This window comes from Elephas maximus, chromosome 10 (genome assembly GCF_024166365.1).
Source record: "Elephas maximus indicus isolate mEleMax1 chromosome 10, mEleMax1 primary haplotype, whole genome shotgun sequence".
Taxonomy (NCBI): domain Eukaryota; kingdom Metazoa; phylum Chordata; class Mammalia; order Proboscidea; family Elephantidae; genus Elephas; species Elephas maximus.
In genome coordinates this window covers 31,954,413-32,026,501 of record NC_064828.1, presented here as the reverse complement: position 1 = coordinate 32,026,501, position 72,089 = coordinate 31,954,413, and the positions used below count along the sequence as shown (strand labels likewise).

Sequence of the window (72,089 nt, the reverse complement as noted above, 5' to 3'; positions counted from 1 at the left end):
AAATCAATCACTCTGAAATTATATATCCAATCACCTTCTCAACTATTTTCACCTGTTTGTTTTCTTAATAAATTTTAGAATATTATTGGAAAATTTACAAAAAATACGGTGGGGTTTTTAATAAGTATATGGAATTTCCACCAAGCATCTGTCAGTTTGTCTTACTGTGGCTGGCTTGGGTATTGCTGTGATGCTGGAAGCTATGCCACCAGTATTTCATATATCAGCAAGTTCACTCATGGTGAACAGGTTTCAGCAGAGCTTCCAGACTAAGACAGACTAGGAAGAAAGACCTAGGCACCTACTTCTAAAAAAACTGGCCAGTGAAAACCTTATGAATAGCAGTGGAACATTGCCTGATACAGTGCCAGAAGATGAGTCCCGCAGGTTGGAAGGCACTCAAAATACGACTAGGGAGGTTCTGCTTCCTCAAAGTAGAGTTAACCTTAATGACATAGATGAAGTTAAGCTTTCAGGACCTGCATTTGCTAATATGGCATGACTCAAACAAGAATTAACAGCTGCAAACATCCATGAATAATCAGAACATGGAATGTATAAAGTATGAATCTAGGAAAATTGGAAGTCATCAAAAATGAAATGGGACATACAAAGATCGATATCCTAGGCATTAGTGAGCTGAAATGGACTGGTGTTGGCCATTTTGAATCAGCCAGTCATATGGTTTTCTAATAGGAATGGTGTCGCATTCATCATCAAAAAGAACATTTCGATATCTATCCTGAAGTACAACGCTGTCAATGACAGTACTATCCATATGCCTACAAGAAAGACCAGTTGATGCAACTATTAGTCTATTTACATACCAACCACTAATGCCAAAGATGAAGAAATTGAAGATTTTTACAACTTTCACAATCTGAAATTCATCAAATATACAATCAAGATGCATTTATAATTACTGGTTATTGGAATGGAAAAGGTGGAAACAAAGAAGAAAGGTCAGTAGTTGGCAAATATGGCCTTGGTGATAGAAACGATGCTGGAGATTGCACAGTAGAATTGTGCAAGACCAATGAGTTACTCACTGGAAATATCTTTTCTCAACAACATAAATGGCAACCATACATGTGAACCTCACCAGGTGGAATACATTGGAATCTAATTCACTACTTCTGTGTAGAGAGACGATGGAGAAACTCAATATCATCAATCAAAACAAGGCCAGGGGCCAACTGTGGAACAGACTGCATCAATTACTCATATGCAAGTTCAAGATGAAGCTGAATAAAATTAAAAGAAGTCCACAAAAGCCAAAGTACGACTTGAGTATATTCCAGTTGCATTTAGAGACCATCTATTCTCAAGAATGGATTCAATGCATTGAACACTAATGACTGAAGACCAGACAAGTTGTGAGGTGATGTCAAGGACATCATATATAAAGAAAGCAAAAGGTCATTAAAAAGACAGAAAAGAAAGAAAAGACCAAAATAGATGTGAGAAGAGACTCTGAAGCTCACTCTTGAACATAGAGTAGCTAAAGCAAAAAGAAGAAATTATGAAGTAAAAGAGCTAAACAGGAGATTTCAAAGGGCAGCTCAAGAAGACAAAGTATTATAATGAAATGTGCAAAGACCTGGAGTTAGAAAACCAAAAGCAAAGAACATGTTTGGCATTTTTTAAGCTGACAGAACTGAAAAAAAAATTCAAGCCTCAAGTTGCAATATTGAAGGATTCTGTGGGCAAAAAATTGAATGACACCTGGAAGCATCAAAAGAAGATGGAAGGAATACACAGAGTCACTGTACCTAAAAGAATTAGTTGACATCCAACCATTTCAGGAGGTAGCATATGATCAAGAGCTGATGGTACAGAAGGAAAAAGTCTGAGCTGTACTGAAGACATTGTTTAAAAACAAGACTCCAGGAACTGATGGACAACCAATTGAGATGTGTCAACAAATGGAGGCAATGATGGAAGCTCTCACTCGTCTTTGCCAAGAAATTTGGAAGACAGATACCAGGCCTCCGGACTGGAAGAGATCTATATTTGAGCTCATTACAAAGAAGAGTGATCCACCAGAATGCAGAAATCATCAAACAATATCATTAATATCACACAAGGTAAAATTATACTGAAGATAATTCAAAAACTGTTGCAGTGTTTCACATGCATACGAGGTGCTTGAAAATCCCTTGGCTTGGATCAGGCACACCTTAGTCCTCAAAGTGACATCTTTGCTTTTTAACACTTTAAAGAGGTCTTTTGCAGCGGATTTGCCCAGTGTGATACATCATTTGTTTTCTTGACTGCTGCTTCCATGGGCATTGATTGTGAATCCAAGTAAAATGAAATCCTTGACAACTTCAATCTTTTCTCCATTTATCATGATGTTGCTTATTCATCCAGTTGTGAGGATTTTTTTTTCTTTATACTGTGGTGTAACCCATACTGAAGGCTGTAGTCTTTGATCTTCATCAGTAAGTGCTTCAAGTCCTCTTCACTTTCAGCAAGCAAGGTTGTGTCATTTGCATATCATATTGCAGGTTGTTAAGGAGTCTTCCTCCAATCCTGATGCCACATTCTTCTTCATATAGTCCAGTTTCTCGGATTACTCTTTCAGCGTGTAGATTGATAAGTATGGTGAAAGGATACAACTCACACCATTCCTGACTTTAAACCACACAGTATTCTCTTGTTTTATTTGAACTACTACCTCTTGATCTATGTATAAGTTCAACCTGAGCAATTCAGTGTTCTAGAATTCCCCTTCTTTGAAGTGTTATCCATAATTTGTTACGATTTACACAATAGAATGCCTTTGCATAATCAATAAAACTCAGGTAAACCTCTTTCTGGTAGTTTCTGCTTTCAGCCAAGATCCATCTGACATCAGCAATAATATCGCTTGTTCCACAACCTAGCTTGAATTTCTGGCAGTTCCCTGTCAATTTTGGCAGTGTTTAGTTCTGCTGTACATAGGGTCACTGTGAAACAGAACCATCTCAACAGGCACCCAACAACAACGACGTATTAAATAAATTATAAATCAATTTGGTTAGACCAATCACATTAATCATGTTTTTTTATTTACGTGTGGGAATATGTTTACTTCCCCATCTCTTCAAGTTTTCTCACCAGAACTTTATAGTTTTTTCATAGAGGCACACATGATTTCTTTACTGGACAAAAAAAAAAAAAAAAAAAAAAATTCCATATAAATAAGTCTGTATTAATTTTACATTGCTACAAATTACCATAAATTCAGCACTTGAAACAATGCAAATTTCTTATCTTACAATTCTGTAGGTTAGAAGCCCAACACCATTTTCATTGGGCTAAATTCAAAGTATCAGCAAGGTTGCATTCTTTTCTGTAGGCTTTAGGGGAGAATTTCCTTGTCTTTTCCAGTTGCTAGGGGCTTCTCACATCCCTTGATTACTGGCCCTCTTCCTCCAACTTCAAAATCAGCAATGTTGAATCTCTCTGTTGGTCAAAAAGCATGGTCAAATTTCTTAATATGTTATTACATTTGAGCTCTCCTTTCATATTTAATTTATGATATAATGATACCTTACAATCAATAAATAGGTTTAGTGAATAGGTTCATTCAACATGCCTTTTCAAGCAAAAAATCTTCACTTTTTATAAGTTATCTCAAGGAAAGATAGGCAAAAAAAAAAAAAAAAAACTAAACAATTGTATTCCAGACTAGCTGTAGCTATTCAAACAGCATCAGTAATATTCAGTAAATGTAGGAAGGCTACATTTATTTTATGTGACTTCACAAAATTAAATAATCACATGGAAATAAATGTTACAGTAAAAAAAAAAGTGGTGTACTTTAGAAGGGTAAATTTTATGGCATATGAATTATATTTCAATTTTTTTTTTAACAGTGAAATCACAAAAAAAAAATGAGAGGGAAAAAATTTTTTTTTTTTTGTTAAGCAGGCACCACTCCCTTTGTATCCACATACGCAGCTCTATTTTTCTTGGACATTCATTATTCCTGGTGAAAACTGGGTCAGGTGAGTTTTGTAAAGTCAAGAAAAAACAGAACAACTGTACATATTCAGCATGCATGAAGAGAAAGACTGTGTGAGTTTCCAGGACACCAGCATTCACAAAATCCAACTTGAATGATTCACTGTCAGACAGCAACTAAGGGACTCTGAGCTACACTCTTGCACTTTCAGGCCATTTGAGTTTTCAGAATTCCATAAAAGTGGAGGTTACAGTTTTCGCATGATTTGAAAAGCTTAAACCAAACTAGGCAAGATTCCATGATGCCAAATCATATATTTTCACGTGGCCAAAAAAAAACCTTCTATCCACACATGACACACATATATACATATTCGATCCTCTGCTTTGTCTGCATTCCCCCACCCCAAATCCCACCAAACACCCACCACCAGGCCATACTGTGTAAACACCTGCCTGTCCTATAGAAAGTTGACTGTAACTTTAACCCTTTACCTGTAAGCTTGGATTCTATTTCCAATCGTACCTTATTGTTTTGTTTTGTTTTTATTTACTCTCCAATTAAAAATTCTAATAAGAAATGCAAGTAATGCAACTTTCACAAAGTTCTGACTAAGAATTATCTGAGCTTCTAGACCTAAGGGTTTCCAGTGACAGAATCTCTAAACAGTACTTCCTTCTGTCAATGTGGCCTAAACTAAAAATGATAGTAGATGACTGGGTGTTGATATTCCCACCCTGAGGAAGTAAAACCTAAAGTTTAGTTATGTATTCACTGAATACTCTGTGTGTACAAAAACAGAATCTGGGGAGTTACAAAAGAATAAGAGATGCCAATATCATCCCCCCAAAAATGATTATTTGACTATAATTGGAATAATTGGATCAATATGGGCAGCCAAAATAATATAATATATATTATCCACTGCTTCATAACAAATTACCACAAACTTAGCAACTTGAAGCATTTATTTATTATCTCACAGGTTTTTGAGTAGCAATCCAAGCACAGCTTACCTGGATCTAAGATCTCTCATAGGCTGCAATCAAGGCATTGGCGAGACCTACGATTTCATTGAAGGCTCAACTAGGGAAGCATCTACTTTCAAGCTCAAGTGGTTGTTGGCAAAATTACAGTTTCTCAGGGGCTTCTGGACTAAGCATCCCAGTTCTTAGCTAGCTATTGAGCTGAGGCTTCCCTTGGTTCTTTGACAAATGGGCCTTCCCAAATTAGTAGCTTACTTCATCAAAGTCAGCAAAAGAGAGTGTCAGCTAGCAAGACAGAAGTCACCATGCTGCCTAACCTAATCGCAGAAGTGACATTCCATCATCACCTTTGCCATATTCTTGTTCAAAGTAACAGGTCCCACTCAAACTCAACGGAAGAGGATTATGCAATGGCATGAACTCCAGGAGGTGGAGATCACTGGGGGTACATCTTAGAAGCTGACTGCCACGTACATTATCCCAAATTTACTTAAGTTATTTCACCCTTAGACTGTTCTTAAAGATTTAATTATTTAACTCAAAAAAAAAAAAAAAAAGACTTAGGAACAAACTTAATGACATACATGTGATGACAAATGAAAATGATGAATATTGCTGAGAAAATTTAATGAGAGATATGTTCATGAATTGGGAGACTGAACATTGTTAAGATGTCACTCCTCCCCCAAAGTGATCTATAGATTCAATGCAATCCTAATTAATGTTCCAAGAGATCTCCTTATAAAAATAGATGAGCCATTTCTCAAATTTATATTGATATGCAAAGGACCTGAAATAGCAAAATCAATTTTGAGAAAGAACAAATTTAGAGGTTTCACACTATCTGATTTCAAGCTAAAATAACCAATACAATGGGCTATTGGTGTAAAGATAGACATATAGGTCAACAGAACAGAATAAAGAATCTAAAAGTAAACTCACAAGTAAAGATTGAATTGATTTTCAACAAAGGTGCCAAGGTAATTCAATACGAAAAAAATAGTCTGTTCATATGATGCTGGATCAACTTGATATAAGAAAAAAAATACATCTCCACCCTTATCTCATGCCATATATAAAAAAATATGCTCAAAATGGATCACAGCCCTAAAATTAAAGGTAAAACTATAAAATTTCTAGAAAAAAAAAGAAAATCTTTGAGTCTTTTGGGTAGTGAAGGATTTTTAGATAAAACACAAAATGCATGAACTATAAAAATACAAAATTAATAAATTGGACTTTATCAAAATTTAGAACTTCTGCTCTTCAAAATACTCTACTAAGAAAATGAAATTGCAAGCCACAGAGTGAGAAAAAATATTGGCAAGATATATATACAAACTAAGGACTTGCATCTAGAATATACAAAGAACTCTTAAAATTCAGTAATAGGAAGACAAAAAATAATAGATGAACAAGCAAAAGATTTGAATGGACACATCACAAAAGAAGATGTACAAAGGTCTAATAAGCAAAGCAACATCAACATCATGATGATCAACATTATCAATCATTGTTGTTGTTGTTAGGTGCCATTGAGTCAATTCCTATTCATAGCCACCCTAAGTACAACAAAACAAAACACTGCCTGGTTCTGTGCCATCCTCAGAATCATTGTTATGTTTGAGCCCATTGTTGCAGCCACTGTGTCGATCCATCTCTTTGAGGGTCTTCCTCCTTTTTGTTGACCCTTTACTAAGCATGATGTCCTTCTCCAGGGATTGGTCCCTTCTGATAACATGTCCAAAATACATGAGATGAAGTCTCGCCATCCTCACTTCCAAGGAGCACTCTGGCTGTATTTCTTCCATGACAGACTTGTCTGTTCTTCTGGAAGTCCATGGTATTAACTTGAGCTGTAAACTTTCACCTAAGCACAATAAAAAAAAAATTTTTTTAAAGACTAACAATATAAAGGTAACCCTGGTGGCATAGTGGTTAAGAGCTACAGATGCTAACCAAAAGGTTGGCAGTACAAATCCATCAGGTGCTCCTTGGAAACCCTATGGGGCAGTTCTACTCTGTTCCATAGGGTCGCTATGAGTCCGAATCAACTTGACAGCAATAGGTTTTTTAATAATATCAAATGTTGAATGTGGAAGTCTCATACTTCTCTGATCAGGTGTAAAATGGCACAACCACTATGAAAAACAGTTTTGTCATTTCTTACAATGTTAAACATACATTTACCATGTCATCCAAAACTCTACTCCTAGGTATTCATGCATGAGAAATGAAAATATGTGTCCACACAAAAACCTGAACATAAATGTTTATAGCTACTTTATTCATAATTGTCAAAAACTGAAAAAACTCAAATGTCTATCAATACATGAATAAAGAAACATATTGTGGTATACACATATAATGAAATATTACTCAGCAATAAAAAGGAACAAACTACTGATACCCACAGCATGGACTGATCTCAGAAACTGTATGCAGAGGTAAAAGATGCCAAGCACAAAGCAGTACATACGGCATGATTCCATTTATGTGAAACTTGAGGAAAGACAAATCTAATCTATAGTGACAGAAATCAGATCCTTAGATACTTGGGAAAGGTAGAGGGATTGGCTGGGAAAGGACTATAAACACTTTTTTGGGTGATGGATAGTCTGCATCTTGATGGTGTAGGTGATTACATGGATTTATATCTGTGTCAAAACTCATCAAGCCATACAATTAAAATAGGTGAATTTTATTACATGCAGATTTTGCCTCAATATAGTTGATTTTTAAAATGAGTTCTTTATACATTTACATTTCGATTTCTTTAAAACAAAAGTCCTACCAAAAGTCCAAAATAGACCCAGAAGTAGTGAGAATCACTTTCAAAAGTAACAAAGTGTAATTCAATGTAGATAAGTAAAGGCTTAAATAAACACCTTGAAGATATATTTGGAAGCAGGAATGAAACCGCTATAATGCATGAAACACAGTGATGTATAGCTTCCTGGTGGCAATAACCCACAGAACACTATAAATCAAGAGAATAGATTCTCACAGCTGTTCCTGATCCTGAGTCTGTCCCCAATTGTATTCTTGTGCTGATGCAACAGGAAACCATCTTTAAACTTTCCAGGCCTTTTTTTTCTATACATGTTCCATCATGACCTTTCCCGTTAACAATATAGTTAATAAGCCCCTCTCTTTAATGCAGAAGTCTGCTATTCTCCATGCCATTTCACCTAATGATTTTGATCCTTCACTTGTGCTCTTTCATTAAAGAAATGGCCATATCAATAATCCCAGTGTTCATCATGTGTAAGATTTCATGAAAACAACTTGTCTCTGTCTGAGCTGCTTCATGGCACTTTTTACCTCCTCATTCCTCAAGGTGTAAATGAGGGGATTCAGCAAAGGTGTAACCACTGTGTAGAAAACAGACACCACCTTGTCAATGGAGTAGCTGGTACCTGGTCGCGTGTAGATGAAGATACATGGCCCAAAAAAGAGGGCAACCACCATGAAGTGGGCTGAGCAGGTGGACAGGGCCTTCCAGCGCCCTTCAGCTGACTGTTTTTGAAGGGAAATCAGGATGACTGTGTAGGAGGTGACCAAGGCCAGGAAACAGGTTAGGGAGATGGTTCCACTGTTGGACACAATTAGCATTCCTGTGAGGTATGTGTCTGTGCAGGCCAGTTTGATGACAGGAGGCACATCACAGAAGTAGCTATCAATAATGTTGGGGCCACAGTAAGGTAGATGAATGGTCAAGAAGGCCTGCACCAGGGAATGAATAGTACCCCCCAACCAGAGAGCAAAAACAAGCTGTACACAGACCCTCATGTTCATCACATTGGGGTAGTGTAATGGACTGCAGATGGCTACATAACGATCATAGGCCATAATGGTCAGCAGAAAGATCTCAGCACAGGCAAAAAGATGTAGGAAGAAGAGTTGTGCAATGCAGTTGTCAAAGGAAATGGTCTTTCTCTCTAAAAGAAAGCCCTCCAGCATCTTGGGCACAGTGACAGATGAGTGGCAGATATCAATAAAGGAGAGATTGCTCAGGAAGAAATACATGGGGGTTTGAAGATATGAAGTAAAAATTATTGTAAGGATGATGAGAATGTTCCCCAAAAGAGTTAGCACATAAGTGACTGAGAATGCCATGAAAAATATTATCTCCAGCACCCAGTTATCAGTAAGACCCCAGAAGACAAATTCAGCCACTCTTGTTTGATTTAGTGAGTCCATCCAATGAGCTTTCCAAAAGACCTTGGGGGAAAAAATGAAAGTTAATTTAGCTTTAATAGTACAGGTATCCCCTTCTTTTCGAAAGTTCATTTTAGTCCCCTTCACTTTTACGAAAGGCCTATATTAGTACCTGTTTTCACTAAGCAAAAGAAATCCGAAGAAGATTCTCACTTTTGTGAAAAAAAGGTGAAATGCAGAGATAACGTTCAGCGTTTGTTTTGCAGGGAGCCGTTAAAGAAGCAGCGCACACTCCCCGAACAGCGAGAGTGGTGTCGCCAAGCTCCTTTCCCCGGACCTACACTCACCATCAAGCGGCCATAGCTTTGAACTGCGTCTGTGAGCATCTGCCCTTTCTCACGATTTATTTTGTGCATGCGTTAGCAAGATGTGTCCTAAGGTATCAGAAAAGCCTACGAAAGCTTTGTATGGGTTTTTTGGGTTATTTGGTATGATTTGGTAGGTTATGTTTTGGGCCTGGGAATGCTCAAAGTTTTTTCCCATATAAACTAATGGTAATTGTTTCTTCACTTTATGCCGTTTCGGCTTACAAAAGTCTTCATAGGAACGCTCTGCTTTCGGATACCAGGGGAAGCCTGTAAAGGAATGTAGCTAATTGAAGTGATTCTGCATTCCTATATGAATTGCTTATTTATTATCAGGGGATAGAAAATAAAAGACCAATTAGATAATAATTACTAGAACATACCCATTACATATTAGGAGCTATGCCAAGCATTTTGTGTACACCGTTCTGTTTAATCACAGCACCACGGGATAAGCATTATTGTTCCTTGTCTTGCAGATGAAATAAGTGAGCCTTCACAAGAATAAAAAAGTTGCCAAAATCCTTTAGCCATTAGTTAGCTGACTCTTTCCACCTCAATCCAGTCCACTCATAGCATCAAATTAATAGTCTAAAACATAATAACCAGTTAAAATCATTCAGAATTTTACTCTTCCAATCAAATTAAATGTACGTTCAAAGCCTTCAAAATTCTACTGCACACTGGTTTTTTTTCGGTATGGTGTCCCTTTATTTTCCTTATGCATTCTTCTCTCCAGGTAAGCAAGCCCCTATGCTCCAGGCACGCTAGCCCTAGCTACCTACTTAAAACATCGCTGCCTTTATTTATTCTGTTCTCTCTCCTCAGAAAACATGCCCTCAAATCAATTGTATTTGCTGATTATTAAAATACTCTTTGTCCTTCAAGACAATCTCAAAGACTGCTACATTTAAGAAAACCTTCCTGACACAAGCAATCAAATCTTCTTTCCTCACTTTTATACTTCTTTATGGCACTTAACTAATAGAAAGTAAAATGTGATATTTACTTTAGCTTCCCATTAAACTGGGATTTTCTTAAAATCAAAAACCACGCATGACTTATCCCTTGCAGCACTTGGCATTGGGTCTTGCACACAGGGGGTATGCAAAAAAAAATTTTTTGTTTGGGCTGAACCTAATTTCTTTGGTAACCTGAAAAAGAATCCAACCCTTCCCTCACAATGGAGCTAATAAGATCCTTCAGAAACTTATTTTTTTTTTTAATCCTGTAATATGATTTGTTCCCTAGGAGATATGAGTGTATAAACACAAAAATTTTATGCTGTTAATATACACATACTTATACATACATACTTGATCCCAGTTCTCCTGCCGCTAGGTCTTTCCACTACTCAGCAGTTGCCTCCAGAGAGTTACGCTAGATTAACTCCCAGATCTCTTTTAGTATATTATATTCAGTTTCTTTTTTTAATATTTTTATTCTTCACAGAATATAAGGAAATGATCTACCCAGTTACTAACCAAAATAAGGAAAGAGAGCTCTGAGAACAAAAGTTGCTGAGGTTTTAGAGGTTTCATTGATTGAATTATGTCCCCCCAAAAATCTGTGTATCAACTTGGTTCTGCCATGTGTGGTTATCCTCCATTTTGTGATTGTAATTTTGTGTTAAGAGGATTAGGGTGGGATTGTAACACTACCCTTACTCAGGTCACCTCCCTGATCCAAGGTAGAGAGAGTTTCCCTAGGGTGTGGCCTGCATCACCTTTTATCCCTCAAGAGATAAAAGGAAAGGGAAGCAAGCAGAGAGTTGGGTACCTCATACCACCAAGAAAGCAGCACCAGGAACAGACCACATCCTTTGGAAACAGGGTCCCTGTGCCTCAGAAGCTCCTCGACTAGGGGAAGATTGAGGACAAGGACCTCCCTCCAGAGCTGACAGAGAAAGAAAGCCTTCCCCTGGAGCTGACGCCCTGAATTTGGACTTGTAACCTACCAGACTGTGAAAAAATAAATTTCTCTTTGTTAAAACCATCCATTTGTGGTATTTCTGCTACGGCAGCACTAGATGACTAAAACAAGAGGTAAGAGCTATTTAGGATCATAACCAAGTGGTGTTCTCATCTCTGCATACAGAGACAGCATTCAACAGCACTTCTTATATTACAGCGATGTGTGTCATGGTGAGTTATGTCCCAGAGAGTGACCCTGAGTAGGGAAAGCCCAGGAGAGCAGAGCTACCATGCCTCAGCTGCAGTCCTCCATATCTTCTCCAGAACAACCTAAGTCTATATGCTGAGCACAGCAAGAATAGGCTTTCTTTAGTGGTATTAAGAACACCCTTGCTTAGACTAAGAGGCAAACAAACAAAGACTGGATGCTCATCTGCCAGTAGAAGAGATTTATTTTTACTTTGGAAGGTTGGATCATATTCAACATTCATTCTATAAACATTTGCAAGTGCCTAATACATTCCCTGCACTGTGCTAAGGATGCAAACACAAAGGAGCACAGAGAAGTAATGGTCTTGATCACTTCTATCCTCAACACTCTACAATCCTATGGCTTTTTTGGATACCTAGGAAAAAGGGACAAAAGCTGTGGCAAAACCTAGAAGGCTTCAAGTCATAATCCCAGGCATCTTGAAGAATCCTGGAGAGTGTGTATATTTGCATGTGGATGCATGTGCGTGTGCATGTGTGTGTGTGTGCGTGTGTGTGTGTGACTGCGTGTAGATGCTTTCAGAAAAAGCAACACATTGAAAAGGTATGCTGAGTCTTCAGCCAAAGAGAAGTTAAAATGATTCTCCTAAGTTAAAAGGGCCCTCTAGTAAACCACTAAACACAGACTTAGGTGATATAATCAAACAAGTGGTTGAAATAGGGTCTTGCTTAGTACCACGCACATACGTGTACATATGTGTATTCCCTAAAAAGCATGACAAGCACATAGGCGGAAGAAGTAGTAAAACTCACCAATTTTCTCCAATTTTATAGGGGAAATTAGCTAATTGTTGCAATGTTCTTTCATTCACTTTTTTCACAATTCTTTCTAGAAATGAAACAGAAAAGAAAAAGGCAAAGTTAAAACAAAAAACTCTGATTTGGATATTAGTAACTGATTTTCTGCTTCAATTCAACCTTTCTAATACTGGTCCCTGAATTTTAGAATCCTTTTTCTTCTCTTTTTCATTTGTTCTTTTCAATATTCTTGCCTTCTTTCTGGCCAAATAAGGTAGAACTAAGCCTATTTGTCATTTCCATTTCAATCTATGGACACTATTATAATTGCATTTTATCAAGTCCCAGAACCTGGTACTCAATGACCATTAATTTAATATTAGAGAAGGAAACAATTACTGGTGAAAGAAGGTAATTATTTCTAGTTAATATAAATAAACAGTACAGTTTGGGAGCTATAACCTGATGCTGACTTTAAGCTTAAAATTTTGTAGTAAGAAAATATAAACATTTTTAAGGAGCCATCGTCAAGTCAATGCAATTAGTCTTAAGTTCTATTGCTGTCCAGCTGAGCTAATAAACATTGCTGAGTTAATTATTAAGATCTAAAAATTTAGATTCTGCTTCTTTTCACTTCTTTTACCAAATCATATATCACACCTCTGGGTACACTTATGCAAGACATTAAGCTTTATTTTTATTATCTGGCAACAAGTCATAATTCTCTCTTTTTAATTACCTTCTTTGTAATGGCCTTAAAGGTGGGAATGTGGTGAAGTCTGGGTGTGTTAGAAGACCAGTGTTCATTCATCACTAGCAGGAGATAAATTTCCTTTGAAGACCCAATTATCTTCTCTGTCCTCAACATCAACCTTAAATAAGTAACAATAATCATTATCATCTTATAAAGGGGAGGCAGAAAAAGGATAGAAAAGTTCAGTGTCATCAAATCAAGTCAGTCAAACCAGAAGTTCTATTAAACTCTGGCTCTCCTTCAAAGGCCAAAGCAATATTCTTCAATTTAGGATCAGTAGCACTTGTTAATAGGACAAAAGTAATTTATCTTGTTGGTTTAGAATAAATTTCCTAATTGATATCAGACACTTACCACCTGCTCCTGTACCTCCTCTAGTGATTCAATTCTCCTTTTATACTCTGTTACAGAAGCTTAGGGTGTAAAATCATGAAGCACTAATATCTGCACAGGGTGAATTTCAGGCTCGAAAGCTTTGGAATTTTTATCTGACATAGATGTTGAAGTGATCATTACAGGACTATAATTGAACTTGCTGTCAATGAATACTCGGGGGTAGGTATTATTAAAAATTTTCCATTTCAAAAGCATTTCCTGTTATTAGGCTCACTTATTTAGCCGTTTAACAAGTGGACAATAAAACCAGCAGCTTCCAAATATGGAAGAGATTCAAACCTTTGCAATTAGCATGGTATGAGTTGTGTAGCACTGTACTAATCACTGCAGTACACACCAGGGATTCAAAGTTCATTAACAAATGAAACCTGGCCTGTGAATACTAAGTAGATTGGTACTAATGCACTACAAGTGCCCAATGCATCCTGGAACTGACTTAGTTTCCAGAAATATCTGACTTAACTTGTCTGCATTTGTCTCTTCTGCTTGAGCAAGAGTTCAAAGCAAAAAATATTCTCCACACCTTACAGATTGTTTAGGTGAAGTTGCCTCTATAAATAAGAAAAAAAATCAAGACGGTTTATAACCAGACAATTTTTTCAAAGGCAGGTCCTTGCTGCTTCCCAAGTCTTCTCCACAACATCCTAAAATTAACAAGTACAGACTGTCCCCATATTCCCCTCTGAGATGAACAGACCCAATGTGTAGTGACAAGAATTAAATTATTAAAGAATTCACCATGTATCTCAGGCTTAAACTTGTTTATTATAGACCCATTTGCAGAGACTACAAGCACTTACAGAAATAAAATCCCCAAATCTCCCAGCTCTTTGAACAACATTGGGCCCACATTCTGCCCCACTCATCCCAATCTCCTCATAAAAAGGTCATAATGGGCACCAGAACACACAGTGGAGGAAGCAATAAGAAGAAGAGTCACTAGAGAAATTCCATGCATGCTCTGTAATGATGAAAGACACAAACTTGTTAGAAACAAGAAAACGTTAGAAAGAGATGAATAGATATGGAGCAAAGAAAAATGACAAGCAACTCTTGCTCATTTCTCCCATTGCCTTTACATGTGTGGACTTGGAAAAAATTGGGGAGGGAGATGAGGATCTTGAGTTGATAGAGTGAAGTTATCATAAAATAGAGGAATTGAAGGGGCCCAGACTGTTTTCATTGAAGTCAGTTTATAGAAGCCGTACTGCATTTTGTTTTGGGGGCCTGTCATGGATTGAATTGTGTCCCCCAAAAATATGTGTCAGCTTGGTTAGGCCATGATTTCCAGTATTGGTGGTTGTCCTCCAGTTTGTGATTGATATAAATTTCCTATCAGTTGTAAATCCTAATCTCTGCCTGTGGTTAATGAGGCAAGATTAACCCAACCAAGACAAGATTATGTTAAAGATGATTAGGGTGGAATGTAACACCCTTACTCAGGTCAAATCCCTGATCCAATGTAAAGGGAGTTTCCCTGGGGTGTGGCCTGTATCACTTTTTATCCTTCAAGAGACAAAAGGAAAGGAAAACAAGCAGAGAGTAGGGGACCTCATACCACCAAGAAAACAGCACCAGAAGCAGAGTGCATCCTTTGGACCCGGGGTTCCTGCATGGAGAAACTCCTAGACCAAGGGAAGATTGATGACAAGGACTTTCCTCCAGAGCCAACAGCAAAACAAAGCCTTTGCCTAGAGCTGGAACCCTAAATTTGGACTTCTAGCCTACTAGACTTTGAGAGGATAAACTTCTGTTTGTTAAAGCCATCTACTTGTGGTATTTCTGTTGTAGCAGCACCTGATAACTAAGACAGGGCCTCTGGGTTTTTTCATTTATTCATTGAACTACATTTATTGGCACTTTCTTTTTTGCCAGGCAATATGCTGAACACTGAATGTCCCTTAATTAGTGTTGTTTGAAGAAGATGAATATACTGTGGACTGCCAGAAGATAAGAATTGAGCTAAAGAATGAAAAAAAAAAAATACATAAACAAGAGGGAGAGGAGAGACAAGAGGCCTCCAGAAAGCCAGAGAAATGGAAATGAACATAATGCATGCAGTAAAAAATACCAGGCCACCCTAACATGAAGTGAGGACATTTTGTTTTGTAATGGAAAAAAAATCCAAACAGATACAGAAGACTTTGAAAGCCAATCAGATATTGTTGTTATTGATGTTAGGTACTTTTGAGTTGATTCTGACTCATAGTGACCTTATGTACAACAGAACGAAACACTGTCCTGTCCTGCGCCATCCTCACAACCATTGTTATGCTTGAGCCTATTGTTGCAGCCACTGTGTCAATCTATCTTGAGGGTCTTCCTCTTTTTCACTGACCTCCTGCTATACCAAGCATGATGTCCTTCTCTAGGGATTGGTCCCTCCTGATAAAATGTCCAAAGTGTATTAGATGAAGTCTCACCATACTTGCTTCTGAAACACATTCTGGCTGTACTTCTTCCAAAACAGACTTGGTCATTCTTCTGGCAGTCCACGGTATATTCAAAATTCTTCACCGACACCATAATTCAAAAGCATCAATTCTTCCTTGGTCTTCCTTATTCATTGTCCAGTTTTCACATGCATATGAGGCAACTGAAAACACCATGGCTTGGGTCAGGCGCACCTAAGTCCTCAAAGTGATATCTTTGCTTTTTAAAGCTTTAAAGAGGGCTTTTGCATCAGATTTGCCCAATAAAATGCGTCATTTGATTTCTTGACTGCTGCTTCCTTGGGCATTGATTGTGGATCCGAGTAAAATGAAATCCTTGACAACTTCAATCTTCCTTTGTTTATCATGATGTTGCTTATTGTTCCAGTTCTGAGGGATTTTATTTTCTTTATGTTGAGGTGTAATCTATACCGAAAGCTGTGGTCTTTGATCTTCACCAGTAAGTTCTTTAAGTCCTCTTCACTTTCAGCAAGCAAGGTTGTGTCATCTGCATATCGTATTGCAGGTTGTTAATGAGTCTTCCTCCAATCCTGATGCCACATTCTTCTTCATATAGTCTAGCTTCTTGGATTATTTGTTTAACATACAGATTGAATAATTATGGTAAAAGAATATAACCCTGATGCACACCTTTCCTAATTTTAAACCACGCAGTATTCTCTTGTTCTGTTGGATCAACGGCCTCAGTCTATGTACAGGTTCTTCATGAGCACAGTTAAGTGTTCCGGAATTCCCATTCTTTGCAATGTTATCCATAATTTGTTATGATCCACACAGTCAAATGTCTTTGCAGAGTCAATAAAACACAGTAAACACCTTTCTGGTATTCTCTGCTTTCAGCCATGATCCATCTGACATCAGCAATAAAATCCCTGGTTCCATGTCCTCTTATGAATCCAGCTTGAATTTCTGGCAGTTCCCTGTCGATGTACTGCTGTAACAGCTTTCAAATGATCTTCAGCAAAATTTTACAGTCAGATACAGAGGGATTTAAATTGATGGTAAACAGTTGGCACTCAAAGTATGTTTTAGAGCAGAAGAGTGGTATGATAAAAGTGAGGTTTTGGATAATTTTTATAACATCATAATGGAAGACTTTCAGGCAGAAAGAGCCTGAAAATAGATTGGGAACAGTAATATTGGTTTGGTTTTCAAAAAAAGTAATGTAAAACAAGGTATAATTATTTGAAAAAAAGTCTTTGACAGCTTTTTTTTTTCAGAGATCTACATATACACTCTTAAAATTCAAATTATTTTATAAGGTAAATTATGAAAAAATACAGCCTCCCCAGTCTTTCATATTTTTCCCCAGAGGAAAACATTTCAACTCTTCTAGGTTTCTTCATTCACCTTCAAATTTCTAAATAAAATTATACTGTTTTTTCTTTTACATTTATTCTCTTAAGCCTTTCCATCACCACCCACACACACACTTTTCCTCACCTATCTTCTCACTATGGATATACAACTACAAATCTGTTTTATATTTATGTTATTATGACTTATAATGTTCAGAGCTGAGCTATAAGATATATTGCAATTACATTTCCTTTCTAATGTAACATTTTATTTTCCTCGTGGGTTTTTTTTAGTGGGTAGGTGTTAATAATTCTCTCATTTTATATTTTGCCTGGTTTTCTATGCACCTATTATAAACCTAGCCATCTGCTTCCAAAAAGTCAGCCATAGAAAACCCTATGAATATCACTATTGGTCTCTACTAGTCTGGAACAAAAGAGAAAGAAGGAAATCAAAGACTCAAAGAAGAAACTAGTCTACAAGACTAATTGCCTACACAAATCATGGCCTCATCTATCCTGAGACCAGAAAAATTAGATGGTGCCCGGCTACCACTACAAACTGTTCTGACTAGGTACATAATAGATGGTCCCAGATAAAATGGGAGAAGAATGTAGAACAAAACTCAAATTCTTAAAAAAAAAGGCCAGACTTACTGGGCTGGTAGTAACTAAAGGAACCACCAAGACTATTGCCCTGAGATACCCTTTAAACTTTGAACTGAAACCATTCCTAGAGGTCACCTTTTAGCTCATAAAATAAACAGTTATCACCCATGAGTACTGTGCTCCTTTAATTAAAAAAAAAAAAATCATTTATACGAGACCAATCAAGATCTACCTTGAAGCAAAGATGCGGGGGGAAGAAAAGAAGCTAGATTAATGGAAATGGAACAACCAGAATAGAAATAATGAGAATGTTGACGAACTGTGGAAAATGTAACCCATGACACTCAACAATATGTACAGAAATTGTTAAATAGAAACCTAATTTGCTGTGTAAACTTTCAGCAAAAATGCAATAAAAATTTTTTTTTAAAAAAAAGAAAACCCTATGAAGCACAGTTTTAACTCTTAACACACATGGGCTCATCATCAACTCAACAGCAACCGAGTGGTTTGTTTGGTTTGGGTTTTTTTTTTTTTTTTTCAGTTAGTAACACCCTCAGACTCCAGAAATTTTAATCTTTTCTTTCACAAATACTCTACAATAATTTTTATCTGTTTTTTAGAGACAGTGCCCCTGAAGCTCTCTGTCCTCTGTCTCTAATCCAGACTGTGTACTCTGTAAGCCTTTCTCACATCTCTCTTGTCCTAAGATCTCCTGACATCATCGTTCTGGGAACTCTCTTCACCTCTCTTTTGTGTGGGTTATGCCCGTTCCTGGATTCCATGTGTTTCACTTTCTTGGTTTACAAATTCCTTTTGGTAGAGCACATCTTCCAATATCTTCCTGGGAAAAGAAGAAAATCTTAAAAATTTTCCTATGTGAAAATATCTTTTTTTTTTTTTTTTTCTACCCATATCCTTGACTGATGGCTGGCTGGATATAGAATCCTAGGCTGACAATCATTTTCCTTCAGAATTTTGAAGGCATTGATCCTTTGTCTTCTGATTACCAGTACTGATGTTAAGTACCCCAGTGGCATTCCAATTTCCAATCCTTTATACCTGAGTAGATTTTTCATTCTGGAAGCTTGTTCCCAACGTTTTGGAGTTTCACAGTGATGTGCCCTGATGTACCTCTTCTTTAATGCATTGTGCCAGGTACTCAGTGGGCCATTTCAACCTGGAAACTTATCTCCTTCAATTCTAGGAAATGTTTCTGACTTTTTTTTTTTATAATTTCCTTCCTTCTGTTTCCTGTGACCTCTCTCTTTGAAATGCCTTATATTAAGATGTAGGACTTCCTAGGCTAATATTCTAAATTCTCTCATCTCTTATTTCCTGCCTCTTTATCTTTTTTTTTTCTTTCCACATAAGAGTTCCTTAACTTCATCCTCCAAAATGCTTGCTGATTTTTTTTATTTCTGCTATCATGCCTTTAATATCGAAGAGTTTTTTTGGCCTCTAAATGTTCATTTTAAGAACTTTCTTATCAAACTATTCCCCGATGTCACCTTTTAGGAAAATAACAGATTGGCAGACAAAATAAAGGATATTACCCCTTAGTACAGCACTCCAGTAAAAAAACATCTATATGAGACCAAAATGTCAACAATCAGTCTAACGCAAACATGAAAACATAAGGGAGCAGGAAAATGAGAATACTGGAAATGGAGCAACCAGGACACAATTAAAGAGAATGTTGACACACTATGAAAAATGTGACTAATGTCACTGAACAATTTGTGTAGAAATTGTCAAATGGAAACCTAACTGTGTAAACTTTCACTGAAAACTCATATTATTTTTAAAAAAATAAGAACTTCCTAAAAGCTTCCTTTACAAACTCTCAACCAATTATTCTATTTCAATACCTCCTGCACCTTCACTTTTATATGTTTGAACTCATAAGATACCTTTCTCACTTCACTTCAATACTTCTGCACAGCTCTTAAACTCACCAGGGTCTTATGTAGTTCTATTATTTGTTGTGGTTTGCCCCATCTACTTGTATTCTGTTACACATGAGGATTCTTTGGCCCCAGCTTTATTGTATATATCATTTATGAGTATTTTTGTTCTATTATCTTAGTTGCTCTGTTTTTATCAGAGAATTTGGGTAGAACCAAAAATGATATCTTGATCAGAGTCTTTTCTGTAATAGACATTGTCTGTGTCCCACTCATATCCTCTTGTCATTTACCATTTCTGTGCCCTACAGTTTTGCTTCCAATTGCCAGCTCTGTAACTCTTAAACTGGAGGCTTTCTATCCATAAAAGCCTGCTATTCCTACTCAGCAAGGAAACCCAGAAGTACCAAGGAAGTGCTAGAACACCAGGATAAGCTCTTAATCAATGCCTCCAAGAAGTTGGTAGATGTGATGGTTAAGATTGTGTGTCAACTTGACATGGCCATGATTCTCAGTGTTTATATGTGATCACTCCATGGTGGGATCTGCTGTGAGTAGCCGACAGTTGAAAAGGACTATCCTGCATCTGAATATAAATGGGTATTCTGGCTTTTGCCCTCTCTGGATCCTGCAGCTGCCTCCTGTTCATCTGACCTCCAGTTCTTGGGACTTGAGATAAAAGCTTACTTGCCAGTCCTGGGATCTGTCGATCTTCACAGCCTGTGAGCAAGAGTCCTGCTCTCCAACCTGCCTATCTCGCGTTTACCAGCCCCTGCAGCTAAATAAATCAGAAGTCTTGTGATCTTCCCTGCTGATCTTGGAATCCATTGATCTTCACAGCTTGTGAGCAAGAGCCCTGCTCTCTGACCTGCCAACCTTGGGTTCACCAGCCCCTGCAGCTACATGAATCAGGAGAAGTCTGTATCCTGATAAACGAACTTGGGATGTTCCAGCCTCTACAATCATGAGAGCAGTTTCCCTGATATAGATATATATATATGCACATACCCAGTACCCAGTGCTGTCGAGGCAATCCTGACTTATATCGATCCTATAGTATATATGTGTGTGTGTGTATATATATGTGTGTATATATATATATACACACACACATATATATATCCAAAAACCAAACCCGTTGCCGTCAAGTCGGTTCCAACTCTTAGCAACCCTATAGGACAGAGTAGAACTGCCCCCATACAGTTTCCAAGGAGCAGCTGGTGGATTCGAACTGCCAACCTTTTGGTTAGCAGTTGTAGCTCTCAACCACTATGCTACTAGGGTTTCCATACATATATATACACACACATATATATATATATCAGTAAAGTGTATAAATATATACTTCTCTGGAGAACCCAGCCTAAGACAGTAGATAAATATCCCAGTTCCCTTGACCCTTTAGTGAGATGACTCTGAAGTTCATGTTCTACACTTGATCTCAGGACTCTCCAAGAAGAGTAAGCTCCAGTAGCCCAAAGTGGTAACTGGATTGATAACATACTCTTTATTGCCTTCTCTTCCTTTCCTGAGTCACTTCCTCACACCCCTACTAGTAGTTTCTGGGGGAACCTCCTACATAAACTATTTGCCCTTGAATCCTTGTCTCAGAGTCTGCTTTTGGAGAAACCCAAGATAATATAGTTGGGACCAGTATGGTCCTTGTAATCAGATCCTCAGGATAGAATTCTAGATTTGAACACTCGCCATTCAGATAACAAGAAGGACCACATTGCTAGTGATAAGTGGGGTGGTGATAATACCTGCCATGCTGTAACATCACAGTTACTAAGACCAACTTGTGGTGAATTGAGAAAGGAATTTATCTTGAGGATGTTGGACACTAATAAGCAGGTGATCCAGGCCCCTATGTCACCTATCTCCATTGTACTGACCTTTTTCCCTCAGCTCACACCTATGGCATCATGGGGGATTTTCTAGACCAACCAATGGAAGAAGAAATATCCCAGACCTGGTTCATGGATGAGGTAGCTCAATATGTTGGTGCAAGCCAAAAACAGACTTGTGCTATGCTACAGTCTACAATATCATTCAAGAGTACCTGTGTAAGGCAATGATGAAGAAGAATCTCATTACTGCATAAAGTTTTGAACATACACCTTGTCCTCAACTTGGAAGGAGAAGTACCCTGAGATAAGAAAGGATATACATAGACTACTTGGCAGTAGTAAAAGGTTGGTTGAACAGGGACTTGGAAAGATGAAGGAAGGCTGGCAAAAAAGGAATGAGGATGGACTTAAGTGAGTTGTCCAATAAATGTAGACCATTGTGAATCATATCAGTGCCCACTACAGAACATTCACCACAAAGAAAGCATTGAACAACCAAGTAGATAGAATGACTCACAATGTAAATAATTTAGCCTCTTTGCTCAGCCACTGCTGTGCTCAAAATTGAGCATCTGAACAGAGTAGCCATTGTGGAAGAATAGAGGTTATACATGGGCTCAACAATACCGGATTGTAGTCTCTGAGACTGCTCTGTCCATGCCACTGCTGAATGTCTGACCTGACACCAGCAGAGACAAATAATGAGCCCTTGATATACTATCCCTTGAGCTACTTAATAGCAAATTGCATTTTTACATACTTTTGCATTTTTTTTCTTTAGTGTCTTGGAAAGTCCAAAGAATGCCTGATGTATTGTCATGTAAACATTCATAACATCACATTAGACCAAGGGGCCTATTTTGTGGTGAAGGAGGTACAACAATTGACACCTGGTGGTTAGATCCATTGGTCTTATTCTTATCACTGGCTCCTGGCCTGATAGAATGTTGGAATGGCTCCTTTTTTTTTCCTTTGATTTTTTAAGTAAGAGATGTTATTTGAAAAGCTGTAATTACTGTACTTGTTTGTTAAAATAAAAGAAGAATACCTAAAGCAATTGATTGTTGAAAACAGTGGAAGTTCAAGACCTTCCAAACACCGTAGGTCTGAGCTGTTATTTATTTTTTTAATTGAGATAAAGTTTAATGCTCCAGCTTCTTTAGACTTTATCAAGGTGTATAAAATAAAAAGAGAGAAGAGGTCTTCTTTTTCTGACTCTCTCAGCAGACTGAGGGGAGTGAAAGTTATTTTACATATACACGGATATAGGGTTGTCCCAAAATGGAAACAAACACTCCTAGAATAAACTGACTTGCTAAACTCAGTGGTTTCTTGTTTTTTGTTGAGATTTAAGACACACTACAGAAATGTCTGGTGTTTTCACCTATGTGTCTTTAAAAATATCTCCCTAAATATGTTCTGGAAATAAACAAAATTTCTATGCTGTAGAGAAGTGTTGAAAGTAGTTTTGTATAGAAAACAGCACAAATGCGATCAAAAGGTTACTAGTTAATTGATTTTTCAGTGGCATAATGAGCTTGGCTGCTAACCAAAAGGTCAGCAGTTCGAATCCACCAGCCACTCCTTGGAAACTCTATGGGGCAGTTCTGCTCTGTCCTATAGGATCACTATGAATGAGAATCGACCCCATGGCAACGGGTTCAGTTTTTTGTTTTGTTTTGTTTTTGTTTTATCTAGGGTACTGCACCAGCCCTGGGCGCTCACGCCACTGAGCAATTTCTATTAACCCAGTATGGCCCAACATCCTTCCTCAAGTACAGGGACGTGTTAATTAAAAGATTAACAAGCTTGACTTGTATTTCTGAGCTGATATTATGGTAACGTTATTTAAAAGAGGGGTGTCAGATGTTTGGACAGGGGTGCAATTTCAGTGCTTGCCATAAGCACCATTTTCCGTAGATACGCCACTGGCCATACTGAGTTAATAGAAACCGCTCAGTGGTGCCACATGCCCAGGGCCAGGGCAATACTTGCCATACCTTCCATACCCTAGTTATGCCCCTAAAAAGTTAAAAACTGTAGTCGATGCTCACAGCCAGCTGCATGTGTTCTTTCTGTGAGTTAACCAAGTGCAGTGCTGACATGCTCATAACCAGACCTGACTGAAAGGAGAGTTTCTGGCTTCCAGCAGCTAGAATTCTGAAGGTCAAAATTCTTGAAACATGGCCTGAGAAAAGCCACAGCCTCATGATTTATTTCTTATGTATCTATGTAGACACAAGTATAGGCACAAACTCCATGAAACACAGGAAAAACAAAAAACAAAGCATACATTTTAGCTATGCATATTTCATTGTGAGTTTTTATTTGTGTTCACTCTTTTTCGTGTTCCAAAAAGGAAAAATGAAAATATATTGGCAAAAACTTCCAGTTCTGCCAAGATGGAGTAGCCCTAGTCCTCCTAGATTCTCCCTCTTACAGCTAAAAGCTCCTGGACATAACACACAAACAAGCATAGAAAATCTCTGGAAAATGAAACAGTGGACTGCCTAGAGACCTCAAGGCTTGAGGAACGACACTGCTGGTGCATTCCCTGGGTTGCCTTATTGCCTCCTGTATATCCTCTGCAGAAGATTAAATAAGATCCACCATCTCATAATATAATATCCATAATGTCCAGAATACTATAGAAAATCACTCATCATACCAAGAACCAGGAAAATCACACATGAATGAAAAAAACAACAGACTCCAAGATGAATCAGATGTTGGAATTATCAGACAAGGATTTTAAAACAACCATTATAAAAGTGCTTCAGCAAGCAATTATAAATTCTCTTGAAACAAATTTAAAAAATAGAAAATCTCAGCCAAAAAAAAAAGTTATGAAAAAGAATCAAGTCGCAATTATAGAACTGAAAAATCTAATAGCTGGATTTTTTAAAAAACTCTCTGGATAGGCTTAATAGTAGAGTGAAGATAGAATCCTATTGAGACTAGCTCAATAGGATTTACTCCACCTAAAAAACAGCAAGAAAATAGACTAGGGGTTAAAAAAAAAAAAAAGAACAGAATCTCAGGAACATATAAGACAATAACAAAAGATCTAAAATTTGAATCATCAGATTCCCTGAAGGAAGAAAGAGACCGAAAAAAATATTCAAAGAAAGAATAGCTAAACACTTCCCAATTTTGTGAAACTATACTGGCAGAGGGGGTCGACTGTGATTATCATAAGGACATAGAGTTGTTGCTACACATTGGGGGCAAAGAGACATATGAATGGAATTCAAGAGATTCACTGGCAGACATCTTGGTGTTTCCTTGCATGATAACAGTGAAAGGGAAATTGCACTAACCAGGGCCTGACAAGGGCCTGATATCCAGGGGCTTATTCCCCTCAAGGATGGAGGTCTGGGTCACCACATTGAGCAAGCAACCCAGACCAGGAGGAATGCTGAATGGGAGTGAGGGAAATCTAGAATGGGTGACAGAGAAGGGTGGTGATGGATAATAATTATGGTCTTGGGACCAACTGCAGTAGCAAGAACTGTACTTGTCTTACTAATTCTTCAATTTTAAGTCTTTTGTATATATAAGTGACAGGACAGAGTTAATTTAATGTTGGTGTGAATGAATCAAAGCAATACAAGGGAGTAGACTGACGCTGTCAGTGACCTCCCAACATATCCCATGGGCATTTCTCATGTCTACGTATGTTGGCCCAACTTCAAATATTAGTACCTGCAACTCTTTGCCTGTGGGCTCTTTCTGGCAACTGGAGCATGCACAGTAAGCCCTGAACACCAGAAAATTAATTCTCCCAGTGAGAAACTCTCAATGACTGAGAGGTATTGGTGAATGTTGTAGCCAGTCAACAAGATGGTCCCAATGATCTCTGCCATCTCTGGTAGGCTGTGATTGCTGGCATTTATGCCCTTGAGTAATCAACCCCCTTCTACATTGCCAAGAGCAGAAGTGATGAGGCTAGATCATAAAAAAAAAAAAAAACACTGTCCTCCCTCTTTTTCTCTCTTTCTTCCCAGATCACTCTCTCCTGCTGGATGAATCTCGCCTGCTGGATGACTCTGGAGGAAACCAACTACCCAACTACCAGGTCATCAGCCATGTGAATGAGCCGTCTTGGAAGTGCAACCTTCAGCTGTAGTCAAGCCTTCAAATGACTTCATCTTGATTATAACTTCACAAAAGACCCTGAGCTAGTACTACCCAACTAAGCTGCTCCTGAATTCCAGGCCCACATGAACCAGGAGGTAAGAAATGTCTGTTGTTTTAGCCAATAAGTTTGGGACAATGTGTTATGCAGCAATAAATAACTAACACTGTGGATGAATAAATAACCCAATTTTCTCACTCCTCTAGCAGAATAACTCTAAGTTTGTGTTCTACTGGCTCCAGAGCAGGGTTAAGTTCCAGTTGTGCTCAAGAGTAACTTTTTTGATAATTTATCTTCTACTGGTTTCCTTCCCTTCCCTGTCTCGCTTTCTCACTCTGCTACTGACATTTCTTAGGATCACCTCTCTAATAACTACTTGCACTCAAACTCATGCCTCAGGGTCTGTTTTTGGAAAACCTAACTTTTAAGATATTGTCCCAGACAGCAGTTCCCCTTTCTTTGATATTTCCTGCTCCCAAGTTCCCTCCTCCCAAAAAATTTGCTGATATCAGTAATATATATATATATATGAAGAAAAAATTCAAGCCTCGAGTTGCAATACTGAAGGATTCTACTACGGGGAAAATATTAGACCACGAAGGAAGAATCAAAAGAAGATGGAAGGAATACACAGAGTAACTATACCAAAAAGAATTAGTTGACATTCAACCATTTCAAGAGGTACCATATGATCAAGAAATGATGGTACTGAAGAAAAAAGTCCAAGCTGCACTGAAGGCATTGGTGAAAAACAAGGCTCCGGGAATTCATGGAATACCAATTGAGATGTTTCAACAAACGGATGCAGTGTTGGAAGTGCTCACTCGTCTATGCCAAGAAATTTGGAAGACAGCTTCCTGGCCAACTGACTGGAAGAGATCCATAGTTATGCCTATTCCCAGGAAAAATGATCCAACCGAATGTGGAAATTATAGAACAATATCGTTAATATCACACTCAAGCAAAATTTTGCTGGAGATCATTCAAAAGTGGCTGCAGCGGTATATTGACAGGGAACTGTCAGAAATTCAAGCCAGATTTAGAAGAGGACGTGGAACCAGGGATATCATTGCTGATGTCAGATGGATCCTGGCTGAAAGCAGAGAATACCGGAAAGATGTTTACCTATGTTTTATTGACTATGCTAAGGCATTCAACTGTGTGGGTCATAACAAACTATGGATAACATTGCAAAGAACGGGAATTCCAGAACACTTAATTGTGCTTATGAGGAATGTGTACATGGATAAAGAGGCAGTCATTCGAATACAGCAAGAAGATATTGCATGGTTTAAAGTCACGAAAGGTGTGCATCAGGGTTGTATCCTTTCACCATACTTATCCAATCTTATGCTGAGCAAATAATCTAAAAAGCTGAACTATATGAAGAAGAACGGGGCATCAGAATTGGAGGAAGACTCATTAACAACCCACATTATGCAGATGACACAGCCTTGTTTGCTGAAACTGAAGAGGACTTGAAGCACTTATTGATGAAGATCAAAGACCACGGCCTTCAGTATGGATTACACCTCAATGTAAAGAAAAAAAAAATTCTCACAACTGGACCAATAAGCCACATCATGATAAATGGAGAAAAGATTGAGGCTGTCAGGGATTTCATTTTACTTGGATCCACAATCAACACTCATGGAAGCAGCAATTAAGAAATCAAAACACACATTGCATTGGGCAAATCAGTGGCAGAAGACCTCTTTAAAGTGTTGAAAAGCAAAGATGTCACCTTGAGGACTAAGGTGCATCCGACTCAAGCCATGGTATTTTTAGTCGCCTCATATGCATGCAAAAGCTGGACAATGAGTAGTGAAGACCAAAGAAGAACTGATGCCTTTGAATTGTGGTGTTGACGAAGAATATTGAGTACACTATGGACTGACAAAAAAATGTCTTGGAAGAAGTACAACCAGAATGCTCCTTAGGAACAAGGATGGCGAAACTACATGTCACATACTTTGGACATGTTATCAGGAGGGAGTAGTCCCCAGAGAAGGACATCATGCTTGGCAAAATAGAGGGTCAGCGAAAAAGAGGAAGACCCTCAATGAGATAAATTGACACAGTGGCTGCAACAATGGGCTCAAGCATGACAATTGTGAGGATGGTGCAGGGCTGGGCAGTGTTTTGCTCTGTTGTGCATAGGGTCACTATGAGTCGGAACTGACTGAATGCACCCAATATGTGTACATATGTATTTTTTTTGGATCTATACATAGTTATGATATTAGCAAATTTCTTGAGAAGTAAATGAAAATCTATACATACCAAGATTTTGAGTAAGGGAAAGGCACAATGGGGAGGGAGTGTTGTAATTCTTTCCCATCTTTTTTCTATGCCTAGGTATTCCTACACAGCTGTAATTACTCTGTATATTTAATTATGCATCCAAGTCCAAAGCTCCTAGACCTCATTTCTGGCCTGTCTTATAAATCCTAAAAATATGTTAAGATCATGTTAATTTCTCTAGGATGCACATAATGAATATTCGTTGTTGCTAGGTGCTGTCCAGTCAGTTCCAACTTATAGTGACCCTATGCACAACAAAACAAAACACTGTCCAGTCCTGTGCCACCTTCGTGATCGCTGCTATGCCTGAACCCTTTGTTGCAGCCACTGTGTGTCAGTCCATCTCATTGGCAGTCTTCCTGTTTTTCTCTGACCCTCCACTTCACCTGGCATGACGTCCTTCTCCAGGGACTGGTCTCTCCTGATAACACGTCTAAAGCATGTGATACGAAGTGTCGCCATCCTTGCTTCTAAGGAGCATTCTGGCTGTGCTTCTTCCAAGACAGATTTGTTTGTGCTTTTGACAGTGGATGGTATATTCAATATTCTTCACCAACGGTATAATTTGAAGGTATCAATTCTTCTTCAGTCTTCCTTACTCATTGCTCATCTTTTCCATGTGTATGAGATGACTGAAAACATCATGGTTTGGGTCAGGCGTACCTTAGCCCTCAAAGTGACATCTTTGTTTTTTTAACGCTCCGAAGAGGTCTTTTGCAGCAGATTCGCCCAATGCAATGCGTCGTTTGATTTCTTGACTGCTGCTTCCATGGGTGTGGACTGTGGATCCAAGTAAAATGAAACCCTTGACAACCTCAATCATAATTATAACCAGAATACTGAATGTCTCCTTCTGAAGCATTTGCATTTTCAATGTTCAGAGTCTTGCCCACCTGCCCCTGCAAAAAATTTAGGATTTATTATAATGATCTCTCCCAGAGCAAAGAACCTAACCCGTAGAAAAACTCCATCTCACAGCCTTAGATCCACAAAATATAAGTAGTTGTCGGGATTAGTGGCATCCCTAGGGAGGTGCAGGGGTGTGGGGACTGTATCGGGTGGCACTATCTGAGGAGGTGACACCAAAATAGCTGTCTATAAAATTTTTATGCAGTATTTCAGCAGAAATTTATTATTTTTTATTTGAAAATGCCTGTAGTTAGTTATAACAACAAAAACATTTTTCATAAGCCGAATTTACCCGTATCAATATACTTACAAGCTAAAATTCTATGCTAACTTACTTTTTGAACCTTCTAATGTACTACGGTCAGAGCTGTCATTATTAGCTAACTACAATGACACTTGGAATAACATAGTTTTATCTGCTACAAGCATACGCTGTTGTTTTTGTTACTGCCAGTGTTTGTATAGTCATTGATTTTGTCAAATTTTCTGGTGGTTTAGCTACTATATTGTGATACTTGATATTTGTGGACCTATATCAATAACTTTTTTTGAGAATGAAGCAGTAATTATAGGAAAAGAATGAGTGATATATGGGAATTAACATTTACAAGTAACATTAGCAGAAAAACCATTACAACGGATCCTGTATGGTCTGGTATGGCAGGAGGACCACGGGGGCGGGGGGAGGGATGACAACAACATGAGTTACCGCACTGGGTAACTTCAACTTCAGTGACACTGCTGGTCAGAATTTCACTTTCCACAAGCCAAGGGTAGAGAAATACTGAAATTCAGTCCCAGAGACCCTGCTACATAACACTTGCTGGAAATTCAAAATTAGAACAGAAATAGCTAACACACAGAGCTTACTATATGCCAGCACTGTTCTAAGTCACAAGATACATAAAAACTCATTCATAACTCACAGCAACCCTGTGAGACATATACTATTTTCACTCTCATTTTATAGATGAGGAAAATGAACTCAAGAAAGATAAAATGACTTGCTCAAGACTGCCCGGCTAGAAAGTGGCGTATTCAAATCCAGACAGCCTGGTTCCAAAGCCTCCAGTCTTAATTTATTCTGCAAACAGAGTTTATAGCAGGTGTACACTCAGGAAATATCACTTCTAGCTGCTGTGGTCGCCTTTTGAATTTGGTGCAGCTGAAGAGGCCTCATAATCACAGTGTCTCTCACAGCACAGAGGTAACGGGCAGAGTCTTTCATTTGGAGCTCCGTCAGATGGAGGTAACTGTACGCACTAGAGCGATTAAGAAATGAAGAATAACGACCTCTCCCCTCCAAACGCTCCAGAACATTGTAAAAGAGAAACGTGGGTGCTCCACCATCACTTTGCTGGTACCAGGACAGCCCGTTGAACCCAGATGTCTGGTACTTGCAGTTCACTTGGACAGATTCTCCTTCCATAGCTGTCAGCTCAGTGGGCTGCTGAATGTCTTGCCCCACAGTGCCTATAAAAAGACACACACTGTCACCAGGGCAGCACTCCTGGAAGCCACATCATCATCAGAAATACTCATTTCCTGATAATGGTTGAACAGCCTGAAGAACATATTTAATGTCACTGAGCTGTACATGCGAAAAACCAAACCCACTGCCACCAAGTCAATTCCAACTCATAACAACCCTATAGGACAGAGTAGAACTGTCCCATAGAGTTTCCAAGGCTGTAAATCTTTATGGAAGTAGACTGCCACATCTTTCTCCCATGGAGCAGCTGGTAGGTTCGAACAATCAACCTGTTGGTTAGCAGCTGAGCACTTAGCCACTGCGCCACCAGGGCTCCTTGAACATGTGAAAAGTGCTGAAATGGCAGATGTTTTGTTGCCTAAATATATACCACAATAAAAAGATATGGAAAAATAATGATAATTTCCTCATGATCACAAAAAATTGCATTGATGGAGAGAAAAAAAAATACATAAATGGAGGTAGAAGGAGGAAGAGGGAGATAATTAGCACCACATAAGGAAAAAATGTATCAGGAAAGACTGTTTCACCTACAATCATCAAAAGTGGTAAACATTTCACTGGAAGAAAATTATTTTGAAAACTCACAACAGTGTGTGCTATTAAGTTGAGACTTACCTCCCATTGTCAGGGAAACATAAAGAAAAATTCCCCATATCTGCTGCAGGAGACGAACCTGACGCTGCAGCCCTAGTTCCTGAGCTGCTGGAATCTGCAGAAGATAGACACCCTCCATGTGGGTGAGAGAGGAGAGATCAATCTGAAGGCAAAACCCAGAAGCACAAGGGGTGGAGCTTCTGCTGTGAAGGGGTGACGTTAACCTTCTACAGGAGCAGCTATGGCTTCCCTTCTAGGAGTGTCTGCAGGTACACATTTTCTGCTGGTGAATCTTCAACTAAGTGATTCTGACGAACACTGAACAGAATTGCGTGTAAAGAACAGAGAAGATAAACAGGAAGAATAACATAAGGCAAAGGCAGAAGTGGTCAATCTCCAGACACTAAGTGCTTCTCTTTCTCAAAACAGGGTCAAATGCAAACGGGTGCAATCAGAAGTAGAATATGCACATGTTGTGTGTGTGTGTGTTGGTGGTGATGTTTGTGGCAGTAAGAAAGAGATAAGAGAGAGTTTTTCTACCCTTAAAATTGATCCCCCAGCAGATGGTCAGATATTTTTTAAAGGCCAAAAGAAACATACGTATGTATGTATACATGTGAATATAGAGGAAGAGATGGAAAAATAAAGGAAACTATTAACATCAGTTACTTCAGAGGGTTGAGGTTAAAAGGAGGGTAGTGAGAATACTAACCTTTTCTTATACATGTTTTGACTTATAGTATTTTTTGTGTAGTAAATTGAGTGAGAACTTGAAAGAAAGAAAAAGAAGGGAAGAAGAGAGGAAGGGAGTTATACTAAGAGGGACGGGAGAAAAAAGAAGGAAGAAAGGAAAGAAGGAAGGGAGGGAGGAAGAGAGGAGGAAGAGAGGGAGGGAGGGAAGAAGGAAGGAAGGAAGGAAGGAAGGAAGGAAGGAAGGAAGGAAGGAAGGAAGGAAGGAAGGAAGGAAGGAAGGAAGGAAGGAAGGAAGGAAGGAAGGAAGGAAGGAAGGAAGGAAGGAAGGAAGGAAGGAAGGAAGGAAGGAAGGAAGGAAGGAAGGAAGGAAGGAAGGAAGGAAGGAAGGAAGGAAGGAAGGAAGGAAGGAAGGAGCTATATTTCAAACTATTTCCCAAATGTCACAGGAAATTAGCACTTTTGACACAGTTTTCCCAAACTACTGGACCCCTCAAATATATTAACTTTACTAAAGGAATTTATATCCCTGTTGAACACACTGGATTTAACCCAACCCAGTGCCTCCGATATTACTTCTATGTAGTCCGAGTAGCAGAATACACTGGAAAAATTTGGTTTTAATAAAGGTAATACTGTCATCTTGTGGCCAGATGCGGCATCGCAACTTTACACACACACACACACACACACACGCACACACACGCACACACACACCCCAAAACTTCAAATATTTTCTTCCTTAGTAACTTAGAATTAAAAGGATTCTTAGAAATCATCCAGTATTTGTTCACTCCAATCATTTTACAGTGCAGGATCCTGTCGCTTGTATCACACTCCAGGCTTCATTTCTTCATGTCTAGGTGGCACAGTGGTTAAAAAGATCGACTGCTAATTGAGAAGTGGGCAGTTGGAAACCACCAAAGGCTGCATGGGACAAAGATGTGGCAGTCGACTTCCTAGAGATTTACAGCCCTGGAAACCCTATGGGGTCTCTTTGAATTGCAATCAACTCGATGGCAGTGGGTTTGGTGCCAAAACCAAACCTATTGCCGTCGAGTTGATTCCGACTCCCAGAGACCCTGTAGAACGGAGCAGAACTGCCCCAAACCGTTTCCAAGGAGCTGTTGATAGATTCGAACTGCCAACCTTTTGGTTAGCAGCCTGAGCTCTTAAACACTGCACCACCAGGGCTGCCATGTCTAGCCAGGTCCCGGCTATTGCTTAGATTAATATTAACCTTTGGAAAATAAACAAGTGGATACCCAAAACTACTTGCCCTGGCACATACATCTGCGCATCACGTGAGAATCAATTTTATAGCAAATTAACTCCTTGTTGTTGTTGTTAGTTACCGTGGGGTCTACAAAGAGTCATGGCGACCCCAAGTGGACAGAATAGAACAGCTCCACAGGGTTTTCAGAAACAGATTACCATGTGTACCACCCTGGGGCTCCTAATCAACTCATGACTTTAAATCTGAAGTTTATATTTGAAACTGCTGCCTTTTTTCTGGCCACAGCACTTAATATGCATCCCATCATTCTCTTGATTCAAACAGTACTTAAGGAGAACCTATGTGCCAGGCACTGTGCTCATGCTAGGGTTTCCACAGGGAGCAAAACTCCCCTCTCTCATGGAGGCTGCATCCTAGTGAAGGAAGACAGACAATAAAAAAAAAAAAAAAAAGACAATAACCAAGTAAATATAGTATGTCAGGTAGTGATAAGTGCTACTGAGAAAAAATAAAACAGGGAACAGGAAGGGGAGGAGGGTCAGGAAAGACCTCACTGATTAGGTAACATTTGAGCAGAAACCCTGGTGGCGTAGTGGTTAAGTGCTATGGCTGCTGATGAAAGGGTTGGCAGTTTGAATCTGCCAGGCGCTCCTTGGAAACTCTATGGGGCAGTTCTACCCTGTCCTGTAGGGTTGCTATGAGTTGGAATTGACTCGATGACACTGGGTTTGGTTTTTTGATTTGAGCAGAAACCAGAAGGAAATGAGGGAAGAAGCCTGATGAGTATTTGGGGAGGGAAGGTGTCATGGATTGAATTATGTCCCCAAAAAATATCTGTCAACTTGGCCATGATTCTCAGTATTTTGTGACTGTCCACCATTTTGTCCTCTGATGTGGTTTTCTTATGTGTTGTAAATCCTGTCTCCACATTGTTGATGAGATGGGATTAGCAGCAGTTATGTTAATGAGGCAGGACTCAATCCACAAAATTGGGTTGTGTCTTGAGCCAATCTCTTTTGAGATATAAAAGAGAGAAGCAAACAGAGAGACGTGGGAACTTCATGCCACCAAAAAAGAAGGACTGGGAGCACAGTGCATCCTTTGCATCTAGGGCCCCTGCGCTGAGAAGCTCCTAGACCAGGGGAAGATTGATGACAAGGACCTTCCTTCAAAGCCAACAGAGAGAGAAAGCCTTCCCCTGGAGCTGACACCCTGAATTCGGACTTGTAGCCTACTAGACTGCGAGAGAATGAACTTCTGTTTGTCAAAGTCATCCGCTTGTGGTGTTTCTGTTATAGCAGCACTGGATGACTCTCAGTATTCAGGATGTACTGTGCTCCCAGTGCTCCTTCTTGGTGGTATGGGGTCCCCATGTCTCTCTGCTTGCTTCTCTCTTTTATATCTCAAAAGAGATTGGCTTAAGACAGTATCTAATCTCGTAGATCCCATCAATATAACTGCCACTAATCCATCTCATTACATAATAGTGATAGGATTTACAACACATAGGGAAATCACATCAGATGGCAAAATGGTAGACAATCATACAATACCGGGAATTATGATCTAGCCAAGTTGACAGATATTTTGGGGGGACACAATTCAATCCATGACATCCCACCTTTTATCCCCCAAAAATTCATGTCTTTGCCACATGTAAAACATATTTACCTCATCATGTCATAGCAAAAGTCTTAAATCAACTCCAAGTCCAAAATCCAAAAATTCTTCCTTATCTGTGAAATCTAGAATACAAGTTGTCTGCTTCCAAAGGTACAATGGCAGAACTGGCACAAGCTAGACATTTCCATTACAAATGGGAGAAATTGGAGAGAAAGAAGGGATTACAGGCAGCAAGCAAGTCAGCAGAACATATTACATTAGCCCTCAAGGCTTTGAAAATAACCTTCTGTTCTCTGAGACAATTTACACAATGGCCCTACCCTCCAGAGGGTAGGTATTGGCCATACTCTCCAGATTCCAAGTGGAGGCCCCTTGGCCCTGGGCTTCAGCTCTGCCTTCCAGGCCCACTGGGACAGCAACTCTGCTCCCTCAGCTTTAGGCACACCATTGTCTTGGTCCATCTGAGTGGTGACTCCACCACTAGAAACACCAGAGGTCATGGCTCCACCATTTGAAACCCCAAAGGTTGAGGCCATACCTTTTGAGCTTGAGACTGCTTGGCTTCCTGTGTTCCTTGTCTCTTCAGCTTCTTTTTCCTTCGCCTCTCAGCCCCTCATGCTGCATGCCTGCATCTGCCCTGCTGGGGCAAGTGTTCCAAAGCTCTGTAGCTCCATTGATAAGTGCCTGGAGGCACCCACTCTGCCAGAGAGCCTCCTATGCACAGGAACTCAGCTGTCTTGCTCTGTGGGTCAGCTCCAGAACTTTCTCACACTGGTCTCCTGGTTCTGCTGTAGCTGGTGCTCTGCTGCTGTTTCTTACCATCTGCACCTTCTCTGGTGTTAATAGTTTTCTTCACTTCCTTCGGAGTCTTCTATTCATTCAGTTTCAAAACTGCTTCTGCATTTTAGATAGCTGTTAGAGCAGCACCCCACTCTCAGTACCAAATTCTGTTTTAGTCATCTAGTGCTGCTGTAACAGAAATACCACAAGTGGATGGCTTTAAAACAAACAGAAGTTTATTCTCTCACAGTCTAGTAGCTAGAAGTCCAAATTCAAGGCATCAGCTCCAGAGGAAGGCTTTCTCTCTCTGTTGGCTTTGGAGGAAGGTCCTTGTCATCAATCTTGCCCTGGACTAGGAGCTTCTCCACCCAGAAATCCTGAGTCCGAAGGACACACTCTGCTCCTGGTGCTGTTTCTTGGTGGTGTGAGGTCCCCATGTCTTTCTGCTTGCTTCTCTCTTTTATATCTCAAAAGAGACTGGCTTAAGACAATATCTAATCTTGTAGATCTCATCAATATAACTGCCATCTCATTACATCCTAGTGATAGGATTTACAACACCAATGACAAAATGGTAGACAATCAAACAATACTGAGAATCACGACCTAGCCAAGTTGACAGATATTTTGGGGGGGACACAATTCAATCCATGACAATGACTAAGACAGAAAGTGATCACTTCAGACCTCATAACCACCTCTAAGAAATTAGAGATCATCCAAAACTATAGTAACTAGGTTATTTCCCACAGTTGCTTTTCCCAGAGATCTACCAGAAAAGTTTCCTGTTCTCCCTCAAAACAAAATAATGAGGATTTGGAGAGGGAAGATCTCATTAGGGAGATACTTCAGAGTAGGATTTCCCCTGAGATTAGAATTTTTCTTCAAATCACTTGACAGTGTTTGTTTTTGTTTCTTCCAGTGAGAACAATAAGGCAACCGCTGATGAAAACTGGTGTGAAATATGAGCCAAGAGATGCAGAAGTCACATGCATCAAAGAGCCATGACAGGCAGGTGCTTTCAGAGATTCTGAATACTTATTTGCCAGGGCAAACTCCTGGAAGTATTCTAAAGCCTTCCCAAAGCTGAAATACGGGAGCCCTTTACAGGGGGCCAGACTGAATCTTTAAAGAACATCTCTCTGTCTGCCAGACCATTCCACCAGAAGACAGCAAGCCTCTGCCACGATTTTGCAGCTCTGTACATGTGAGTCTAAGAAAAGCAATCCCAAAACCAGACTGATTCCAATTAAGTCCACAGAACTAATTTTGAAACTTCAAGATTTTCTCTTATTTTTTTTCAAAATGTTAATTTAATCAGTCTCTTTTCTCTGTCTTCTTCTCCAACTCCTTCCCAAACTGCTAAGATTAAGTTCCTTTTTTTCAAACATGTGAATTTTTTTTTTAATGACTCAAAAAATTATTTATACTATTCTCTTTTCATTTTCTCTCTCTCTCTCTCTTTTTGAGGGGGTGGAATCAGGCAGTGATAAAGTCATAGAAGTCATGAAAAAGATTCTTTAGTAGTTGTGTAGACACAAAGACTGCCCAGATCTCTAACCTTTCCTTTCTCCATTAAAGAGGACACTCACTTGACTGACTCTAGGCTTGGAAGATCTGCCATTTAAAGTGGCTTTCCTTAAGCAAGCTCGTTTCTATTTATCCATTTGAGGAAGAATGGACAAGAATCTACTCTTTTGGGAGCAGAGAAAATATGTCTATACCACCCCGAATCTCTATGCCTTTCCCCTATTCTGCCCCTGCTCTACCGGGTTGTCTAACTGTGAGTGAATAATTAATTAAAACCAGTCACCACAGAGTCAATTCCAACTCATGGTGACCCCATGTGTGTCAGAGCAGAACCGTGCTCCATAGGCTTTTCACTGACTGATTTTTCAGAGAAGATCACCATGCCTTTCTTCTGATGTGCCTCTGGGTAGACTCGAACCTCCAACCTTCCAGTTAGCAGCTGGAGATGTGAATCTTCCCAGAAACAGATTTGAGTTGGGTCTTGCCCCAGAGGTAATAGAAACCATTTGATCCCAATATGTCCAAGGCAACACTGGACCAGACACCATCCCTCGTCTGAGGATTTCATAACTGTCTTCTAATGGCCCAGATCCCAAAGTTCACTGCAGAGTTCTAAATGATTTTTCTAAATGCTGCATAGAGGCCTGCCCTCTTCTGAGCCTACCTAAACGGCAATGCACTACAAGAGATGCATTCACACCAAACTGGCCCACCCCTGGCTCCACAGAGTTCCCATGAAGGTGTTCTTGCACCTCCCTTTCCCTACCTTCTCAATGCCACTCTCCTGCCTCACCCCCCCGAGTCTCTCCCTAGAGCTTCCAGGATAATTACTTTTTTACAATGTGTTGTTTATTCTCTAATATCACTAAGCTCTTATTTTCAAATGCTTTTTATATTGAATTTTAGCTTTTTGCTGCTATGTGCTTTTATTATATAAACTCTAACCATTTTACAAGATTATTTTAGCCACATCAAATACAGTTTAAAACGTGGGAACTTTTAGAATATTTTGATTATTTAATGAACCAAAGTAGGTATACTAAAATTGTTTTTAGGTTTTTGAAGCTGTTGTAAGTTTGTCCCTTTCCCTCCCTTAAATATCCTATGTCTCAACACCTAAACATGAACAGTAGACTTAAAACAAAATGGCGCCAAAAGCCAGGGGTGGCAGGGAGAGCAGAGAAGAGGGAGAAGGGACACTGAAGTGTGATCTCTTCTTTTGTTTCTTTAAGTGGGTCCCAGACTCTTCTCTCTCATCAAAAACTCCAGTCCTTTTGCAAACACACTCCCTATTCTTCCAATAACCCACCTTCTGGAAATCTACTCTGCTTACCATTCTGCGCCACAGACTACCCTCCTCTGCAACCCTTAAACCTCACACTCCAAGTTGAAACCACCCTCCTCTGCTGAGTCTGTCTGCAAACCACCAGCTGTAACCTACCTTGGCTTCCTGGGTCTTACCAGGCAGACACCCAAAACCTAAACAAGTAAAAGGGGCCTTCTTCCAACAGATCACTTGGGAGAAGTGAAACCAGATTTATGCACAACAAGCTGAGAAGAGTCAGAGTGGCAAGGCATATAAATTAGGGGGAATATTTTTACTATCCATAAATAAGCATTATAGGAATCCTCCAAATAATCCCTCGGTGGTACAGTTCTACCTGGTTTGGTATACAAAAATTGATTTTCATAAAACATTTCAGAAATATATTGTTTGCCTAAGTGGTACCCGTTGCTGTATTTCTTCTTTATTGGTGGGCAGAGGGCATATGTAATATTTTCTATGGACCTAGAAGATTTAGGTATATTTAGTAGTATTATTATTATATTATTATTAGCTCTTAAATGTTGTGATATGAATTAAGTTATTTAAAAAAATAAGATAAAATCTCTTTGGGGAATTTTCTGAAAAAGATTAAACCCGTGTTATTTGTAATTAATCTGTTAGCATTTTAATTATCTTCTGAAAATAATCATTGAAATTACAAAGATACATTATGGTTAAATGACAAATGAATGCATTTCAAATCCTAGTGTGGGGCAAAAAAAAATCTTTACGGAACAACCTATTTACCAAAAGAAGTGAAACACAGCACTAACATACTTCACCTCTCTATCTCGTCTTATCTGGTTCAGGCACTTGAAAATCATTAACAGTCTTTAGAGAGATTTGCTATATGGTAGACTGCCAAAATAGAAAGAAAAGTACAGATAGATAGGCAAGATGAAATCCTGCATTAATCAATGCCTTGATAATAAAAATTCCTCTGTAATCCGGTACAAATAATCCAGTCCCAAACTATGGATGACATAATCAATGAATCTAGATGATATCCTGGAGCAAAAAACCTGAATGTGCCTTGGAGATCTTATAATGAAGCTAAAACCATATTACATATGGGATGAGATGATCCCTCGCTATAAAATCCCAGCCAGGTGGGCACAAGGATCAGAGGGACAAGATCAAGCAGAAAAACACTGTCAGCTCAGTGGGATTTGTCAGCATTGGGCCAGTCAGTAAATAATTGTTAATCATTTATACTGTGCCATTCACTGTGCTAGAGGAATGACTAATGGGTCAGTCAAATAAATTAGAGATACCTGGCCATATAACATGATACATGTCTTGAAAAGCATAACCATGGTCCTCTGGAAAGCTGAAGGTGAGGACCCCCAAAATGAGTCCTGAAGGAAAAGTGGACGTTACCTAAGTAAGGAAGGAAAGAAAGCAGCCTGGGCATAGGTCTTATGTTAGAACATGGTACTGTGAGAGAGCTCTGAAGGGCCTTGTGCATCTGGAGATTAAGAAGGAATTGCAAAAGGATGGAATGGGGTGGTAAATAAGGAACAGATGATGCATATTTTTGCATACTATGGAGAGGTATATTCATTGAATATACCACAGACTGCTAGAAGTGGGGGAAAGTCTGTCTTGGAAGAATTACAGCTAGAGTGCTCCTCGGAAGTGAGGATAGCGAGACTTCGTCTCACATACTTTAGACATCTTATCAGGAGGAACCAGTCCCTGGAGAAGGACATCATGCTTGGTAAGGCAGAGGGTCAGCGAAAAATAAGAAGACCTTCACTGAGATGGAGGAAGACCTTCGACAAGATAGATTGACACAGTGGCTGCAACAATGGGCTCAAACATGGCAACAATTGTGAGGATAGCGCAGAACCAGGCAGTGTTTCATTCTGTTGTACATAGGGTGGCTGTAAGTCAGAACCGACTCGACGGCACGTAACAACAACAATGGTGAGGAGATGGGATTTTAACTGAGGGCAATAAGGAGGCAGTGCAATGATGGTAAGTAGAGGAAAATTTGGTGTGGTGATTGTGGAGTACTTGTTTCACACTGCTCCATATCAAACTTAGCCCTTTTTTTGGTTAACAGTTTTTTGATTAGTTATTGATTCTTCCCTATCCTGTTCCTTGATCTGCCAAGCCCTTCTTCTCAGTATCTCCCAGTGGATGAGAGTTTCCATCCATCTAGGAAACTAGCCAGCCTCTGGAGGGATTCTCTTATCAAGTAAGCAGAAATAATTAAATGCCAACACTATCTCTTCTTTTAAAAAAATTTTTCTAAATCCTATTCTGTTTATCTCATTACCATTAGGCATTAATCATCAGACAAAAGCATCCTCCTACAACCTCACTGGACTGTGTTCTTCTTGTCTGATTTCACCATTCATCTTAGCAGACCACAGAAAGATATGGGCAAGACCAACAACACATCCCTGGACACCATGGTCACAGATTTCATTCTCCTGGGCTTGTTTCATCCCCCAAATCTGAGGATCCTCCTCTTCCTGGTCTTCTTCATCATTTACATGCTTACTCAGCTGGGGAACCTGCTTATTCTGCTCACTGTGTGGGCTGACCCAAAGCTCCATGCTCGCCCCATGTACATTCTTCTGGGGGTGCTCTCATTTCTGGACATGTGGCTCTCCTCGGCCATTGTTCCTAGGCTTATCTTGGATTTTACTCCTGCCAGCAAGGCTATCCCGTATGGTGGTTGTGTGGCTCAATTATATTTCTTTCACTTTCTAGGCAGCACCCAGTGCTTCCTCTACACCTTGATGGCCTATGACAGGTACCTGGCAATATGCCAGCCCCTGCGCTACCCTGTGCTCATGAATGGAAGGTTATGCACAATCCTTGTGGCTGGAGCTTGGGTGGCTGGCTCTATCCATGGGTCTATCCAGGCCACCCTGACCTTCCACCTGCCCTACTGTGGGCCCAACCAGATAGATTACTTTATCTGTGACATCCCAGCAGTGTTGAGACTGGCCTGTGCTGACACAACTGTCAACAAGCTTGTGACCTTTGTGGACATTGGAGTTGTGGCCGCCAGCTGCTTTATGTTAATTCTGCTTTCCTATGCCAACATAGTCCATGCCATCCTGAAGATACGCACTGCCGATGGGCGGCGCAGGGCCTTCTCCACGTGTGGCTCCCACCTGACTGTGGTCACAGTCTACTACGTCCCCTGCATTTTCATCTACCTTCGGGCTGGCTCCAAGAGTCCCCTGGATGGAGCAGTGGCTGTGTTTTACACTGTTGTCACTCCATTACTGAACCCCCTCATCTATACTCTGAGAAACCAAGATGTGAAGTCTGCTCTGAAGAGGCTAACAGCAGTTCAGAGGCCACAAATGAAAATAAAGTAATTAAAGGCTCAAGGACTACCTATATCAACATTGCTACCACTCTTCAGCTACTTCTGTTTGTGGCAAATGGTCAATAAACGATTGGTTACTTAAACTAAATTGAACTTAATTTTATTTGGAAAAAATTCTGAACTCTTTGGATCCATAATCTTTTCATCTCATTAAATTGGTTCAAATTATTTTATATTATTTGTTTAGAAATAAATGGATATATTACTCTTCCACCTCTGACTTCCCTGTGAAATGAAAAAATGCCTTATCAAATGTTGAATAGGATGAGAATGTGTCCATCTCTTAACCAAAAAAAAAAAAAAACACCTGTTGCCGTCAAGTTGATTCCAACTCATAGTGACCCTACAGGATGGAATAGAACTGCCCCATAGGGTTTCCACCATGCAGCTGGTAGATTTGAACTACCATTTATTACAGTCAAGATTTCCACTCTCTTTTTTCTCAAATAGACTCTGAGTTCTCAAAAGATATAAAACATTCACTTGTGTTTGTGTCTGCCCCCCCTCCCCTAATAACTAGGAGCAGACACACAAATCAATGTTTGGTGCTGAATTAAAACACCACCAGGAAAGGTTCTTGAGATGCTTCTTAAACAAAAGAAAGAAATTGTTGTCAGTTTTCCCCCAAGACCTATTCTGGTCTCACTTAGAAGAAAAAGAGAACATTTCAAAGAAGCCGTAGACAGAAACTCAAGTACAGGGCAGTCTGAGATCAAGTATGGACAGCTCCTTGGAGAACGAAGGACATGGTAAAGGTATTCTTCCATTTGCTGACATATTTTTCACTCATCTGGATGTGTGATGTCATGCTGGCCCAATTTAAAATAGCAGTGAGATGTAAAAGTCCTGAAAAGGCTCAAAATTCAGAAATGTAAAAATATATTAATATGGGTATAATAATTACACTATGCTATGCAGGAAGAGGAAACTGGTGGCTTAGTGGTTAGGTGCTACGGCAGCTAACCAAAAGGCTGGCAGTTCAAATCTACCAGGTGCTCCTTGGAAATTCTATGGGGCAGTTCTACTCTGTCCAATAGGGTCACTAAGGGGTCGGCATGATTTGGAATAAACTCAAAGGCAACGGGTTTGGATGCAGGAAGATCATAAAATCAGGAAGGATACATGTTATGGGAGAGGAGAAGTAAGGTAACAGCTCAGATTATATGTATGATCGCTAAATTCACCAATAAAACAGAACTAATCAGTTTGTGGTACCTCCAACTGATTTTTGTGGTACAGAGCTACTGCCAGGAATTTATCTAGCTTCAACACAAAGAAGAATATACGTTCAAACCATGAAACCAGCTCACACTATGAAACAACATGAACCTCAACCTGTGTTTACATCTGTTTGCTCTATAAAACCTGGGCCCCTTCATTTCCACAGCATCTGTCTTGAGACCTATTTCCACCTCCCTTTCCATAAATCCTACCTTTTTCCTCCTTTCTTTCATCCACTTTTCATCTAGATGCTATTAAAAGAACTAATTAAATTAATTCATGCTGAGTATGAAGGATTGATGGGCTCTTTACCCTCCCAAGGTATTCAACCATCATGTTACAGGTAGTTGGTGAAAGATAGCTTTACTTCAGTGACTTCAAGTTTCAGTGGGTTAAAGCAATCACCTTATAAACTTTCAGCACATCTAAACCATAACCACTACCCGTTGAGTAGATTCCAACCTATGGTGATTCCATGGGTTTCAGAGTAGAGCTGTGCTCCATATGGTTTTCGTAACTATGACCCTTCGGAAGCAGATTGCCAGGTTTTTCCTCTGAGGAGCCTCTGGGTGGGTTAGAACTGCCAATCTTTTAGTTAGTAGCTTCATACTTAACTGTTTGTACCATCCAGGGACTTTTTCAGCGTGTCTATGCATTCTAAAAAGGAGAAATCGGAGGGGAAAAAAAGGGGAGGGTGGTCACAGATCCCAAGCAAGTCTGAAACACAGCAATGCAAATTCCATTAGATTTGAAGGCCTTAGAATAATCCTCTTTGGCTAGATACTCTGTCCTCCAGGCCCACTGAGGCAGCAACCCTGTTCTCCAATCCCAGTCAGTGGCCCACCCTTTTGGCCTACCAGGGTGGCAGTCTCATTCCCTGGAACAAAGAAGGTGGCTGCTCTATCTGAAACTCATACCTTCTGGGCCCATGGTGGCCATGGCAGCCCCACCAACCTCTGAATTGCCTTCAGGGTTATTTTTCCCTTTTCTTGAAGGATAACAGTTGTTTGCAACTGAGTAATTCTATTAGCCCATTTCCCGACTGTAGAGTGCTGAGAATCTGACAGCCTTACTTCATTTTATTCCATCTCTGTCCCCTTCAGTCTAAGCTTGCAGCCTTCAGCTGAAATGGTTGATTATATCCATAAGTCAGATGCCTTTATCAAACATCTTTATCAAACAGATGTCCAACTACATCCTTGGTGTTCCATCCAGAGCACTTGTTCTCAATTTTTACAATATGGATAGGCTGAGAGTTTTCCAAATATTCAAGTCCTGGTTCCTTAACTGCTTAATGTTTCATTTCCATATTTATCTCTTTCCTCTCGCATTTTACTATAAGTGGCAAGGAAAAACCAGGCTGTACCTTCCACATTCTGCTTCGAAATCTCTCAGCTAAATATCCAAGTTTGTCACTTATGAGTTCTACTTTCCACAAAACATTAGAACGTAATTCAGCCAAGTTTTTTGACACTTTATAACAAGGATCACTTTCCTCCAGTGTCCAATAACATGTTTGTCATTTTCTTTTAAGGCTTCACCAGAAGCATATTTATGTCCACATTTCTAGCAACATTCTGTTCATGATGATACATATATCTCCAAGATGATAGAAGCTTTATATACAGATCTCCTCACTTCTTTCTGAGCCCTTATAAGAATTATTTCTAACATCCATAATTCTACCAACAGTCTCTTCAAGGCAATCTAGGCCTTTACTATCAAGTGCCTCAAAACTATCTCAGCCTGTGCCCAGTACTCAAATCTAAAGCCACCTCCACATTTTTAGATATTTGTTACAGCAGCACCACACTCTTGGTACCTAAATCTGTATTAGTTTCCTAGGGCTGCCATAACAAAGTACCACAAAGCAGGTGACTTAAAATTAGAGAAATTCATTGTCTCACAGTTCTGGAGGCAAGAAGTCCAAATTTGGGGTTCTAGAAAGGCCATGCTTTCTCTGAAGTCTCTAGGGAAGATCCTTTCTTGTCTCTCCCAGCTTTTGATAGTGCCTGGCATTCCTTTTGGGCTGGGGCATTCCTTGGCTTGCAGGTGCAACAAAATTCCATCTCTGACTCTGTGTTCACATGGTCTTCTTTCCTCAGTGTTAGTCTGTGTCATTTCTCCTTTTGTATGAGGGCACCACCGATATTGGACTAGAACCCACCCTACTTCAGTATAACCTCATGTTAACATAACTGATATCTCCAAAAACCTTATTTTCAAACAAGGTCAGATTCACAAGTACCAAAGTTTTGAATCTCAGCATATTTTTGGTGGGACACTATTCAATCCATAACAGTGTTTTTATTAAAATGTGTACTACAATTAGAATATCATGATGGCCTTGAAAAAGAGTTGGCTCATTTAAAGATGCTGTCTAAGGAATATAAAGGTGAGGACAGTAAGAAGGAAAAATCCTTGATTTTTCCTAACCTCTTAGCCCTTTGCCATTAAGTCAATTCTGACTCACAGTGACCCTACACAACAGAGTAGAAATGCCCCATAGTATTTTCTGTAGTTGCCCTTTAATCTGGACATAGGAGTCACATGCCTCAGTTTAACACTGAGCCTCATACTCATGCGGTGCAGTGAACTATTTTATATGGCCCTTCTAGCAGTGGTCTGGTAACTCTCACAAAATGATTGGGTGAGACTATGCAAATAAGGTGTGCTTGTGGCCCACCAAGGGGATTGGATAGCCTGCTAATAATGCAGATAAGGTGCCTGGAACATTTGCAGGGATGGGACTATGCAAATAATGTACATGGAACTCTTGCAGGGGATTTGGTCAGTTTTGCCATCCCACTAGGCTTAAAGGGAACAGATCTCAGAGGCTAGGAAGGACCTCACTGCCATCAGGAAAAGCCAAGAGCAGAGCGTATCCTCTGGACTCAGGGTCCCTATGCTGAGAACTTCCTAGGCCCAGGAGACAGAGAGAGCTATAACACTAGAGACAGCAGAGATGATGAGAAGCAATGGCAAGTGTGGCAAGGAAACAGCAGCAGCAGAACAAGAAAACTGGGGCAAAACATTGTGATGGGCTGCCTCATCCATGGAACGAGGCAGCTACGGTGGGTGTGCCGACCCACAGAGTGAAAGAATTGAGTGCCTTCAGACAGAAGGCTTCCTGGTGAAGTGGAGTGCCTTCAAGCACCTTTTGGTGGGCTAAACAGCTTTGTAACACTTGCCTGAACAGAGGCAGGGGCCAGGCCTGAGCAGGGGCAGAGGCTGAGCATTCAGGGCCCAGGCCGAGACTGAGGACCCAGTGGCAGCAGCAAGGCCCAACCAGGACCAGGCAGCAGTAGCAGGCCGAGAAGATTTTGTCCTGATTGAATAATTGTATTTTGAGTTGTTCCTGTTACTTTCAAGTCGATCCTGACCCTGAATTGTAACCTGTGTTACTTCCCTAATAAACCTCATAATCCTGAATATGGTCTGTGAGTTCTGTATGGCCATTGCAACAAATTATTGGACTCAGCAGAAAAGCAGAGAGTGCAGTGGGAGGAATGGCTGGTGTCAGAATTGGTAAAAAAGTTTGGGGAATGAAGGTATGTCTGACCTCTGCCTCATAGGAATCAGCCTTGGGCTGATGCTGGTGATTATTATCTCTCCTCCCCCTGCAATTAGACAAGGAGGTCAGATGCCATGCCATTTTCACACTCCTGTTTCTGGAGAGCGGAAGGTTCAAGGTATATGAACTGCCTAAGATGAAAGGAAGGAACACCAACATTAGTAACTAGCGCCCCTCACTTGCCTCAGCACCCCAGAAAGGATACTCAGCCACTTTTTGACCCCTGTACAATAAGTTTGGATTAGTTTTCAAATCTGGTGGTTAAATCCAACTTATTATTTTGGATTGTAGTTTTCCATCTTTACCACATTTAGAATATTTAGGGAACCTTTTTATTTAAATACTAAAGCCCAGGATGTACCATTAAAAATTCTGAATTAATTGATCTAAGTTGGGACCGGGGCATAGGTAATTTTAAAACATTATTCTAATGACAATTGAAAATAATTGCTCAAAAGGAGAATGAAGAACACCAAAAACACATGACAATATGAGCCCAAGAGACAGAAAGGGCCACATAAACCAGAGACTACATCAGCCTAAGACCAGAAGAACCAGATAGTGCCTGGCCACAACCAATGATTGCCCTGACAGGGAACACAACAGAGAATCCCTGATGGAGCAGGAGAGCAGTGGGATGCAGACCTCAAATTCTCATAAAAAGATCAGACTTAATGGTCTGACTGAGACTGGAAGGACCCCAGAGGTCATGGTCCCCAGACCTTCTGTTAGCCCAAGACTGGAGCCATTCCCAAAGCCAACTCTTCAGACACAGATTGGACTGGACTATAAGATAGAAAATGATACTTGGCTCAAGCAGACACATGAGACTATGTGGGCAGCTCCTGTGTGGAGGGGAGATGAGAAGGCAGAGGGGGACGGAAGCTGGATGAACGGACACGGGGAACACAGGGTGGAGAAAAGGAGTGTGCTGTGTCATTAGAGGGAGAGCAACTAACACTACATAAAAAAAAAAAAACACTACATAGCAAGGTGTATATAAATTTTTGTATGAGAAACTCACTTGATTTGTAAACTTTCACTTAAAATGCAATAAAAATTTTTTAAAAAAGAAAATAATTGCTCAAGGGAATCTCTTCGGAGAAATCTTACTTTCCAATTCAAGTCCTGGTTCCAGAAAAACCAAATCCATTGCCGTTGAGTCGATTCCGATGAAAATCATGGGTAACCCACACCCTTGGAAGGTCAGGTTCCCAAACCTAGGTTGCAATTTCCAAAGCAAGTTGTGTAGATCATTAAAGTGTAAACCCTTTTTCTTCTTTCAGTTCTGCCTACTGCTAGTCACAAAATGATCAGTACTATTTTCCAAAGTATGTGTATACCTAGGAAACGAAGTTCTGAAACTCTTCCTAATCCCCTCTGAAATTCATAGTGAAATACAGCAGTAGAGATCAAGTGACCCTAAAGCACCTGAGTAAAAGTATGTACCATGCCCAGAATGGCATAATTACTGATTAAATGTTGCATTTGCTTCTTCAGGACACCACCATTTTCACACTCAGTGACAAAGTGGTTTCACAGAAATCAACTCCCAGCTAAGGGGATTAACTAGGAAATAGCTGAGGCAAAACTGGAATGTGATTGTAGAAAGCCATTGCCAGAAATTGACCCAGGGGAACGACAAGCCAGGGAAAAGCTCATGTATGGCCAATGGGTATGTCATGGATTGAATTATGTCCCCCAAAAAATGTGTGTATCAACTTGGTTAGGCCATGATTCCCAGTAGTCTGTGGTTGTCCTCCGTTTTGTGATTTAATTTTATGTTGAAAAGGATTAGGGTGAGATTGTAACACCCTTACCAGGCCACATCCCTGATCCAATGTAAAGGAAGTTTCCCTGGGGTGTGGCCTGCACCACCTTTTATCTCTCAAAAGATGAAAGGGAAGCTTGCGGGCGGGGGGAGGGGGTGGGCCTCATACCACCAAGAAAGAAACACTGGGAGCAGAGCGCGCCCTTTGGACATGGCATCCCTGTGCAGAGAAGCTCCTAGTCCAGGGGAAGATTGATGAGAAAGCCGACAGAGAGAAAAAGCTTTCCCCTGGAGCTGACTTTTAGCCTATTTTACTGTGAAGAAATAAATTTCTCTTTGTTAAAGCCATCCACTTGCAGTATTTCTGTTATAGCAGCACTAGATGACTAAGACAGGGTGGATATGGGTCAGTTGAAAATTAAAATGTACATAAAACTCAATAATAAAGAATAGATAATTGGTAGTCACTATAAAGTCACAGTCAAAATACATAAAAAGAGTTCAGAAAATAAGTTGAGTCAAATATGTGAATTGATGAGTTCCAGGCATGAGGACCAGTTAGATCAAGGCATGAAGCATTCAACTGAGAGTCAGAAAAATCCCAAATAGAAAAATGATGTGCCTGCTTGTGCTCAAAGGCCACAATCAGAGGTGTGCTTTATTCTCATTTTCTCTCTGCAATTGAAATTCCTCTTCTTTAGGAAAAAAGACAGAGCTTCTTAACGACACTAGTGAAGTCCAGCCACATCCTCAAGGGTTATCTGAGAAAATAAGCTCAGCATCTGTGTGCATGATAGGCCTCTGATTCTCAAGTCCTCAACTCAGTGGTGAGGAGCACACCCTTACATTCCATCCAAATTCATACTGTCTATTAAAAAAAAAAAAAAAAATTTTTTTTTTTTTATTCTTTAAGCACTTGTTTTCGAAGGATGTCAAATCTTGTCCTCCAATTTCTAAAACCCTTCTTAATGAAGGCTTTGGCCTTTATGGTTCTTCCAACTGGCCTTCTTCACTGCCCTTCACTCCTGGGTACACATGCAAATGACATTTAAGGCCCATCAATGGTGCTGATTTCTTGTATTAGTCAAGGTTCTACAAAGAAATAGATGACCCACTCAAAACAGGAAAATTTGAAGAGGGTTTTCTTGCATAGATAATATTTACAAAAATGTGGGAGTAGAGAAACTGAAAGGAACAGCAGAATAATCTGAGTCTTAGTAACACTCTTAAGCCAGAAAGGACAAGGGAGAGAATAGCTATGAGAACCTGGAGGAAGAAGGTCACATAACTCCTATGCCCTCTCCTCCAGAAGGATGGCACACTTATATGCAATCATATTGATGTCTATGTTTTCCTGAGCTACACATGTAACTGTGAACAATCCATCCCTGAGATGGAGCATAATCTTCGTAAGAGAATTTCCTTCTGTCATTCCTTAGGAACTAGAACTAAAGAAGAGGTTATCTGCCACAGTGAGAATGTGCTCCAGGCATCTGAGTATCGACACGACTCTAGAAACTTCAGAGACACCACAGGACTAGAAAAGAACTGGATAATAGGATATTTTATTCTTGCCCACACTTAGGGGTACAGAAATTTCCAAAGGTCTCAAGTCAAAGGACACCGAAGCTGGGCTTATCCCCAGTGACTCAAAGAAACAAGGCCAAGAGAGGCTCAAAATTCAGCGCTCAGGAAGATTTACTTAAAACATCATAGAAGACAATTGAATTATATGCGCTACAAATTCCGTCCAAACCTAAGAACCTGTTTCTTTTATTCCATGAGATTGTATCTGAAGCCTTGTGTAGCCAAGATTTATACCTAGAAGTATCTAACTCCCAATGCATATACTTAGCCACTGGTCTTTGAACATGGCTGAGCTGAGTTCCCAGTTTGACCCACCAAAACCCATGGCCTTTGAGTTGGTTCTGACTCATAGCGACCCTTTAGGACAGAGTAGAACTGCCCCATAGGGTTTCCAAGGAGCAGCTGGTGGATTTGAACTGCCGACATTTCAGTTAACAGCTGAGCTGTTAACCACTACGCCATCAGGGCTCCAGTAACTCTAAAAACTTTGACTCATATCTTCTGGTAATGGCTTTCTCCAACCTCTAGCATCCTACCTTCTTCCAAGTGTAAATGGAAGAAGTTGCCGGGCCAAATAGAATAGACAAGTCCTGCTGGCAGTGAAAAAAAGTATGAAAAAATCTTCAAGATGGTCTTCCTTGAAACTCTCTGTGATAGAAAAATGTGTGGCTTAGAAACTTAAAATTTCAGAGGAAAATAGGTATAAAACAAGTCAGAATGAACCTATAAATGTCATTATGGATACTCTTTATAGTCACTAAATTAAATATAAGGACAGCATACTGAATAAATATCAACAACTTACGTATCTCCACGTGTGTAAGATACTTACTACAGTACATTTCATTTCTGTTTACCATTCACTACTTGCTAGAAGTTTTTTACACTCTATCCGCCTCATAGTTTCAATGAGGTACTTGAATTTTTACTACTGATTTTTACTGATAATACACAAGTTAAGGGTCAGTGCTAAATTCTACATTCAAATGTTCAGCGTCTTTCTGATTGTATCTCTTAGAGTCCCATTATGAACTGAGGTACATTTGAGTAATTCAAAAGATCGAGTTTCTTTGGAAAACTTGCAGTCTTGTATCCTCCCCATTATAGAATGTTGTATAGCCCTTCCCCAGCTCATGGTTACTTTATATTGCTTGCATACATCTTAGCTCTCTTCTTAAAGACAATGAATTTTAGTTCTGAGGATCAAGTTTATTTCCCCTATGCCTTCAAAGACACATTTGTGAAAAAGTCTACTCTTTTTCTCTCTTCGCTAGAATGTAAGCGACAGGAGTTCAGGAATCCTTTGTTCAGTAATGTGCCCCAGAAAATAAATGTTTAGTGAAAATTAATGTTTAAATAAAATAATGTTTAACATATAGTAGGTATTCAATAAAATAGTATTTTTTGACTGAAGGCCATACTAATTACCTTCTTTCCCAGTCCCTATTACCAAGTCCCTCTTATTCTATTTATCCCAAAAGAAATTACTCAAATTAGCTGATTGAAGAACTCAAATATCTAAAAAGCTAAGGAAAATTTATGTAGAAATAAATATATGCGCTAAGATATAGAGAAAGAGTAGTTCACATACCGGGAGGAAATTGTTCATTTACCTTTTCACAGAATATATAGGCTATAATGTTTAACGGGAGTCCCCAGCTGGCACGAATGGTTAACCATTCAAGTACCAACTGAAAGAACGGCTATTGGAACTCAACAAGAGGTTCTCAGAAGTAAGGCAGGGCAATCTGCTTCCAAAAGGTCACAACCTTGAAAACTCTACTCTGCAACACATACGGGCACCATGAGTCGGAATCGACTTGATGGCAAGTGATTTAGTTTGTTTTGTTTTTTGTTTGTTTGTTTATGACCCACAAACTTCAATCATTTTGGGATAGCACACAAAAATTATAATGCAGAAAAAGAAAATCTTTAAATTGGATATTAGTTTCTTCATGTCCATCATCTAGTACTTTTATGGGAATTCCCCACTAGCCATCTCCTTTCCCACTCCCACCTTCCACCTCTTCTGTTCTACAGAAAAAAGGTTCTCCTTCATTTTTTCTTTACTAAGTCCACAGACCACACACCTTCTCCAACATGCTGGATAGATCCGACCAAAGTTAAATAATATCAAAATAATCCCTCAGAGAAATATAAAATGAGGGCAGATTTGACAGAATTAGATGGAATTTTAATGTCTCAGGCTGAGGCGTTTGCATTTACTACACAAATTTCAGAGCCTCCAGAAGATAAATTAAGACATATATGACTTACTAATGTATAAAAGAAAGTTTACACTAAGGGATCCTTTCCAGAATAGAGTTTTCTCCAAAGGCAAATTATATCTCCTACCCCTAGGGCCACAGGATATTGGAAGTACAAATAAGGAGGAGGAGGAAAGAAGGTAAGGAGGTGAAAGAGAGAGTGCAGTTTGTCCCCCTCCTTCTAGCAATCAATAATTCAGAAATATTGGGATTCAGTCTCGGAGTCCACTGCTACATTACTCTAACCAACAGTTCAAAATTAGAGGTGTAAGCAGGAATATAGTCAGGAAATACTAGAATTTCTCAAGTCCACCCATCCCGCGCTGGTCACCTTTTGAATTTGATACAGCTGAAAAGGACTCATAGCGTTTCCGAAGATGTCACCTTTCAGAAGCAGATCGCCAGACCTGTCTTCCTAGGTGCATCTTGATGGTTTCAAACCAACAACCTTTCAGCTAGTAGCTGAGTACTTAACCATTTGTGCCACCCAGGGACTCCACATCTGTCCCAGTGACTCCCAACTTGGGGATCCTATCTGCATCACTGTGTGCTTTCTCTGTCCACAAACATCCAAGACATCTCTTTCTTTCCTCACTGGCAGTGACCATTGCCTCACACTGAGCTTCAGACATTTTTGACTTGCTGCCTCTGCAGGCAAAGAGATCCCTCCCACCACCAAGAAGAATAACAGGTGTTGATCATTGGAAGCACGCCCAAGGGCTTACAGAAACAGTGCTAAGGGATCAGAAGGGACTTGGACAAGTATCAATTTGTCTGTCATGGTCTATCTCAATTCTTGTCTATTTCTTTACACCAACTGCTACGGTGATCATCCTATGATTCCAACTGACTATGACATTCTCCTGCTTAAAGGCTTTGGGAGTTCCTCAGCGCCTATAGATTATTTATCTAACATGTGAGTCCCCATATAATCTCACTCCCATCTGTATCTCATTTTAACTCCCCTCACAACCTATGCTGCAGATATTCTGAACTGCTTGCCTTTCCCCAACACATGCCAGGTTCAGTCCTCCGTGTTTTTGTTCACATACTCCTACACCAGAAGAGGTGGTGACTCAAGAAATGGAAGAGATGTGTGACCCTGACCCTGAGGCAGACAAGTAAACCAACCAGTTGCCATCAAGTTTATCCCAGCTCATAGTGATCCCATGACTACAGAGTAGAACTGTGCTCCATAGGGTTTTCAAGGCCGTGAACTTTCAGGAGCAGATGTCCAGGACTTTCTTCCAAGGTGCCTCTGGGTGAGTTCGAACCACCGACCTTGCCCTTAGCAATCAAAGTTTCCCTGAGGCAGACAAGAATGGCAAAAAATTTCTAGGCCACCAGTGACATGATGTGGCCAAAGACCAGAGAATTTCCAAAGTTTTTGATTGGGTGGACAAGTTTTCATATTTTTCTCTCCTAGACAGCACTGCAAGATTTACAGCCTTGGAAACCTTATAGAGCAGTATTACTGGGTCTTATAGCATTGCTGAGTCAGAATTGACTCTACGGCAGTGGGTTTGGTTTTTGTTTTTGCTTTTGTTTTGTTTTGGTATAGACAGCATTGCATCTGTACTGACTTCTTGGAATGAATAAGCCCCTTGAACTTAACACAGGAGGGGTAGAGGGGTAGGAACAAGAATATTTTCACAATAGACACATGGAGACTGCTGAAATTTAATTCAAATATTAAGGCTGCCACCTTATTTCATACACAAATTGAGGTGAGACACATCAGGTGCTTACATTCCTCCCAGGCTTAGGAAAAAAACATCCCTCTTGCTTTCTTTATACCTCTGTGAAGAAGTAATATTTTTACGAATCTCAATGTGCTCTTCTGTTTGTATGTTCATGAACAGGACTTTATCACTACTCACATAAATTATCAATCTGACAGGAAAAGGGAGTGGAGTAAGGGAGGATAAGGATATCACTATTACAAAAGAAAAAAATTACTATTCAATTTCAGTTGGCCAAAATAGATTTTCATGGCTACAACAAGACTACTGGCTCGATAGTCAGAATTTGTCAAGATAGTAAAAGATTTTCTAAATACTTTTCTCTCACTGTAACACAACAAGCCAGGCTTGATAGGCTTGATCACAGAAGATTGCACACAGAATTACGTGAAAGCAGTAAAACCTCATTTCTACAAATTGGGGAGGATTGTGGAGGGAAACATAGGTAGACGGAGGACGTGAGATGCCAGGGTTCATGGTTTCCCCTACTTGAGATCGAACCTCAGGGCAAGTGGGAACCTTATGGAGTGTGGGAAAACCAAAGGTGCCTAGAGAGAGTGGTCTGTTTCTCTGAGTATGGTATAGAGAGGCTGCAGAGCTTTAGGATAACTCTGGCCATCAATTCACAGTGCAAGGGACTTCATTTTCCAGGGGCTACATGAGCTGAATAAGGACATCAGAGCTGCCTATATATTTAGTAGGGGAAGACAGAGGAGGATTGGGAATGTTAGGGCATTAGTGAAAGGCTGGAGTAAAAATGAAGTTACCACAGCATGCAGTGACTTCCAGACCAGAGGCCAACAACCCAAAGTATGGATCCTGGCCAATGGTGTGCTAGTAAATGTTTAACAACTGGCTCTCAAAAGAAAATTCTGTTGTGTAGTCTGTGCCAATTTTTGTGGTGTAAATACTCTTGCTGTTTTTAGGTGCCATCGAGTTGGTTCCGACTTACAGCAACCCTAAGTATAACAGGACAAAATGCTGTCAGGTCTTGCACCATCCTCACAATCGTTGCTGTGTTTGAGCCCATTGCTGCAGCCACTTTGTCAATCCATCTTGTTGAAGGTCTTCCTCTTTTTCACTGACCCTGTACTTTACCAAGCATGATACCCTTCTCCAGAGATTGGTCCCTCCTGATAACATGTCCAAAGTAAGTGAAATGAAGTCTCGTCTCCTCGCTTCTAAAGCACATTCTGGCTATACTTCCTCCAAAACAGATTTGTTCATTCCATGGTATATTCAATATTCTTGGCCAAAAGTATAATTCAAATGCATCAATTCTTCTTCAGTGTCTTAGGCTGGGCCCTCTAGAGAAGAAAACCGGAAAAGCGTATAAATATAGACAGATTTATAGCAAGGAAACAGCTCACTTGTTGTAGAGTCTGGAATATCCCAAGTCCATCGTTCAGGATAGAGGCCTCTCCCAATTCACACAGCAACAGAAGCTGGCAAACCCAAGATCTGCAGTTTGGTGAGCAGGGCTCCTGCTCACAGGCTGTGAAGGTCAACGAATCCGAAGATTTGGAAGAAAGACCACAAGGTTTCTCCTGATTCACGTAGCTGCAGGGGCTGGCAAACCCAAGCTCAGCAGGTCAGGAAGCAGGACTCTTGCTCACAGGCTATGAAGATTGACGAATCCCAAGATCGATAAGTAAGCTGCTAGCTCAAGTCCCAAGAACTGGAAGTCAGACAACAAGAGGTAGCTGCTGAATTCAGAACAAGACAAAAACATTGGCAAGGTGAGCAGGAGGGAAGTAGGCTGCAGAGGGCAGAGAGATGAAGGCTGAAGGGGCAGTGAGCCGCCACAGTCCCCACCCCCACCAGTACCACTCACCAGATTCTATCATGGTGATGATCACATACCAAATTACAATAGGGAAGTGATCACAACGTTATGCAACTGCCAAAACACTGGAAATCACAGCCCCGCCAAGTTGACACACAATATTAACTGTCACCTTGGTTCGGTCTTTAGTCATTGTCCAGCTTTACTATGTATATGAGGTGATTGAAAATACCATGGCTTGGGTCAAGTGCCTCTTAGTCATTAAAGTGACATTTTGCTTTTTAACACCTTAAAGAGGTCTTTTGCAGCAGATTTGTTCAATGGAATACATCGTTTGGTTTCTTGGCTGCTGATTCAATGGGCAAGCTCCAACATGACATCGCTGTATATGCAGCTGGCAATAAATGCTTAGTAGCACACCACTACATAGTATTTCCACCATAAAGATATGAGAGATATGAATAACCTGAAGAATATAGATATTACTAAAACATAGTAAAGTAATTAGAAAATAATGAGTTTTGAATGTTTTAACATAATTTCTTTAATTGAACATTTATATTTTTTTATATTTAATTATATCTAAATTTAATTGCAAGTTTAGCAAACAGTTCACAAAATACCTGAAAATTTAACAATCAGCCAGTACAACCCAACTCCAACTCACAACTGATTCCAGTGATGCATAAGTCACTCCAAAAGCCCAGAATGGGCCATCCTCACCTGTATGGTTCAAGGAACATACTGGACCTGACAGGCCCCCCCAGAAAGAAGAGCAAGTATCCAAGAAACACTCCAACAATTGAAGGTATCCTTTTTCCCTACTATCATAAAAACAATGGAATTATCAAAGACTTTTTAAACTGGAGATGACTAAATTTACTAAACTGACCTGAATTTAGGGGTTTTTTTTTTCTTTTAATCTCCAGAGAAATAGGAATGTGTAAGAAAGATTAGCTCAGTTATTGAAAATTAAGTGCATTTTCAATGCATTTCTGAGTAATGTAAATGTGTGCCCCCACAATACTTCAAAAAAAAAAAAGAATCACAGAAATTAGAGGCCATTAAACAGAGTAGAGTATCCTTTTCAGCTCACATTCTAGCTATGTAATGACTCCTGCTTGCTGTCAAAACAAAAAATAATGAGGATCTAGGGAAATGTAGTCCTCATAGGGGAAATGTTTCAGGGTATAGCTCCCAAGAGTCAAATCATTTTCTTCAAATCTCTTGACAGTGTTTTAAAAAACTGGGTGAAGGAGATCTAGCTAATAATGTAAGAGAAGTCACACTCTATAAAGAGCCTCCAAGGAACAGGGGGTCTCACAGATTCCTAAAACAGTCAATGGGCTGATCCCTGGAAGATTTTAAATCCATCCAAAGCAGAGATCCAGTAACCCATCATCGCAAGCCAGTGGGATGCTCTGAAGGATGCTTTCCTTACCTGCTGGTCCATTCCACCTGAAAACAGACCAGCTTCCTCCAAGATTTTGTTGGTGTGTCCAGGTAAGTCCAAGAAAGAAAATCATCCCTAAAGCAAGATCAATTCACAATAGGAGGAAAGGCTTAATTTTCAGACTTTAGAAGTTTTAGCATTTCTGTCAAAAACATTATCTAGTCTGCCTCTTCTCCACACATCACCCCTACACAGAGAGCTAATATGTTAGGTATATTAATTTTGGCTTAAACTGGCTTTTCTCCAGATTCGAATTGAGAAAAGGCATTTTAAAAGTTTAACATTTATTTTCTCTATTTGGGGGAGGTAATGCAGTCCCTGGGTGGTGATAGAGTTAACGCAGTTGACTACAAATGGAAAGGTTGGAGGTTCAAGTCCACCCAGAGACTATTTCCTAAAAAAATCAACCATCGAAAACCCTATGGAGCAAAGTTCTACTCTGACACACATGGGGTCTCCTTGAGTTGGAATCAACAAAATGGCAACTGGTTTTTATAAAGTGATGTAAATGATGTGTCAGATTCAGCACTACTTTGCAAGATTCCTTAACTCTTATTTTCCCCAGTCATGATCACACTCAGTCCACTTACGTGAAGGCTGGAAGACCTTCCATTTCAAGTAACTTTTCTTATGCAAGCTCTTTTTTTTTTTTTTTAACTTAAGGTAGAAGGACAGATAATCAAAACAATAAAACACGAGTTCTACCTCTCACTGTACCCAAACTCTGTCCTTGCTCTGTCTCTCTGCTCAGACTACCTATCAGGGCCTAAAGCACTAAGTTCTGGGTCTCGTCCCAAAAGCAAACAAGAGTGAACTCAATACTGGTTCATTCCTCATCCCTTAGCCTTAGCAATTCGTATTTGCTCCGAATGGAGATGGCCCAAACCAAAGGTGCCCTATCCAAAACCCTAACTCAAAGTAGAGATGCCAGAAAAAGGCCAAATCCCCTCTGGAATATCTATTTTTTTTTTCTTTTTTAATGAGAAGAGATGCTGCCTGCGAAGGGCTGTGAGTTGGCCTCCTGATGAAGAGGGCAAAGAGTTCATCCTACAGATTCTACGTAACTCTGTAAAGAGGGTCACATCTCTCCCTTACCTTGCTTCTTAGTGTGGCCCTCTTTCTTTCCAACCTCAGGAGCTTCTTCCTTGAATTTCCAGGCCAAAGCCCCTGAACCTCATTATTTGCTGTTTAAAACGTTGACTTGATAAGTAGTGTCACTGGGTTCTTATTTTCTTTCATCATATTTTTTTAATTAAATTCTGACTATTTTATAAAATGGTCTTAGCAATACTAAACACTATTTAAAAGAGGAAGTTTTATGGTGCATATATATAAAATCATCTAAGGTGTGGATACTTAAAATGGTTTTTAAATTGCTGAATCGAAGTTTGCGTCACTCCTCAACTTAAATACCTTAAGATGCCACAGTTTCAAGTGATTAGCAGGCCAGGTGAGTTAAAGGGAGAAGTAGTCAAGACTCTTGGTTTCTTCTATGCTGGTCCCAGATTTTTTCTAAAATCACTCTCTATCTCAAGAGTGATTGAGTCCTTCTGTAAACATGTTCCTACAGAGTTGCCACCTTCTGGAATTCTGCTTTATTCCCATTCTCTACCTTCCTCTGCAGCCCCATTAAAACCAAAACAAAAAAACCGTTGCCATTGAGTCAATTCCGACTCATAGCAATCCCATAGGACAGAGTAGAACTTCCCCATAGGGTTTCCAAGGAGCAACTAGTGGATTCGAACTGCCAACCTTTTGGTTAGCAGCTGAGCTCTTAACCACTGCCCCACCAGGGCAACCCCGTTTCAAACCAAAACCAAACCTGTTGCCATTGATTGATTCCTACCCATACCAACACTATAGGGTCAGCAAAAAAAGGTCAGCAATTCAAATCCACTAGTCACTCCTTGGAAACCCTATGGGGCAGTTCTACTCTGTCCTATAGGGTTGTTATGAGTCCTGTAGGACAACCCCATTAAACCACCCCAAATCAAACCATCATCTTCTGGGGGCTGTCTCTGCCTGGAAAAGACAGCCACTGTAACTACCATCAGTGTCCATGTCCTGCCAGGTCCAGATGGACAAAGCGAAAAGGATCCTTCTCTCAGAATTATGTACAACTGCCAGGGGAAAACTCAGATTGGTGAAAAAAGATAAACTGGGGAGCACTTTTACTGTGCATAAAGATTCATTATGGAAGTTCTTCAGATATTTTTCTTTTCAGTACAATTCTAATCTGATTGATTTATAAAAATTTTATTTTTATTTTGAAATTTGGAAAGACATTTGCCTAAGGTATAAGAATATTTAGAGTATTTATCTTCTCTTACTGATAGAAAAAAATTTGACTCAAAATATTATGAGCATGGCTGTGTTTGAATAACACTTTCTTTACAAAAACAGGGCAACCCCTGCTATAGTTCATAGCTTCTCCCTACTTTCATCTCTTCACCTAAGAGAAAAACTTCTCCGCCACTCACCCAGATATTCACAATCTCTTTCTCTAGTTCCTCCTCACTTTCCTCTCACTTCCATGCTAACTCCTCTGTTGTCCATTCTGCAGGTAAGATCACTCCAGGGGATGGAAAGAGTCAACAGCACACTGTTGACTGAGTTCATCCTGACAGGATTTCCCTACCCAATCAGGCTAAGAACATTTCTTTTTGTGTTCTTTTTGCTCATCTACATCCTGACTCAGCTGGGGAACCTGCTTATTCTAATCACCGTCTGGGCGGACCCCCAGCTCCATGCCCACCCCATGTACATCTTTCTTGGTGTTCTCTCTATCATTGACATGGGCATCTCCTCCATCATTGTCCCTCGTCTTATGATGAACTTCACTGTAGGCATCAAACCCATCCTGTTTGGTGGCTGTGTGGCTCAACTCTATTTCTATCACTTCCTGGGCAGCACCCAGTGCTTCCTCTACACGCTGATGGCCTATGACAGGTACTTGGCCATATGCCGGCCCCTCCACTACCCTGTGCTCATGACTGCTAAGCTGAGCGCTTTGCTTGTGGCTGGAGCTTGGGTGGCAGGGTCAATTCATGGGGCTCTCCAGGCCATCCTAACCTTCCGCCTGCCCTACTGTGGGCCCAACCAGGTAGATTACTTCTTCTGTGACATCCCTGCTGTGTTAAGACTGGCCTGTGCAGATACAACAGTCAATGAGCTGGTGACTTTCGTGGACATTGGGGTGGTAGTTGCCAGTTCCTTCTCTCTGATCCTCCTTTCCTACATAAAGATCATTCAGGCCATCCTGAGAATCCACACAGCTGATGGGCGGCGCCGGGCATTTTCAACCTGTGGAGCCCACGTAACCTTGGTCACCGTGTGCTATGTGCCCTGTGCCTTCATCTACCTGAGGCCTGAAACCAACAGCCCCCTGGATGGGGCAGCTGCCCTATTACCAACAGCCATCACTCCTTTCCTCAATCCCCTTATCTACACTCTTCGGAATCAAGAGGTGAAGTTGGCCCTAAAGAGAATGATAATAGGCCCAGGGACTAAAAGTGAGATTTGAAAGTATGTGTACCCCACTGGAGAAGTCTTCACACTTAGAATCTGTTCTAACGTTTAGATTTTAGAAAGTTTTTTTTTTCCTTCTCGCTTTTACTCTTTTATGTAGCCACATTATATCATCAGTACAACAGTATCAAGAACACTTTAAGGTAAGACACCACTTTAGAGCAGTTCCTTGGTGTCTCCTACAAATAAACAACTTCAGCTTTTCCAAGACTAGAGAGTGAAACTAAAGTCACAGAGAAGATAGCAAAAACTGGCACACTAGACATCCAGAAGGCTGGCATACCAAAAACAACCAGTGGGCTTTTGAGCCTCTAGGTGACATTGGTCAATCCCTCATAAGATGGGTATAGTTGTCTTGAGGGAGGACGTTCTTCAGTGTTGTTTGGATTGGCTATACCTTACTAGCTGGTGCTATAAGAGAACACTATATATGTTCTCTGAGCATCTTAATAGGCCTGGCTTCGGAGACTTCCTGAGACCACAGTGGGTATGCAAAGAGGAGCTAGAGTGCTTACTCCACCTTGCCTGCTAAAGAAATAAACTTTCTCTTAAACTGGTGCTTTCACAAACCAAACCAAACAATCCAGAAGAAAGAATGCAATAAATCCTCTTCAAATGTCTCCAAGCCAAAAAATAAAGCTCAATATGAAATTTCTCATTAAAAAAAATAGGGCAATTGATCAGGACACCAAGATAATCTATCCAAATTAGTATTTCATGACAGTTTAGATTTGTGAGCTTGACAAGCTTTTATTGAATTGGCCAAGGCCAAATAAATATGGAAAAATTTTGTGCAAAGTCTCTGGTTTCCACCCATTAGCACCTCCAAACTTATTTTGTTATGCTTCTGCCTCACTCCCCAGCATTTTTAATTAGATGATTGAAATCACATTATCCATAAAGCAAAGATTTTTCAGTCATAGCAGATATTCAACAGTTTGGGTTTGTGATTTCTCATCCCTGAGTGGCTCACAAGTTCACCTAACTGATGTAAAAGGAGACAGAAAACTAATCATTCTCCCTTGGATAAAGCTAACCCACCCAATTTCTCAACATTTTGTTCAGAAAACAAATAACACACTAGATATCAGCCTCCTCAAACTAAAATATTATTGATGAAGTATCTTAATCTCTTAAAATATTTAATGGATTTTAAAAAAGCTTAAATCTATAGCTGGTAAACCAAAAATTTTCCAAAGCATTTATTTTCCCAATGCATAGCACAACTGTTCCTGTGGCTGTTATCTTAATCAATTAAATAAAATTAAATGAGCTGTAGATGCATAATAAAAATACAGATCAAAATGAGATAATTCTCAAGTAAACATTTGTTTAAAAAGTAGATACATTGAAATATTATTCATCCATAAAGAGGGATGAAATTTGATACATACTAGGGCACTGAAAACATTATGCTGACTGAAATGAGTCAGAACCAAAAGGACAAATATTGTCTGATCCAGCTAATATGAAATGTCCAGAACAGGTAGATGAATAGAGACAAACATTTATTAGTAATTACCAGAAGCTGGGGAGAAAAGGAAAAGGGGAATTATTGCTGAAGGGGTACTGAGTTTCTGAAACATTAAAGAATGGATGGTGGTGATGGTTGTACAACATGATGGATGTAATTTATGTCACTGAATTGTACATTTAAAAATGTTTGAAAGGAGGTGGAACCAAGATGGCATTATAGATGAAAGCACCACGCCATCCCTTCACAGCAAAAACCCGAAAAACTAAGTAAAACGGAGACAAATGTCAATCCTGGAACCCTAAGCATAAAATGAAGAGATAAAGAATTCAGCCAAGCACCGAATGGAATAAGAAACTGACAGAGAACAGAGAGCGAGGAGATACGTGAGGACGTCCCCTATCAGCTAACGCAGCACTGATTCACCGTCTTGGACTGCTGTTGGAAATCAGCGGACAAGGAGTATAGGAAAGCAGCTCCATGGAGCTCCCAGGAGCAGAGAGAGCACCCAGTAACCAGTGATATACGCTTTCCCACCTCCCATCTTTATCCCCCCTGCTCTACCTCTGCCACTTCCTTGCTGGCTGCGGTCGTTCAGCAGGCTGGGAAATGCAGGGTCCATGCCACTTGGATTTGCCCCACCCACATCAGAGATCAGTGGACAGGGAGTACAGGAAAGCAGCTTCAGAGAGCTCCCAGCAGGAAATGGAGCAACCAGTAACCAGTAATAAATGCTTTCGTACCCTCCAACCTTATTCCTCGCCACACCCCACCCCCCACTGCTAGGCCTCCTCTGCTTGCGCAGGTGACAGTCTCTTGGCCGGGAGGCACCAGCTTTGGCCCCAAGCCACTTGAATTTGTCCTGCCCACACTGGTCGGCTCCTTGAGTGCCAAGTGTTTGTTGTTTGTGTCGCTTTTTCCCACTTCTTTTGGTTTCTTCTGTGCCTCTCATGACCTCTCCATCTTTTCCCTTGAACCCCTGGCTCTACGTGTCATCTTTGCTTCTTCTTGAAAGGCTGTGAAGCACTGCTTTGCTGGGGAACTGCTTCCCAGGCCCATGCCACCACGCTGGTGGAGTCCCCAGGATTTTTTGTTTGTTTGTGTTTGTTGTTGTTGTTGTTTTGTTTTGTTTTGTTCTATTTTATTTTCTTTGTTTTCTTTTTCTTTTTTTGTGGCTTGGGAGCCACTTCTGTCTGGGCTGTACTGCTACTTCCCCAATCTCTGCAGCCACAGCAGTGGGATCCCTGGGGGCATTTCCTTTTTCCTTTTTGTCCTCCTTCATTTCTCAGTTTCTCATCTCTCTATACTTACCTTCCTTTCCTGACACTGTGTGACATCTCTACCACTTCTAGCCATGCTGTACTTCGCAGCCTGAGAGCCACTTCCCCAGTCTCTGCAGCTGTACCATTGGGATCCCTGGGGGCTTTGCTTTGCTTTTTTTTTTTTTCTTTTTTTTTTCTTTTTCATCCTTCATTTTTCAGTTTCTCATCCCTCTGTACTTACTTTCTTTTCCTGCCTCTCTATACTTACCTTCCTTTCCTGATGCTGTGTGACATGTCTACCCTTTCTAGCCAGGCTGTACTGTGCAGCCTGGGAGCCACTTCCCCAGTCTTTGCAGCCACACTGGTGGGATCCCTGGAGGCTTTGCTTTACTTTCTTTTTTTTTTTAATTTTTTTTTTTCTTTTCCTCTTTTTTTTTTTTTCTTTCTGTTTTTCTCCATTTCTCATCTCTCCACTCCAACAGAAATTTCCCTTAACACACTTTTTTTTTTTTGGTTCCTGTTTCCCGTACCTATCTTACCTCCACACATCACAACCTCCCCCCTCCTTCCTGCCTATCTGCACCTTGTGCTGAACATCACACCCTGAGCAGCATAGGCATGGCCTACCAGAACCTGCCCTACACTGAATCTCGGCCCACCCTGTCAGCTCTAGTATGTGCCACAAACAACCCAGCCCAGCCCCTCACCTTCAGCTGGACCTGCTCTGCTACACCATAGGTGAGCAACTGGCCCTGCCCATTGGACAAGGAGGTGAAATGTATCATGGCCACGGACAAGCAAAAAACAAAGATTGCGTGGCCTGCCTGCTCACACATAACCAAATAAAATATAAAAGCAGGACAAAACAAACAAATATACAATCAATAAATGAAGAAAATAACTAGTGAATGTCCCAAAGGCAACAAACAATATCAAAACATATTTTTAAAAAAGGAAAAGATAGTTGCAGTAGGCTCCCAAAATAAAACACCAGATGATTTTCCAGTAGAAGACACTAGAACTGCCTGAAAGGGAATTCAAACTTCTTGTATTAAGTACTATCCAAGAGTTGAAGCAAAAACCAGACAAAAATGAGGAAAAAATAGACAAGTTTATGGAAAATACAGACAAAAAAATGCAAAAATTCAGGAAAATAATACAGGAACAAAATCCCAAAATAAATTCACAACTAGAAATCATATAAAAACAACAATTATAAATCCAAAAGATAAAAAACAAGATTTCAGAAATGGACAGTGTCATAGAAGGACTGAGGAGCAGATTTGAAATGATGGAAGACAACATCAGTGAAATTAAAGACAAACACCTGGATACAACTCTGAGGAAAAATCAGAAAAAGGAAAGACGAAAAATGAGAAAAACCTGAGAGTTATGTGGGATACAATGAAAAGCAAAAATTTGAGTGTTATCGGAGTTCCAGAACAGGGGAAAAACAGAAACCATGGAGAGGATCATTGAAGAATTGCTGACAGAAAACTTCCATAGTATCATGAAACATGAACATTTGACCATCCATGAAGCTTAACGAACCAACATAGGATAGACCCCAAAAGAAAATCACCAAGGCATATCATAACCACACTTGCTAAAGCCAAAGACAAAGAAAGAATTCTGACAGCAGCTCTAGAAAAACAAAAAGTCATATACAGAGGAGAAACAAGACTAAGCTCTGATTATCTGGCAGAAATCATACAGGCAAGAAGGCAATGGGATGATATATATAAAACCTTGAAAGAAAAAAATTGCCAACCAAGAATAACATATCCTAAAAAACTTTTGTTCAGATATGGTGGTGAAATTAGGATATTTCCAGATAAACAGAAATTAAGGGAACATGTAAAGCCAAACCAAACTTACAAGAATTATTAAAGGGAACCCTTCTGCCTGAGAACAAACAACATCAGACCACAGCCTGAATCTAGGATGCAAGATTGTACCAGCCAGATACCAACCCAGGAAATGAACTCTCAATGACTATCCACAACCAAAAGAATTACAACAGGGAACCAGAGAGGTTAATTTGCAAGTGGCAACAACTTCAGAACGAATAAACGGTGTAGGTATAGAACTTTCTAATGGAGAGGAAGGCAAGGCAATACCAAGTAATAATAGACTGGTTCTAACCTAGGAAAATAAAGGTAAATTTCAAGTTAACCACAAAGAAAGTTAACAAACCTACTCATCAAAATAAAGAAGAAAACATAAAGTCTCCTTAAAAATGAAATCTACAAAAACAAAAGAAATGAAAAAAAAAATCCACAGACAAAAGGAATTCAGCACAGGAGAGTAAGAGGAACAAAGAAAATGTCAGCACCACACAAAAAAAGGCTCTACAAAATGATAGCAATAAACTCACACCTATCATAATTACACTGAATGTAAATGGCCTAAATGAACCCATAAAGAGACAGAGAGTGACAGAATGGATTTTAAAAAAGAAAAAAACAGGATCCATCAATATGCTATCTACAAGAGACACACCTTAGAAACAAAGATGTAAATTTATTACAAATCAAAGGATGGAAAAAAATACATCAAGCAAACAGCTACCAAAAAAGAGCAGGAGTTGCAGTATTAATCTCAGATAAAATAGACTTTACAACAAAATCCACCATAAAAGACAAAGAAAGGCACCATGTAATGACTGAAGGAACGATCTATCATGAAGTCTTAACCATAACAAACATCTACGCACTAAATGGCAGGGCTGCAAAATACAGAAAACAAACTCTAACAGCACTGAAAAGAGAACTTGACAGTTCCACAATAAGAGTAGGAGACTTCAACACACCACTCTCAGTAAAGGACAGAACATTTAGAAAGAAACTCAACAAAGATACAGAGGAGCTAAAGAGCACAAGCAGCCAACTCGACCCCATAGATATATGCAGAACACTCCACTCAACAGCTGCAAAGTGCACATTCTTTCCCAATGCATGTGGAACATTCTCCAAAATAGACCACATCTTAGGCCACAGAGCAACCCTCAACAAAATCCAAAACAATGAGATAATACAAAGTATCTTCTCTGACAACGACGAAATCAAGGTAGAAATTAACAACAGGAAGAGAAGGAAAAAAAATCAATTATATGGAAACTGAATAACACTCTGCTAAAAATCACTGGGTAGTAGAAGAAATCAGAGATGGAATCAAAAAATTCCTAGAGTCAAATAAGAATGAAAACACATCATGCCAAAACCTTTGAGAAATAGCAAAGGCAGTCCTCAGAGGTCAATTTATGGCAACAGACGCACACACCAAAAAAAAAGGGACAAATCAAAAGATTAGCTAACAAAGCTTGAACAAATAGAAAGAGAATGGCAAAAAAAAAAAAAAAAAAAAAAAAATCCCACAGCCACCAGAAGAAAGGAAATGGTATTGGGGAAAAGATAGTCTTTTTAATAAATGATGCCGGCATAACTGGGTATCCATTTGCAAAAAAATGAAACAGGACCCATACCTCACACCATGCACAAAAACTAACTCCAAGTGGATCAAAGACCTAAACATAAAGACTAAAATGATAAAGATCATGGAAGAAAAAATAGGGACAACGTTAGGAGCCCTAATACAAGGCATAACCAGAATACAAAACATTACCAAAAATGACGAAGAGAAACCAGATAACTGGGAGCTCCTAAAAATCAAACACCTATGCTCATCTAAAGACTTCACCAAAGAGTAAAAAGACCACCTACAGACTGGGAAAGAATTTTCAGCTATGACATCTCCAATCAGCACCTGATCTCTAAAATCTATATGATTCTGTTAAAACTCAACCACAAAAAGACAAACAACCCAATCAAGAAGTGGGCAAAGGATATGAACACGCACTTCACTAAAGGAGATATTCAGGCAGCTAACAGATACATGAGAAAATGCTCCAATCATTAGCCATTAGAGAAATGCAAATTAAAACTACAATGAGATTCCATCTCACTCCAACAAGGCTGGCATTAAGCCAAAAAACACAAAATAATAAATGTTGGAGAGGCTGTGGAGAGATTGAAACTCTTATACACTGCTGGTGGGAATGTAAAATGGTACAACCACTTTGGAAATCTATCTGGTGTTTCCTTAAAAAGTTAGAACTACCATACAACCCAGAAATCCCACTCCTCGGAATATACCCTAGAGAAATAAGAGCCTTGACACAAACAGATATATGCACACCCATGTTTATTGCAGCTCTGTTTACAATAGCAAAAACCTGAAGCAACCAAGGTGTCCATCAATAGACGAATGGTTAAATAAATTGTGGTATATTCACACAATGGAATACTACGCATCGATAAAGAACAGTGAGGAATCTGTGAAACATTTCATAACATGGAGGAACCTGGAAGGCATTACGCTGAGGGAAATTAGTCAGGGGCAAAAGGACAAATATTGTATAAGACCACTATTATAAGATCTTGAGAAATAGTATAAACTGAGAAGAACACATACTTTTGTGGTTACGAGGGTGGGGAGGGAGGGAGGGTGGGAGAGGGTTATTTACTGATTAGTTAGTAGATAAGAACTACTTTAGGTGAAGGGAAGGACAATACTCAATACATGAAAGGTCAGCTCAACTGGACTGGACCAAAAGCAAAGAAGTTTCTGGGATAAACTGAATGCTTCAAAGGTCAGTGGAGCAAGGGCGGGGGCTTGGGGACTATGGCTTAAGGGGACTTCTAAGTCAATTGGCAAAATAATACTATTATGAAAACATTCTGCATCCCACTTTGAAATGTGGCATCTGGGGTCTTAAATGCTAACAAGCGGCCATCTAAGATGCATCATTTTGTCTCAACCCACCTGGATCAAAAGAGAATGAAGAATACCAAGGTCACACAATAACTATGAGCCCAAGAGACAGAAAGAGCCACATGAATCGGAGACTTACATCATCCTGAGACCAGAAGAACTAGATGGTGCCCAGCCACAACCGATGACTGCCCTGACAGGGAGCACAACAGAGAACCTCTGAGAGAGCAGGAGAATAGTGGGATGCAGACCCCAAATTCTCATAAAGAGACCAGACTTAATGGTCTGACTGAGACTAGAGGAATCCCGGCGGTCATGGTCCCCAAACCCTTCTGTTGGCACAGGACGGGAACCATTCCCGAAGACAACTCATCAGACATGGAAGGGACCGGACAATGGGTAGGAGAGAGATGCTGATGAAGAGTGAGCTACTTGTATCGGGTGGACACTTGAGACTGTGTGGGCATCTCCTGTCTGGAGGGGAGATAGGAGGGTAGAGAGGGTTAGAAACTGGCAAAATTGTCACGAAAGGAGAGACTGGAAGGGCTGACTCATTGGGAGAGAGTAAGTGGGAGTATGGAGTAAGGTATATATAAGCTTATATGTGACAGACTGACTTGATTTGTAAACGTTCACTTAAAGCTCAATAAAAATTATTAAAAAAAAAAGAAAGGAAATGGTAAAGATAGAGACAAAATAGAGAATAGAAAAAACAATAGAAAGAATCAACAAAGCAAAAGGTTCGTTCCTTGAAAGGCTCAACAAAATCAACAAACCACTGGCCAAACTGACAAAAGAAAAACACAAAAGGATACAAATAACCCAAATAAGAAATGAAATGGGGGACATTACAACAGACCCAAATGAAATAAAAAGGATCATAACAGAGTATTATAAAAAACTATACTCCAACAAATTTGAAAACCTAGAGGAAATGAACAAACTTCTAGAAACCCACTACCTACCCAAACTAACACAAAATGATGTTGAAAATCTGAACAGACCCATAACAAGAGAAGAGATTGAAAAGGTAATTTAAAAAACTTCCAACAAAAAAAAACCCTGGCCCAGATAGCCTCACTGGAGTATTCTACCAAACACTCAGAGAAGAGCTTACACCAGTACTACTCAAAATATTTCAGAACATAGTAAAGGAAGTGGCACTTCCTAGTTCATTCTATGAAGCCAGCATAACCCTGATACCAAAAACAGGCAAAGATACCACAAAAAAGAAAATTACAAAACAACATCACTCATGAATATAGATGCAAAAATTCTCAACAAAACTCTAGCCACTAGAATTCAGCACCATATCAAAAAAAAAAAAAAAAATACACTATGAACAAGTAGGATTCATATCAGATATGCAAGGATGATTCAACATTAGAAAATCAATCAAAGTAATCCTCCACATAAATAAAAGAATCACATGATTACCTCAATAGACCCAGAAAAGGCATTTGACAAAGTCCAATACCCATTCCTGATAAAAATCCTCGATAAAATAGGGATAGAAGGGGAATTACTCAACATAATAAAGGGCATCTATGCCAAGACCTAGCTAGGGCAGTAAGGCAAGAAAAAGAAATAAAGGGCATCCAAATTGGTAATGAAGAGGTTAAACTGTCCCTATTTGTGGATGATATGATACTATACATAGAAAACCCAAAAGACTCCTCAAGAAAACTACTGGAACTAATAGAAAGATTCAGCAGAGTTGCAAGATACAAGGTAAAAAACATACAAAAATCAGTTGGATTCCTATACACCAATAAAGAGAATGATGAAAAGGAAATCAGGAAAACAATACCATTTATCATAGCCCTAAAAAAATAAAATATTTAGGAATAAATCTAACCAGGAATGTAAAAGACCTATACAAAGAAAACTACAAAACGCTACTGGGAAAAAAAAAAAAAGAGAGAGAGAGAGAGACCTACATAAATGGAAAAATATACCATGCTTATGGATACATAGTAGACACAACACTGTGAAAACGACAATTCTACCCAAAACAATTTACAAATACAATGCAATCCCTATCCAAACACCAACATTATTCTTTAAAGAGATGAAAAAACTAACCATTAACTTTATATGGAAAGGGAAGTAGTCCCAGATAAGTAAAGCTCTGCTGAAGAAGAAGAAGAAAGTAGGAGGACCTACACCACCTGACCTCAGAACCTACTATTCAGCTACGGTAGTCAAAACAGCCTGGTACTGGTACAACCACAGATACATTGACCAATGAAAGAGAATTGAGAACCCAGATGTAAATCCATCCACCTATGATCACCTGATCTTCAGCAAGTGCCCAGAGCCCATCAAATGGGGAAAAGACAGCCTTTTTAACAAATGCTACTGGCAAAGCTGGATGTCCATCTCACACCATATACAAAAACTGATTCAAAATGGATCAAAAACCTAAATATAAAATCTAAAATGATAAAGATCACAGACGAAAAAATAGGGGCAACACAAGGGGCCCTAATACAGGGCATTGACAGGATACAAACCATAACCGACAATAGAAAAACTCTAGAAGATAAGCTAAATGACTAGGATCTTCTAAAAATTAAACACGCTCATCAAAAGAGTTCACCAAAAGAGTAAAAAGACAACCTAGAGACTGGGGGAAAAAATTGGCTATTACCAATCAGACAAAGGTCTAGTCTCTAAAGTCTACAAGAAAATCCAAACCTCCACAGCAAAAATACAAATAATCCAATTAAAAAATGGGCAAAGGTAATGAACAGACACTTCACCAAAGAAGACATTCAAGCAGCCAACAGACACATGAGGAAATGCTCATGATCACTAGCCATTAGAAAAATGTGAATCAAAACCACAATGAGATATCATCTCACCCCGACATTACTGGCACAAATCAAAAAAACAGGAAATAAGATGTTGGAGAGTCTACAGGGAGATTGGAACTCTTATGCTCTGCTGGTGGGAAGGCAAAATGATACAAGCATTTTGGAAAACGATATGGTACTTCCTTAGAAAGGTAGAAATAGAAATACCATCTGATCCAGCAATTCCACTCTTAGGAATATGCCCTAGAGAAATAAGATTTGTCACACGAGTAGACATATGCACACCCATGTCCATTGCAGCATTGTTCACCATAGCAAAATGATGGAAACAACCTAGATGCCCATCAACAGATGAATGGATAAACAAACTATGGTACATACACACAATGGCGCATTATACAATGATAAAGAACAAAGATGAATCTGTGAAGCATCTCATAACATGGATGAATCTAGAAGGCATTATGCTGAGTGAAATAAGTCAATCACAAAAGGACAAATATTGTACAAGACCACTACTGTAAAACTCATGAAAAGGTTTACACAAAAAAAGAAACAATCTTTGATGGTTATGAGGGAGGGGAGTAGTAGGGATGGAAAAACACTAAATAGACAACTGGTAACTTTAGTGAAGGGTAAGACAGCACTCAGCCCTGGGTATGCCAGCACAACTTGTACAAGGCAAGGTCATGGAAGCTCCATAGACACATCAAAACTCCGTGAGGTACTGAATTGCTGGGCTGAGGGCTGTGGGAACCATGGTTTCGGGGAACATCTAGCTCAATCAGCATAACACAGTTTATAAAGAAAATGTTCTACATTCTACTTTGGTGAGTAACATCTGGGGTCTTAAAAGCCTGTGAGGGGCCTTTTAAGACACTCCACTGGTCTCATCCCTTCGGGAATGAGTGAGAATGAAGAAAACTCAACATAGAAGGGAAAGATTAGTCCGAAGGACCAGTGGACCACATCTACCACAGCCTCCATCAGATTGAGTTCAGTACAACTAGATGGTGTCCAGCTACCACCACTGAGTGCTCTGACAGGGATCACAGTAGAGGGCCCTGGACTGAGCTGGAGAAAAATGTAGAACAAAATTATAACTCACAGAAAAAGACCAGACTTAGTGGCCTGACAGAGACTAGATAAATCCTGACAGTATGGCCCTGGACACCCTTTCGGCTCAGTAACGATGGCA

The 72,089-nt window shown here is 39.8% G+C and overlaps 3 protein-coding genes and 1 gene segment (V, D, J or C); 2 read left to right on the top strand and 2 right to left on the bottom strand.

The window, feature by feature from the left end:
- Positions 1–8,199: 8,199 nt before the first annotated feature.
- On the bottom strand, positions 8,200–9,141 carry LOC126084379 (olfactory receptor 1509). The gene has a single exon (XM_049898963.1). The coding sequence runs from the start codon at positions 9,139–9,141 to the stop codon at positions 8,200–8,202; it is 942 nt and encodes a 313-aa protein (XP_049754920.1).
- Positions 9,142–30,078: 20,937 nt separating this feature from the next.
- Positions 30,079–31,231, bottom strand: LOC126083639 (T cell receptor alpha variable 1-2-like). The segment is given in 2 exon segments: positions 30,079–30,476; positions 31,114–31,231. Coding segments are annotated over 2 exon segments (477 nt in total).
- Positions 31,232–40,666: 9,435 nt separating this feature from the next.
- On the top strand, positions 40,667–41,623 carry LOC126083638 (olfactory receptor 10G2). Its single transcript, XM_049897506.1, has one exon. It carries the CDS (start codon positions 40,667–40,669, stop codon positions 41,621–41,623), a length of 957 nt encoding a protein of 318 aa, XP_049753463.1.
- A 17,993-nt stretch (positions 41,624–59,616) lies between these two features.
- Positions 59,617–60,558, top strand: LOC126084203 (olfactory receptor 10G3-like). The gene has a single exon (XM_049898523.1). The coding sequence runs from the start codon at positions 59,617–59,619 to the stop codon at positions 60,556–60,558; it is 942 nt and encodes a 313-aa protein (XP_049754480.1).
- Positions 60,559–72,089: the final 11,531 nt, after the last annotated feature.

Excerpts from the sequence above, each read along its gene's own strand:
- LOC126084379 (XM_049898963.1), bottom strand. The coding sequence starts at position 9,141 with ATGGACTCACTAAATCAAACAAGAGTGGCTGAATTTGTCTTCTGGGGT.
- LOC126083638 (XM_049897506.1), top strand. The coding sequence starts at position 40,667 with ATGGGCAAGACCAACAACACATCCCTGGACACCATGGTCACAGATTTC.
- LOC126084203 (XM_049898523.1), top strand. The coding sequence starts at position 59,617 with ATGGAAAGAGTCAACAGCACACTGTTGACTGAGTTCATCCTGACAGGA.